At 44.6% G+C, this 72,089-nt stretch overlaps 3 protein-coding genes across 4 annotated transcripts in view; 2 read left to right on the forward strand and 1 right to left on the reverse strand.

The window, feature by feature from the left end:
* Positions 1-2,813, forward strand: part of LOC119168480 (uncharacterized) — a 4,788-nt gene extending 1,975 nt beyond the window's left edge. For both annotated transcript variants that reach the window (XM_075865466.1, XM_075865467.1), the window contains exons 3-4: positions 1,514-1,597; positions 2,714-2,813. In XM_075865466.1, the coding sequence (XP_075721581.1) occupies positions 1,514-1,597; positions 2,714-2,758 (129 nt within the window). In that variant the 3' untranslated portion in view covers positions 2,759-2,813. The remainder of the gene's footprint in view (positions 1-1,513; positions 1,598-2,713) is intronic.
* A 17,057-nt stretch (positions 2,814-19,870) lies between these two features.
* LOC119168010 (uncharacterized) lies at positions 19,871-29,961 on the forward strand. The gene is made up of 4 exons (XM_037419461.2): positions 19,871-20,235; positions 23,167-23,280; positions 28,204-28,291; positions 29,854-29,961. The coding sequence occupies exons 1-3, from the start codon at positions 19,978-19,980 to the stop codon at positions 28,285-28,287; spliced, it is 456 nt and encodes a 151-aa protein (XP_037275358.2). The 5' UTR covers positions 19,871-19,977; the 3' UTR covers positions 28,288-28,291; positions 29,854-29,961.
* Positions 29,962-46,605: 16,644 nt separating this feature from the next.
* On the reverse strand, positions 46,606-51,650 carry LOC119168009 (uncharacterized). The gene is made up of 4 exons (XM_075865468.1): positions 51,306-51,650; positions 49,123-49,239; positions 47,380-47,463; positions 46,606-46,713 (listed from the first exon to the last, which is right to left on the reverse strand). Exons 1-4 carry the CDS (start codon positions 51,561-51,563, stop codon positions 46,669-46,671), a joined length of 504 nt encoding a protein of 167 aa, XP_075721583.1. The 5' UTR covers positions 51,564-51,650; the 3' UTR covers positions 46,606-46,668.
* Between the last annotated feature and the right edge of the window lie 20,439 nt (positions 51,651-72,089).

Genomic DNA, 72,089 nt, shown 5'->3' on the forward strand with positions numbered 1-72,089 from the left:
CCATTGTGAGGAAGCTGACCAATCAGCATCGAAAGCATATTTGATTAGTCATGCATACCGAAGCGTTCATGAGTATAGAAGCATACTCTATGACAATGCCGCCTTCATTTGACGTAAGCATTAGAGTAATAGCTAAGCGGCTTGGGGGTCGGCAATGCCCCCCTCCCCCCCAAGCCCCTGAGCTGAGACACCAACTGCTCATGCACGGCAGCATCTCGCTCATTTTTGTCTTGTCCTCGAAGCCTTGACGTAGGATAGCGTACAGGCGCTTTCCAAGCTAAGCATCCGCTCGCTTGACACTAGCAGTAGCTAGGCGGGGCCTCTGCTGCCTTCTAAAGTTGTTCCCGGCTATAGGCCAGCTATCAATGTTTCTAAAGGTGGGTCGTAGGTTGGAACATATCTGCCATCTTTCCCGCGTTTGGGTGATTAGCTTGCATGACGTTTAAGTCGATTACTGGGGTTGGTTTCGTGTCACTCCTGGGTAGTTCACCGCACGATTACGATGGCGCGCAGCATATACACTTGAATATAGGCTTTCACGTACGTTTTTAAATTCCAGAAGACGGGCTATACGACATCATTACCGTAAATATGGCGATTCGGTTGAAATGATTACTTTTACAGCCACAAAGCGTGTGAGGCTAAATCATGATCTACATCCTGTCGGGTTCAAATTTATTGTTCGTGCAGCTGTTGTAACCCTTGATCATACTTGAGAGGCGCCGCGAATGCCCCTTTTAGCGCTTCCTTTCAGGATTGGGGTACTCTTGGCGATTTCCTGGGTTAACTGATGATTTTGTGCAGGTTCTTACGGCACTGTTACCACATTGTGCATCACGCACAAGTTATTAGGCAACATCCACACTTGTTTGCTCATCTGTACCTTTCGAGGCGGGACACGTTGAGTGGGTTTTCTGACCATATGCCATATTAAGTGGCACCCAGTTGTAGAGACAAAATCGCCTGCCTAAAGTGTCGGGCTGACCACTTGAGCTGTAGTTTTCTGCCAAAATTTGCAAAGACCGACGTCCTAATCAGTCTTCACACACTCATGCCGCATGCTAAGTCCTTATGCTATATTTCAAGTTTCAACGGAAGCCTATATCTAAACCGCATCTGGAGCCATGCGGCCCGATGCTCTGGAAAAGTGTTTCTGTTGGTACATATTTCTATTCATACGTTTTTTATGGTACACTGAGCGATACTGAATGCTCACGTGATTCACTATGTATAAGTGAACATTTTTCCAACACTTAGTTACCTGATATACGGATCTTGATTTCCTTTATGTGAATACTATTGCACCAATCCTAGCATAACCAGTTTAATGGCACACCAGCGTGTGTAGGCTACCGTTCGCGACACACAAGCGGATTCAGTTCAGCCACTTTTTCATTCTGCTCCTCTCTTTTCGGGTATATTGTATATGCCATTGAAGGGGGGTGGGGTTCTCACTCATTCTACGCACCACGATTGCCAGCGTGTACCAATTTGTGTCTTTTTTTCATTCCAGGCGGACGGGATATGCCAGGCAGTGTTCGAATTTCGTAGAGGCATCTTTGACATCGAAGACTCTTGGTGCAAAAACACGGGTTCAGTATGTACAGCTTTCATGAAAGCAGCTTGCCTATTGCTGAATGTGCGCTTCATTTAACATTGTTCTTGTTAAGATCTGTGTTGTTGGTCGCACTTGGAAAAAAAAGCCCCAACAAAGCTCAGTTTGGTCATGCTTTTTAAAACAGCACATCGAGTAAAACTGGTGTCCTTTTGTCCCACAACAGTCATCCGCGACTTGCGTGCGCATCCTTTCCTGAAACTCGGAACTGTCCACTTTCCTGGTGCCACACCACTGCCGTCTTTGACAGGTCGTTTCAGATCTCTGCGGAGGAAGAGAGATTGCATTTTTTCCCTTTCTTCAACCTCTCTCTCACTCCCTTTCAGAAGAGTTATCTCGAGTGCTCCGAAACGACCAGTCAATGATGGAACCAGAGTGCGCGTGTTGTTCGTGACTTGAAAGTGCCGGATGCGGGGCGATATAGCAGGAACACGAACGCAAAATAGATGACAATTATTGTTTTGTGCATTGTTCACGCTACTTTACGAAGGGTATGCTTAGATGTGAATGTTTGTTCAACATAACTAGGTGATAATAGTGCCATGTCAGCGCCGCAATGTAATGTGCTTTATTATCATATCAACGTTTTTCTTCACAAACGATAGTTTTCTTTCTTTTTAATCCGCTTCTTTCTGTTTTTCGCCGAGCGCAAATCTATTTTGTTTATGAAAGCATAGCTCCTGCTCCTGGTCTTGCACTTTCTCAAGTCCACATCCGATACACTGGATTGTTCCTCGTAATTATATTTTGTTCATTTGAGTTCCAGAATGAATAGCTCACCTTTGTCGCTATAAAAGATGGGGCTTTACATGTTGCGTATCTGTTCTTCTTTTTCATTTTCGGGGCTCGATACATGGCACTCAGCTGTTGATTCGAATCTCACTGCATCGGTTCCCGGTTGCGGCGGGTCACACTAGGATGTGTACGAAATCGACCAGTCCCGTAATGTGTACGTGCTATGTCGTAGAAGTTTCCGGAACTCGACAGTGCATCCGATAATATCGTGATATCTGGAAGTCACGCACCAATGTTAATTGTTGTCGATTCACAGCAGCTACAATTTGTTGCACGATGCGTTTATCAAATTTTTCGTTTCAGGCTGCCGGAGAAGCGCCGCCCGAATCCCGATCTGTGACCCCCTGAAGCGCGCCTGGCGAGAGACGCAGACATGGGCATGCAATAAAATGTTGAACATGTACACGTTGACTCCTTTTGTGCATATATGATAGATATATACCCCTGATTGTAATCTCTATCGGCGATAATGCAGACAATTCTCTAATGGAAAGTTGCATCTTCAAGACAACGAGGTCTGGCTGGCTACAGCCGTCGGCATCTGATTGTATCTGCAGCAGCCCTTCCTATGAATGAATTCGTGCCTTGCTTCGTAAAGACATTGAAATTGACTTGAGCTACATAATGAGAAACCCGTCGACTGATTCGACGAAGAATCTGGGCTGCTTTTCGAAACGAGGCGGATGCTAGTCTCTCCGTAACGGACTTCAGCAGCCGCAGACACCTGGAACTGCTTGTCAGAGCTACGCGCTACTGGCTAACGGCTCGGTCCACGTACCTACTAGAGTCAGACTGAGACAACTGCCGCCCGTGTCACAAGCAGTGTGACCTGCACACTGATAGTCTCAATGGCCAGTGTCTCACGTTCTCTTTTACTTCGTCTCGCACGGCAGGTGTAACGAGGGAGACTTCTTGTATGATATGTGCTTGAACCAACTAATAGTTGAGTGTGTTGTTACCACTGAGAATGTGACTATGTTTGATTTGCATGCGGAGTAACACATGGACTGTTCCGCTTTCGAAATAATGGCTGATATACTGCTTTTGTTACGTTTCCCATCAGCTCCTGTTTCGGGTGTCTTGTAGTTCATTTGTAGCTGGTCACGATGCCTTAGCTACTGTTTCGTGCTCAGCTCACTCGAGCTATCTCTACCGCTAAAACCTTCCAGTGCAGTTGTAAATTTTTCTGACCCCATATTTAGCATAGCGTTGACAAGGTTTCACTCGATGCTAAGCAGTGTTGTCGGGGCTGCTGATACAAAGCTCTACTGCCAGCCTTGGTCCCGCGTTCGGTGAAACACATTTGTAGTGCGAATTAAGTAGCGTTAATATTGCCCGTTCCATTTTGCGCTAACTACATCAACAGACTGCGTTTAATTCTACGATTTTAATCCTCCTGAACCTTGGTGCTAGCTGCGTACCATTATATCGAGTACAAAAGCCACTAAAATGCACTAAATATGGTCTATGCAATGTTATTTATCGTTAAAACATGCAGTTCACGTAAAAAAAATGAACTACACGCCTACGCGCCCTAGCTTCCCCGAACATAATGACATTGATACATGCATTGTGCGCAGATGCGACACGTGTGTATGCTCACATCTATAGTTTAAAAATACCCGTGGCATACTTGTTCATTTTCGCCGCTTTAGCTTCGTTGTTGACAACTTAACACAGCACCTTTGAGGCTGTCCTAAACAACACATTTGTGAAACAAGCTGGCGAACTCACTAGCGAGACGCCGCGCACTGCCCTTCGCAGAGTTTCGTCGTCTATAGCGAAATACCATGACGGTATAAAGTAGTTCGCTAGAAGGGGGAGGGGGCGCCTTAGTGAAGGGCTCGGAAAATGTCGACCATACGGTGGTGCGACCTACACTGATATTTCGGAGAACACGGGGCTCCGGAATTCGAATTCGTAGAATTGTAACCACCGTGACCGGGATCCAAATCACCAATTTCGGGTAAGCAGCCGAGTACCACAATCCCTCCGCCGGGTCCAAATGAGCTCTATTGGAGGAGTGTATAGGCGGTAGTCGTTCAAGATGGCAGGAGTCCCTGCAGGATGACGTGCGTCTGAGCTGACGAGTTCACCCTTTTGGCCACACAGCCCCGTGTACATGGACGCGACGGGGGCGAGCTGAGTTGAGTGGCGAGTTGAGCTTACCTCGACGCGCCCGAGTTTATATGAACTCGCACGGACAAGTTGAGGTGAGCGGTGATCGCAGCGACGCTTTGCGTCGAGGCGAGCCGAAAGCCCGTCTTCCGGTACCGGTTTCCGCTCCTCCAAGCCTGCGCTCTCGCCTTTCGCCGCTGTGGGCTGCGGTTGTTCACGCAGTTGTCGCTCCGCCACCGCATGGCTGTCTTGGTATTTTTTCTCAGTTTGCACCAGCTGTACTTTATGGTTGTGTTGCTGTCTTGGCTTACACTACACAACGCGATGGCAGCAGTGGTTCTGTGGCGGCCCAGCGCTCGCTGCAATCGCCCTCGTGGCCTTACGGATAAGCCATTGGACTCTTAGCGCTCGCTGCAGGCGTATCCGCAGCCTGACGCACCGTCCCCTGTTCACCCCTGGCTGGTCTCTCAAGGAATTCGCTGTACCGAATATAAATATTATTTTCTCGCGTAAAACAAAGATTCGTATTAAACTTACAGAAATAAATATTGTTTCTGCACTCTTTGAAATTATCCAAAGTGTATATTTTTTATATGGAGCGCCACACAGACCGATAAGTGCCTGAACATGAGCAATATTGCAAATTTTTCATGTGCCAGCGCTTCCAAACTACTGTCTTCGCGACTCGTGTTTTTTCCCCACTTACCGTCAACAATGCAAGCAAGATATGTAGCTGCGTTGTCTCTGGAAAAGTTGAAAAGCTGTAAAAATTTCTGACTTTGGTCAAGAACACTGCATTGCTTCCCCGCAAAGCACATTAACATACACTAGTGGTGAATGTGTTTTAACAAAGAAATGCGGTTCTTTTCCTACCGACTGGAATCGTTTTACCGTGCTGCGTATAATATTTCACTTTTTGAAGTTTCGTCGCAACCTAACTGCCACCATATTTAAGAAATTAAACTTTTTTTAGAAAATTGGTTACAAAAATGAATAGTATAGTAAAGTGACCAACCATTACTTTTTAGAGTGTAATCGTAGATGATCTAGCGTACTGTCTGGGATATTTGGCGTGGAACGACCCTCATCTCCTCCAAAACCCGAACACTAAACCCGAAAAAACGTTCGAAATGCCCAAGTCCATTCAGGGATTCATGAAACACAAATTAAAAAGAGCGAAACCAGCCCTGGACTACGCTTTTCCTTTGGGGAAAATTACATGTATTGGTAAAGGCACTTAATTTTTGTGATAAAGTCAATTTACACCACTTGCAAAAAAAAACCAAAACAAAACTTACAAAGAATAAAATACCCGAAAGTATTTGCCTTTTCATAGTCGAACTTGGCTGTGAAGAATGCAAAATAAATGCAAGCGGAGTTGGAATGCTCCGCATTAGTAGACAATTCTGTGAATTTACGCAAATGTATTCTGATGGTGAGGTGACCAGAAACTTTATTAAAGCGTTCATGTGCACGTATTTGAGATTTCTAGGCGCACAAGCCGATTTCCTGCTACGGGCAGAGCAAAATAGCCGGTGGTGAGAACGATAACCAACAAGCTCTCGTAGGACGTGCCAAGCAAGATTTAAACGTAAAAGTGATCTGAATTTACCGCATAACAGAACGATGTCCTCCGCGCGTACCGGCCGACAGAGAAAGAGCAACGTCGGAGTGATGGGGACAGGTGAAGCGGAGACCGCGACGGGCGGGAGAGGTCACGAGCCGTCAACTCAGCGCGACCGGTTATACATGCCTTTTCTGAGCGCGGCGAGTTCGGTGAACCTACCCCCTGTCTCCGGGTCGACGGGACTCGCCGCGACGACTCTCCGCCCCGACGCGTCCGCTTATACATGGGGAGGGCGAGTCCAGAAAACCTGTTTATTTCTAGACTCAACGCGCTCTCGTCGGGTCAATGTAAACGGGCCTACGTCGATGATCTTCGAGGCTTGAGTTGACAGCTGGACCTTCCATGGTTCGACCATTATTTCACTGATATGCGCTATAGATAGCTTTGACCATAAGTTGGATTGCATACCGTAGGGTGTTTGTGCGCAGTGCTGAGCGTCAGACGTCCACTAAAAAGCAAAGAGTCCGCCAGATTCCGCGAGATTCTAAAACATATCCGCGAAATTTCCCGCTGGGGCCTAATTTATTCAAAAAACACTCCGATTTCTTTTGGTAGATACCTTTATCATTCTTAAAAGCTTCCCAAAACTACGAGAGCTAAAATAATATATAAAATGGTCTTTCAAGCAGTCTAGCTAGAACACTTGAGTCTTCAGTGCTGCGGTGGTCATCATTGGTGAACCTTATCACAGATGAGGCTAAAAGTTATAAATGTTCACGCTGCTGAAAAAATTGGCCCCGTATCTGCATGTAATCTGCAAATGTCGTCGAAAGACGATAGCCTTGCGCGTGAAGAGAGTGAACAAAACATTTATTTGATGTTCTGCGCAAGAAAATCAGTGAATGGTATTCCGGAGGCGCTGCGTTATGTGCCTCGAGCGTGCAGCAAAGGCGAACGAGCGCATCAAGTCACGTCACACGTGGGACATGAGTGCTATCTGGCAGTTTATTTTGGAAAAAGCGCGTGGCCGTGCGTGCCCATCTCAGAGGTGATAAGGTGTAGAACGCGAGGCGACGGGTAGGTGCCACCACCTTCTCGTCTTAGCAAAGCGTTGGAAACACTCCCCGTTCCGTGCAAGCGTTGCTTGGTAAGCACAGCGGGATAAGCGCTACGGTCCTTAAAGTTACGTATGTATGCGTTTTCTAGTAAGAGCTGCACATGCAGAATATATGGGTGTTGTTATGGTACCCCAGACACGCGCAATAATTGCTTTTCAATTGACAATTGCGGAATGATGAACGCTCAACCTTGAGCAACGTTGGTGGTCGCTGTGAAACTCGATGCCGGTAATTGTGGGCAAACAGACAAGTATACAGACAGACAGACAGACAGACCAAAATATTTGCGTCGAAGGTCCCCCAGAAAGACTATCATCTTTAATAAAACTCACAGGTCAACGAAAAACACATCGAAGTCTTCGTCGCCGCTGTTGTCGTCTAACACCATCTCCACAGGACCGCTGGTACTTGTTGACGAACCAGGGTGACATGTTTGCACATACGTTGCAGATGTCCTGATTGCACTAACAACTGCCGCGGGAAGTTCGTAATCAAAACAACTTTTCTGATGTCGCTTCAGCCTCGCTCTTAGACGAGGACGGCATTTGTTGTTTCAGGCTTCAGCTTGTTCCTCAGCTTAAATTTTACTGTGTTAAGCTCACTAAATGCCCTCTCTACTTTGGCATTTGAATACGGCAGCACAAGCTCCAACATGGCAAATCCAGCCAGCTCAGCGAACGGGTTTTCGCCACAGGCGTCTTTATAGGAGTGAACTTCACACCAGAACGTTTGCGTGGACGATATTTGCTTCTAGTCCAGGTGGGTGATTTTGCCCCACTGGTTTGGAATTTTTTCGATCGTTTCAGGGGGCATTGCCATTGCTTCCAGCAGAGGAATCAATGGCTCCTTCACGACGCACAAAGCGTTTCCGACCGATAAAAGTGATGCTTTCTGGGGAGTGATGTTGTCGGGAAGTCGCTGTCTGATTTCATCTACCTTCGTGGTAATAAACCTTATGCAGCTTTCTCGCATCACAGCTTCATCTGCGACAGAGAACTCGTCGGTCTTCTTAGCTTTCATGTTGTCAACGTACGTCCAAAACAGGTAGCCCCGATATGGCTTAGGATTCAAGTGGTCCTCAAAACTGCACGTCGGAACGTCAATCTGCACTGTAGTAATTACGACTTTTGAACCAAGCTTGAAAGTAAGGTCATGAGGTCTTTCAGCAGCTTTGCTTGATCCGCATCTTTCGCCTCAAATGCTTTGTTAACCTTCTGAACATCTGTCAGAATTGGTCTCGAAAAAAGCAAGTACACCAGATTGATATGGTTTTCGTACATGCCATACAGCACATCTGCAGCATAGCACTTTTCAGTGCGCCTTGCAATCTCGAATTGCGCCATCAATTCGGTCCACTGGTCTATGATCCTCAATACGGCTATTTCGAGGGATAGCCATAGCGTCCTGCACGCTTGCACAATCTTCAGTGGTTCATCGCCGTCATTCACCGGACCGTAGAGCTTCTTGTACGCCATTTGCCGGGCAGGGGATCTTGCGAAGGAGTTGTACGTTTCGTTTATTAGGTATCCTAAGATTCTCGGCAATGCTTCCGCCGTAGCAGCTGACGTGGCTAGCTGCAAAGAGTGGGAGACGCAGCGTATCAGTCATGTAAAGTTGTCTGCGCCGTGTGGCGCAGGTGTCTCGCCCCAAGGCTGCATTTCGGGTGACGACCGCCGGGCGATAGATTGCGTTGTGGTAGCGTTGAGTACCACTGTTGGTAGAGTGGTAGCGCCGGTGGTGACCCCTGACTGAAGGCAGGCCTTGTTGGCGGGCAAGAGTTGAGCGAGCCTCTTCTGCGCGTGGTGGTTGCCGCGAACGGTTGTCTCTCGCGGTGGGTCTGCCGTGGACGGCACCGCGGGCCGCCTGCGGTAGGCCCACGTGGTAAGTCAAGCGTTGGCGACGCCGCCTTGGGTGTCTTAGCGTCTTTTTCGTGTTGTGTCTTTGTCGTGTTATTGTGTAACGATGTCCTAGCATAGCACATAACGAGTTATGTATCGATTTGCGGACGATATCGTGGTCTAAATTAGTCAAATAAACTTATGTGTATTGTTTTGGTTTGTACCGACCGTGTCTGCTGTGTCCGTTCACTCCAAGAAAGAGCGTGGCGTTGTGCGCGCTCGCTCGTCGAGATTCCACACAGACCCCATACGAGGTGTGAAGCCCCAGCTTTACACTTCCGATGAACGCCGTTTTTTATCTCCGTCATGAAGCTAGCTTTCTCAGTCCCTACGCCTCTCATCCTTTCCAGTTTAAGACAGTACTTCATCAGAGTGGATTTCACGTCCGCCACAATTCCATCTGCCGTGCACACTTCCAAGGTGCACAAGTTAAGGAATGAAGTCATGATCCTTGACTTGGTGACACTGTGATAGATAGAAATGGCAAGACATTTTGTGACACTGATGTTGGTAGACTAATCCATAATCAAGGGGCAATAGCTGTCCCCAATGTCCTTTGAAGGATCCGCCACAAAGTGTGGGCCAAGAACGTTCTTAATCACGGAAGCGCACTTGAAGCGGTGCATTTGATGCGCTCTTGCAGCTTCGCTGTCAGGAAACGACTTCTATAGAGATGGCACAAGGGATCGGCAGTCATAATTGAAGAATGTTCGGCGATAAATAGAGCAGTTCTGGCCTCTGCGGCATTCCCTGGTTGGACTTGCCTTTTTGTAGTGAAGCCCAGTGCTTCTGGATCGAAGAACTGCCAGCCAGTTCCCGATGCTTCTTGGGTTTGCATGAACTTTCAGGTCCAAATATCTGCTGCCTAGTTGACAGCAGCAGTACTTGCACGCCGCAACTTGCTTTCCAGCAAGAGATGCTTTGCACTCCAGGCATTTTCAGAGTAAGGGATCCTTTAACCACTCCGTCCTGAACTTCTGTGAATATACCACTTTCGGCATAACTCTAAAGGAAAGGGAGTCAGGTTACAAGGAGAATAAACAGAACCGTTTTTTTGACACAAAGCAGTCGGACGTCTTTCTGTGTTCTCTGCAACTTCGACCACAAAAAAAAAAAAAAAAAACTAGGTGGCTACTTCGCCAATCGCCTCGCTTTCCACCGAGACTACAAGCGCCGCCTGCCGCTGGCGGTGCAAACAGCGAGCCTGCTCCCTGCACTCACTGTTTGCACGGCAAGCAGCAGGAGGCGCGCAGAGTCCACAGATTGGTGCGTCGCAGCTCGTCCGTTATTTATCACTTAGAAAGCGATCGCCGCTTTACAACCTCACAGATTTGTTTGTCTGAGATAGGCGGAGCAAGTGAACAGCAGCCTCCGATGCTAAACAATTTCCGCATTTTTAGAGAACACGGAAATGGTTTCTTGCAGGGTGATTTTGAATCGGTCCACTGCGTGAGGTATCCGCCAGAAACCCGCTATGTGCAAAAATGGCCCGTACGTACGCGCATATGGGCGCACGCATTTATATACTAATAGCGCACGAATGAACGAGCTTTTAAAGTATATGTGGGGGTTGGGGTTTCACGTCCATATAATGAAATGAACAGATTTTATTTCTGGAGAGAATACAGAAAAACGAAGCGAAGCTAAAGGCCATTCGGCCTGACGTGGCTTCGCTACGCGAAAAAAGTTCAGCAAACAGTGCTATATTGAATAATAATTATCACAATACAAGGAGCAGCATAATAACAGAAACACAGGAATAGCATAACAGCAAAAATAGGTGACATATAAGTACAAAAACTAGGCTCCATAGACACACAGAATCAGACATCGAGGCAGTTTTCATTACATATAAAAAAAACACATACATACAGATATATTCATATAATACACTCACACATTAATACATACATCTGCCCATATGTACGTACATGCTACTGTATATACACGCGTTTTGTACCTAAAGGTGAGAGTATATGTGGAACCTAGCCAGAAGTTTATTGGAAACATGATGTTTACTATACTCAATTAATGAGGAGATGTTTTATGTGTTATTTGAATTGTGTTATTGAGAGGTTGAAATTTAATTGTTCACCTAAATGATTTAAAAGGTGTGGGGCGCGGTATGCAATTAGGGCTCTACCATATCCAGTCCTAGTAGCAGGAACGCGAAATTGTTGCCTACGGAGCGAGTATTTGAGTGCGCCTTCCGGTGCCGTAATAGTGTGGAGTTTATTTTTATAAATGTAAAGTAATAGTTTATATTCATACACCTGTCTTGCTTTGAGTATACCATGTTTTATAAATAATGGACCGCTAGGAATCTCTCTTGGGTTGCCATAATAATCATTGAATAGGCGGAGAACTTTTTTCTGTAAGATTTCAAGTTTATTTAAATTTTTCTCACTTGTAGTGCCCCATACTAGCATACTATAATTTAAACGCGAATAAAAAAGAGCGTAGTATATCTTTTTTTAGCCAAATTGGTATAAGTGGATTTATTTTAAATATACACCTAACAGTCTTATTTAGTTCGGATGCGAGACTATCAATATCAGTATTCCAAGACAAATTTTCTTGGAACCACATTCCGAGGAATTTTCGCGATTTAACCTGCTCCAGCCTTTGCTTTTTTGAAAAAGATCTTAATGTCGTCCTCGTAGGGCTTGTTAATAGGCTGGAATACTATGTACTTACTTTTAGATATATTAAGCATGAGCTTATTTTGATGAAGCCATTTTTCTAATTTGAGTAAGTAATCATTTACTTCAGTTTCAAGGTGCATGAGTATTCTACCTGTAAAAAATATGTTGGTGTCGTCAGCGCAAATAATTAATTTTGGGAATCTTGAAATGTCACACCGATCATTATTATATGTTATAAATAGTAACGGTCCAAGGATGGAACCCTGCGGTACACCATTTTCAACAGTTTTCTTTGGGGAAACAAGGTTACCCACCTTAACATATTGTTTTCTTTCAGTAAGATAACTTTGTATTAATTTAGCTGCCACGCCGCTTACACCATAATCATTCAACTTAGATATCATAATATCATGATTCACTGTGTCAAAGGCCTTCTTCAAGTCAATAGAAAGACCTGTGGTGTAGGTTCCGTTTTCCATGTTTTTTAATATCTCCTCTTTTGTATCTAATAGTGCCGACTCCGTAGACTTACCCTTTTGAAACCCATACTGTGCTTTATTGATTATCAGGCGCTTAGTGAAAAGGCATTCCAGTCTGGAGTGTATTATTCCTTTGGAATAATACACTCCACTTTGGAGAGAACTGGTAGAATCGATATCGGGCGATAATTCGATAATACATTTTCGGCACCCCCTTTATGAATAGGACAAACGCGGGCCATTTTTAGTTCTGAAGGAAAAATGCCGGTTTCTAACATAGTGTTCATGATGTATGAAAGAGGGTGTGAAATTAGTGACGCTACATATTTTATCGGGCTGGCTGCCATTTCATCAACACCTGCAGCAACATTGTCACGTATTTTACAGATTAATTTTTCAACTTGACAAGGGGTAACCGGAGTAAGGAAGAGTGAGTGTGATAGACGCTTTCTATCTGCTACAGGCTGATCTGTTACCCCACAAGATGAGTCTTTGTAGTCGCCAGCATTAACAGATTACTCATTCATGGCTGATAGTGCTTCGACATCTGCCTTATCGTCTGCAAAATCAGTGATATTAACATAACCTTTTTGTTACGTTCAGTTATTTACCTCATTCCACATTTTCCTGGGATTATCGTAGATTTTTTCAAATGTGTATTGATAATATGATATCCTGGCTCGTTTGATGTCAGCATTTAGCTTATTGCGGAACTTTTTGTAGCCTTCAAGAAATGATAAATCGCGAGATTTCACAAACGTGTGATACATTTTGTTTTTTTTTCTTGTATTCGGTCACACAGTGCGTTGTTAATCCACGGCTTGCGTATCTTCTTCCTCGAAGGCTTTTTCGTTAAAGGAAAGGCCCGGTCATATATGCTCTTAAGTTGCTCAAGAAAAAGATTGAAAGCCCGGTTTGTATCTCTTTCTGTGCACACTATATTCCAGTTCGTCGAAGCAACTTCAGCTCAGAATCGGTTTAGTGCGCTATTATTATATGGCTGAACGCACCCCTCCACTCCCTCAAACACACAACTGTGCAACTGATGTGGGGTCGGGAACGTGGCGCGATAGCCTCTAGAGCGTGCTAAACAAAAAGGGACATAAACAAAATTGCCTCCACCTCCTTCAAAGGAATTGTGAGGAAATGCGATTCCATTGCGTGGCGCTCCATAACGGCATTTCATCAGTGAAAACACAGTGTTAGAAGAATGTTTTCTTTTTTGTTTGTTTTTTACACCATGCAGCCAATAGTGCCGTTCGCCGCACGTGGCGTTTTTTATCGTGAGAAACACGCTATTAAATACGAAGCATTTCTCAGCTAGAGAGAGAGAGAGAGAGAGAGAAAGAACTTTATTGGGTTGAAAAAAAAGAAGGTAAATAACTTTATTGAGTTGAAAAAAAAAATGAAGGGAAGGGCCCCATGTTCAAGGCTCCACCGGCTTGCGCCGCCTGCCGGACGTGGTCCAGGAGTGCTATTTGCACCTCCGGGTCCGAGCTAGCGAGGAGTGCCTCCCATTGCTCCAAAGAGTTTTCCATTCTATACATACGCTGTAAGCAATCGAGTTCATTTGGCCGTTTAGCACAACTCCACGAGATATGGTAAAGGGTCGGTGGCGAGTCGCGAGTTTCGGCGACTTGGAGCGTATCTATCTATCTATCTATCTATCTATCTATCTATCTATCTATCTATCTATCTATCTATCTATCTATCTATCTATCTATCTATCTATCTATCTATCTATTGAGCCGCCTACTACTTTCAGCTTTCCTGGCCGTTTCGGTAATGCTAGGCATAACATGACTGTATGAAGAACATATATGACTAGTCATAACATGAAAATTTTGACACGTATGTGAAGAATGTCATGATATACATTTCGTGGTCCTGTCGCTCTTCCGTTGGTTTTGTTCACATGGTAAGTTGCAAAACTGGTGTGGTATAACATGATTTCATGTCGAACACAAGTGACAGACCCTAACATGAAATTCATGACATGCATGTCGTGTAACAACATTATTACGTGCCACGCTCATGATGCGCGGGCGGCCGTTTCGCTAGCGTCAGATATTTAAGGCAAGGTTTATGTACAGCATACAATAGAGGCGTTACATATTCGGCATTGGGACCGACAGCTTTTACGAATCGCCCGCCGACGAGGTTACGAAGGGCGCCACGAAGCTCGCCGCTTACAAGGACACCGGCCGCGCCGACAGCGAGATGGCTCGAAGCACGGATGAAGGATTGCGCAGATCCCACGCACAGTGGAGAATCGACGATATGCGAAGCACGAATGAGAAATGTTGATATGTCACTTTAAATTCAGCACAATGTTACGAGGTGGAGGTAAATGATGCCGTACATGTCTTCCGTGTCATGATTATCATGCTTGGATGTATCGTTTACCTTCGTCATCCATTCATATCACGCGATACCAAATTTAGTATATGTGTAGCTAGCAAAACAGCCGCAAAAACGCTATGAGCGTGGTATGTTGTCATGTTCTTACATGACGCGCGTGCCAGGATTATCATGTTTGCACCAGTCACATATTTCGTCATCCACTGACGTCACGTAACACCAAATTTGGTACGTTTGGAGCTAGCAAAATGGCCGCGAGCGCATCATGAAGGGCCCAATATATACTTCAATGTAGCGTTGACGCGCGCGTACGCTGGGCACGACGACGCTACGTTAGCAAAACGCGAGCACTGTATGTCTGACGCCAGGCGCTACCAGCGTCCGTCGATGCGGCCCCACGGCAACCGCCACGAAATGCGACATGCTGCATTTCGCGCCAATGCGTTATCCAGAGAACATCGCGTCTCCCTCTTGTCGTGAAAGAGGGACGCCGGACGCGCTGAAACGCGCATGCGTCAAAGCAGCGTGGCGCGCACTTACGAGGACATGGCAGGACTGGCGCCTGGCGTGGCAACGCCAGCGTGATGCGACGAAATGAACGCCGGCGAGCACGCGCACCGCTTCACGTCGAAATGTACTGGCGCCTTGACTGTGGCATGTAGTTAAGTTCTCACATGACGCGCATATCATGATTAGCATGTTTGCACCAGACCCATACCTTCGTCATCCATTGGCGTCACGTAATACCAAGTTTGTTACATGTGAAGCTAGCAAAAGGCCGTGAGCGCATCATGAGCATAGCATGTAGTCAAGTTGTTACATGACGCGCAATTTATGTTTATCATGTTTTTACCAGTAGCAAACCTTCGTCATCCATTCACGTCCCGTAATACCAAATATGGTATAAGTGTAGCTAGCGAAAAGGGCCACCAGCGGATCATGAGCGTGACATGTCATGTTATTACATGACAATCATATCCCGATTATCATGTTTGCACCAGTCACATACCTTCCTCATTCATTCACGTACTGTAATACAAAATTTGGCATATGTGACGCTAGCAAAACGGCCGTGAGGGCATCATGAGCGTGACATGTAGTCATGTAGTTACATGACACGCATGTCATAATTTTCAGGTTAGGGTCTGTCGCTTGTGTTCGCCATTCAATCATGCGATACCATACCAGTTTTGCAACATGCAATGTGAACGCAACCACCCCAAGAGCTGCTGGACAATGAAATATAAATCATGACTTTTATGACATCAGTGCCATGATTTTCATGTTATGGCTAGCGAAATATGCTCTTTATACAGTCATGTTATGTCATACCAAGTTTGGTATCAATACCATTATCGAAACGGCCAGGAGAGCTAAAAATCGTAAGTGGCTAGATAGATAGATAGATAGATAGATAGATAGATAGATAGATAGATAGATAGATAGATAGATAGATAGATAGATAGATAGATAGATAGATAGATAGATACGCTCAAAGTCGCCGAAGTTCGCTAAGAAATGCTTCGCATTTATTAAAACCAATGGCGCTGTCGGGTCGGCGTTTCGCGGCCCGCGTCTCGAGCCAATGCCTCCTAGAAAAATAATGCCTGGAACGTGAGTCGCGGACGTGCCCCCTACCCTCGGATATTACCTTCCCCCTCCGGTACGGAGACGAACGCCTTTTGCGGCCACCCCTCGCAAACACAGGAATGCTTTCCCAGTTACCTCCGAGCAGCTCTGATGTCACGTGGCAGAGCGGTGAGGTAATGTCACGTGACTGAGCGGTACGTAGGCCAGCGTTTCCACGCGGCTGACGGTCGCAACACGTGGTAGGAGGCATGGCCTCCGAGATTTTGTCCTGGCAGGAAGCTCCCAATTGGAAAGAGAGCGATGTTCCAGGCATAGTTTTTCTAGAAGGCATTGCTCGAGTACACATTTCCGGATGTGCTTGAGATGCTCTCAGCCTGCGATGGTTAAGAGTGAGGCGCGAGCGGACTGGAAAGTGCGGCAAAGAGAAGATATAGAGCGAACAGCGAGAGAAAGAGCGGTGAGACACTGCACCTACCTTCTCCTACGCTCTCTCGCACAACATGCTCCGGTTGCTAGGATCTAGGATAAGCGCGTGCCCACAGCCGTTGCTATGGTTTAGGGAAGTGAAAGCAGAAAGATAACTGCCGGGGCGTAGACACCACCGTGGAAAACGCCGGATGCTTGACATAGCCAGACTAAGAAATGTATTCGAATAAAAAAAAACGGCCCCACGCTTAATTTGAGTTGGGCCGTAAACAATCGCAAATAATTCCCACGAAACCCGACAAAATAAAACGATGCGCGTGTACCGAGCAATACAACACAAACATCATTTAAGGGCCCCACCGCGGGACTCTGTTGGCTAAAGTACTCGGCTGCTGACCCGCAGGTTGCGGAATGGAATCCCGGCTGTGGCGGCTGCATTTTCGATAGAGGCGAAATTGGTGTAGGCCCGTGGGACCAAATTTGGGCACACGTTAAAGAACCGCAGGGGGTCGAAATTTCCGAATTTTCGGAGCCTTTCACTACGGCATCTCTAATAATTACATGGTGGTTATGGGACGTCACATCCCACATATCAATGAAAACATCAATAAATATGTTCTGACACGAGCGAAATTTATTTAAGAAGGCCACTGAATGATGATGGACTTCTCTTTAAACTCAATTCATTTCAACTTGGTCGGCTAGCAGTTTTGTTTCACTTCATTTTGAAATACTCAGTAATTGCCTTCGTGGCATTTATCCGAGGTACACTTTAACTGATTCATAGTATGAATGTATTAGTCCATGGTAGTGAGCAGTCACACGACAGGTGGTAACTGTATAAGTGAGGTCTTGAAGAACACTTCGTTGTAATACGAGGTAAAAAGTGCTTGAACTGAAAACCAGTTCTTTTTAGGGAATGTACGGCGCACAGCGAACCGCGACTGCTTGCCGTCCCCTGTATTGCAGGTGATAACCGCCTATTGGTCGACCACTTTCTTCTGCTCATTTGTAAATTAATCATTTTCTCCCACTGCTGTATATGAATGATAAGTGATCCCTATGTGTATCACTGCTATGAACAACTGTTAGTTTGGCTGATTCCGAAGCGTCACCATTTAACGAGGGGAAAGAACTGGCAGATCCGACGTATCTTAGGAAGCGCTGTTATGCGAAATATGCGTTCGTAGGGGTGGTGATATGTCGTAATTTTTTATGACGCGAAACGTTCCTAATTGACGCTGAATATATGTGCAAATGTCTTACACACTGACATATGCTAAACAGACAATTGTTTACTGTTTAGCAACGATGCCAACAGCAACATTGGTATTAGGAACATCAGGAGAGGTGAAGTGATATGTCGTGCTTGTGCCAGAGAGAATGGTGGCTCTGGACATTGCTAGATAAGTGGGCTTGAGTTGATGGCGCTTCACTACAATTGTCTTTAACCTGGTGTGACGGCTGTATCATAGAAGTACGTATGTTCTGTTTATAAATTAGATATGCGGCATTTCATCACAACTGATATTTTAGGAAAATTATGGTCTGCTCGAAAAGCAGTTCCGAGACATGGTGTGGCTCGTGGCTCAATTCCTGCTTGGACCATGCTTATTCTATGCGTTCTTTGGTCAATGCTGCCAATGTCAGCTTTTCGGGGTTAAGCTTCTTAAGGCCACCCTAGTTGGCATCTATCATGCCCCACAAAACCCCCACCAAAACCGAACACCAGCCTGACAAGAAAAATTGCACCAACTACCGCTAAAAGAAACTATGTGGACATGCGAAGCAGTGAGTTCCAACGCTTACACTTGCTGGAATGTTGACGCTGGCACTCATCACGTCGTAGCGCTGGAAAAAAAACTGGGGAGGTGCAAAGCACGCAATGATTGACCGGTGTTCCGTACTAGAACAAGCTAATTACTGCTTATAGGCGATCAGAGCCAGGGAATGCCGATTAGGCAGAGAGACCAGCAGTTCGCTTGTAGTTAATTATTGCGAGCACAGCAAATGTTTCTTGTTCAACAACGCACACAAGAGACCAATGTCCAGTGCCTATAGACGCCTTCAAGATTTGAAGCTTGGCCCCGCCGTGGTGGTCTAGTGGCTAAGGTACTCGGCTGCTGGCCCGAAGGTCGCGGGCTCGATTCCCGGCTGCGGCGGCTGCATTTCCGATGGAGGCGGAAATGTTGTAGGCCCGTGTGCTCAGATTTGGGTGCACGTTAAAGAACCCCAGGTGGTATAAATTTCAGGAGCCCTCCACTACGGCATCTCTCATAATCAAATGGTGGTTTTGGGACGTTAAACCCCACAAATCAATCAAGATTTGAAGCTGGTGGTGCGATAGATTGTAAGAGATGATAGGTGTAGTGCTTTGCCGCTCCTTTTGTCGCCGTTCACTCTCTCTCTTCCCTGCGTCCCACTCTTGTGTTTACTGGCTGGGCGCTTCTCAAGAACATCCGGAATTGTGTGCTTGAGACGCCGCTGTGAAACGCCAACGCCGAGCCGAGAAAGCTTGCGCCCCACTCTCCCGTCCACTCCTCACTCTCAACCGTTCGCTGGCTGGACGCCTCTCAAGGCGATGGCAGATGTCTGTGAAGGCGAACATTTGACGGCAACGGTATCCTCTCTCGGCGCAAGAAATGCATTCGTATTTCCTCACGATTCCCTTCTGGGAAGTGGGGACGTTTTTTTACAATACTAGTAAAAAATCGTTCTTGAGCATTTCTTGCGGTTCGGACTCGTACAACTGCTGCCGCAGAGCCAGCAAAGGAAACGTGGCACGTCGTTCTTGGAAACGAGACGTAGCCATAAAAGCTGGCTTTGCAAAACGTGCCACTGTAGCGCATGCATCGTAGATGAAGTAATGGTACACCTCGGATGACGCATGTGCTGCCGACAGCAGGAAGGTCCATCTCGAGTGGACGAAACATTTATATCGTAATAAAGAAATCAATTTATATCCAGATAACAATCTTACTACTTAGGCATGCGTATTCTGCACAACACCTAACGACGACTTTATCGCTTCCAACCGAAGTGCATGCGCATATGTGCGTATCAATTCGAAGAACAGAGTGCGTCCTGTGCGTTTCGTCAGACGCCTGTATACCTTAAAAACGTAATTATTTGCAGCGTCACAGAAACGTGGCGCAAACACACACACAAAGTATCGGCTCTCCACGTCACTATTTTCATTATCACTATAACCTTCGCTATCTCAGCTTTGTTAAGCTAAGCTGCGCCTTCAGGAAGGCCTTATAAAACGGGCCCACCATTCCATAACTTCCGCGGTAGACGGCTTTCAGTTCATCGCTTTCAGCAAGATCGTTTCCCTCCGTGGAGAACCACAGCGTTCGTTCGCCATGTTCAAGTTCGCCATACATTTGCTGCTCTGCGCGGCAGTCCTGACTGCGCAAACACCAGACCTCTTCAAGAACTGCGTGCCGGCCTCGGGCAGCGTAAAAGCGCCGCAAATATGCGTGCTTATACCACATGGTGAATTACTCAGATATGTTACCTACTACTGGTTGCTAGCCGAGTCCGTGCTGCAGAAACCCTCCAACCAGCTGGAGCCAAAGTACGTCAACGCTGTCTACAACTTGACACGTGTCGCAGTCAAGGTGAGCGTACGGTTTCTGTTTTTACACTTTCCGGTCCCGAGAGCTAGGTTCTAAGCAGCTTCTTAGAATGGCTGCGTGGCGTACACAATGTCGTAACTACGCCGCTAAGCCGTTGTGCTGCTGTGTGTGGCGGTGTGAATTGGCCTTCCTGCCAAGGCATTACCGTTTTACTGTAGCCGACGAAGCCTGTTTTCAGTTGCTCGAACGTGGTGTGCCAAAAGATATTTTTAAGAACAAGTTCCTTGAACTAACGCGTACAGAGTGTGTTTATTGTCCTCTTGCAAACCCAATAATCAAAAAAAACTTTAGCTGAATATGTAAATGAAGAATGTCCTTACATTAACACTGTTAGAGATTTTATACCCCAAAGCCAACATATCGCCACGTTTCTTTCCTGACGTTTTATTATCGCCGCGTAACACTATGTTCAGCACAAACTACGTCTGCGGTGTTCGAAAAGCCTCGAGACTGTAGTAACTCGTTTTGTTAGGATTATTCCCCCTACGTGAACATGACATTATTCCGTAACTTCCCTGGCTGCTAGGGATAGCGCTTGCAGCTACGAAGGTTAAGAAACCCAAAGTGAGGTCTTCGGGCACTTTCATTATCTTCTTCAACGTGCAGCTTAGTTTAGGTGCGGATTTTTTAGGTGTGCGCCAGTAAGGCAACGTGGCCGCTAAGGCTTGAATTTGATCCCTCGAACTTAGGCTCAGTAATCGTACACTATAGTCATGCACCCCGCCACCATAGTTGGTTGATTCACTAGCTATTGGGACTTCTAATATTTCGGTTTCTGTCTGTACAAAAATTATGCATTCTAAGCTACTTACTGCCCATTGAACGGGTTCCTGAAAAAGCGTCCCCGGAATAAATGTCCTCATTCGCCTTGTCGGAAAAAATTGTCCCCACAAGACACACAGTCGAACAATGCACCTTCCGGTCGCCGATTGTTCATTTCTCAAAGAATAAAAATTGATCTGCACGAAGATTGCAGTTTACTGAAAGGATATTGACGAAGCACCATAATGACATACCAACTGTTCCAACTTATCTGCTAAGCGTAATCTAAGATGCAATATCACGCACAATTCTTATTTCGACAAATGCAATCTATGGACGGAATCCCGTCTGGTCGGCGACATAGTGAAAAATAACAAAACGCCGACCAAGGTGAAATACACAAAACTTAAAAACACGTTTCGGCTCCCCACACGGGAGCCTTTCTCACAGTTACCGCGAATTGCGTAGTGCGCTCTTCTCATGCACGTTTCATCACGTGTTGCAGACATCGCGCGTACACAGGGGGGAGTGTCCCAATATTTCTGTTCAACGTATGCGCAGTAGTTTTAATAGCCAGAGTTTCCATGTACACTCATGGTAACAACTTTCTTTCCGTGGCAATGATGAAGGCTTCATTCCAGTCGATAGCATGCCCAGTAAATGCCACATGTTCTGCGAGGGCATTAGAATGTAATCTATAGCGATGACCGCACCCGAAAAAGACATAACGAGGGTAGCAGCTCAGCAATCGCGAGTTTCATCCACAGGCAGTATTTCGTCGCATTATCACTCTGCAGTTAAGTGTACGCTTTCAGACACTCAATAGATGCTTGCTCTGTGGCTCCCCAAACGGTACTTCTTTGCAGAATGGGGATAATGATTTGTAATTGTCATTTGTAAATACACAAAGGTATTGTCTTCGGCATGCGCTGGTGTTGTGCTAAACGTAATAGATGCAGAGGTGTTTGAATTAGTGTCGAATAAAGATTTCATAGAAAGTATCAAAGATCTGTTTATTGGTTTCTCGGTTAATTTTCACCTGTGGACTTAATTTTTTGGACAGCCGTGTCTGAGAGGCCTTTTATTCAGGGGATGTATATTCCGGGGACGTTTTTCCTACACCCCCGTGGAACTGGTCTAAAGTATGCCTTGCTTAATTCAAGTGGCTAACCTCTAGAACTAATCAAGTTCCTCGAATTGCAACTTTTTTTCGTTTACCCTGCTATAGTCTCCCGAATATTAAGCGTGTTTTCAATACATGCTTCTTGCCTCCGCATGCTGGCGCATTGAAACGGAATGTTTTTCTTAAACTCCTCCCAGTTATTCTCTTTGCTTCCTGCTCTCATCGCCACGACCATTCTGATCACTCTCCCATTTTAGGTTATTACGTCTCGTCGCTGTGTTCCATCTCATCTCTTTGTAACCTCTGTCGCACGAAGCATAGGCTCGCGTAGTAAGTGGGCTTTCCAGAGTTCCGAATCAAAGGAAGGCCTTCACCTATTTGCATGATAATACTAAGCTGATACTTGACGTGTTGTTGGACGAGTAGGATAACATCAATGGGATACACACTAGTGCAAACGTAGAAAAAGACACTCGCAAACAGAAATGAGGAGCAGAAAAAATCCACCCTTTCTGCTCCCCCCCCCCCCCCCCCCCTATTTTTGTCGCATCTCCGCATTTCTCGGAATTTCTCCGCATCTCTCGGAACCAAATCGGCCTTGTAGTGTGCAGTACTCACTGAAGTATGCTGCCTTCGGGCACCCAGTATAACGTACAAAACTAATTTACGATAACTTTAGGTATTGCTAATTTTTCTTCTAATGTCAACGAGCAGCTTTTGTGTATGTCCTCAGGTGGGAAGAATTACACCGACTCACTATGCCTGAACGAACGCCTGGGCCAACGCTCCATTCTCGGTGTTCCTTATCTACAAGACCGATGATCACAGCACAAAATGTTCTGCTGCGTGGACATATATCAAACATTATTACGTATACACCCCTTCTTGACATTATTCCGCGCGTGAATGTCTGGTATCGTGGTAGCTACAATGCACTTTTACCCTGCCTTCGTCCTAGCATAATTTTTCAAACTTCACTATCTTCCTACTGATCTCACGCAGTTTTTCTTTGTTTTTCTTTCGCAAAGGATCGAGATGTGAAAGAAAAAGCCACTTTTCGCTTGGAGTTTACAACTAGCCGGAGTAACTGCCTTCATCCACGTCAATACAGCGCTGTCACTTGCCTGCCAATTGACGACAAGGTAAAGTACTTCTGGCAGCACCAAGTTCGTATTACAACAATCTTTGAAGACGCCCAGTAGAAACTTTCCCATGACATTTCATTTAACGACGATGAAATTTACAGCTACATGAAAATTATCACTCGGAAAACAGTGCATTTTAGAAACTGCATGTCACATGGCAGTATCTAGAGTTGAGTTGGCATAGTCGCCATTATGAAGACGCTGAACTACCAGCCAAAATGCCAGGCCATCAGACCTCTAAATTCAGTTTTCCGCGAAAGCATTTTGGCTTTTCGTGAATGATGCAGCATTTATCAGTGCAACAGAATACTGCCTTGACAACCGCACATGCTACTGATCCACGGAGTGACATGAACGAGCAGCAGTGGCAAGCCACTGAGTAATAGCTAAGTGCTCCGGAGCGCCCAGTGAACAAGTGGAGACATCTGCTCACGTGCGGCGCCCTCTCGCTCATTTCGTCTCCTCGTTAAAGCCTTGCAGTAGGCGAGTGGGTGAGCGTTTTTTAAGCTAAGCCAACGTTGAGCTAGGCATCGGCTCGATTGAGTGTATAGCTTCAACCGTGTTCTACTGGCGGCGCATCAATGCACTGCGGTGAGGCAAGCGAAACATCACTCTGCTACTATCATTCTGGCATGAGCTTCACTGGCCCGCCGAACCACTTAGTTATCACTCGCTCATATTGAAGGTGTGTGCGGCATCTTCGGCATGAAGTTTGCAGGCGGATATGAACGCCTTAAAAGCCTCGATCAATGCCTCCTGCATAGCATGTCTGTGCGATCTACGTTATCTTATCTGTGTACATTGACGAGAATTTCCATCGCCAAGAACGGCTTGACCAAGGAGGTAACGTTAAAACTTGTATCGATGCCGCAATTTGCCCCAGCACAAAATGCTCAGAATTGTTGTCTTGGACGTGGTCGTTTAGTTTCGTCGTGAAGGCCCCCGCCAGCTGGGGGGCCGGTTCTTGAGTATCTTCATCGGCTGCGCGAAAAGGATACGGGAATCTCGCTGAGTCACTTATGCACCCACCTAAGACCACACAAAGGCCAAAGCAAACTACTTTATTTTCAGCGTGGTGATCCAGCCAGGGTTTCTGCCTCCGAAGTGGTTTAATGCATCACGTCCATGATCTGATGCATCAGAGTTGGTTTTGCAGTGCCTTCTAGATACGGCCACGTTTGACCAAGCGGTCACAGTGTTATGTGGTCGGGTGAAGGTATTTTCGATGACGGTAAAATGACATGTGAAATTGTACAGGAACTTGAGACAATTAACGAAGTTGGCATCACGTGGGGCGCTGGACAATTTTCATGTTTGATGGCGCATCTCGGGCATTCCACCTAAAGAGACTCAAAGCAACGCTAGGATGTGTTCTTTATTTTGACGGTGATCACGTCTTGCGCTGTTTTGTAGATCCTAAAAGGCCAGCTATCAACTCCTCACTTGTTGGTTCGTAGGTTGGAACTAAACATGTACAATCAAGCAGTATTCACTCGAGTGGCATCTATCACACGTATCGTGCGATCCTCTTTGTCATGGCTCGGTGCGCTTTTGGGCGATCAGCTTGGACAACGTTTGTAAGCTCGGATAGTGGCGGTAATACAATATCACTCCTCCGCAGCGCCTCAGGCAATCACGGTGGCCCACCGCATACACACCTTAATATATGCGACCAAATATACTTTTAGAATCTAGAAGAGATACTAAACACTCAATACTAAATACTAATTACATATTTACTCAAAATATGGCGACTCGGATTCCATCGGACACAAAGCGCGTTAGCTTAAATCGTGACCTACAGCCTGTCCAGTTAAAATTGGTTATTCGCACAACGGTTTTAACCCTTGGCCATACTAGAGTCGGCGCGCATGCTTGTTATAGCGTATTGTGTCGGGACTGTGCTAATGTTGGCGACTTCCTGGGTGTTTTGATGAATTTGTGCAGGTTCTTACGGTTCTGTACCCACATTTTGTCGCTCGCACAGATTTTTATGCAACATCCACACTTGTCACCTGTACCTTCCCTGGCAGTACAAACATAATTGTATAAGGCCCTTTCATTTCTTTAACATTAGAAAAAGATGGCAATAGGCACCGAGGCCTGACAGATGCTCCTGCTCCGTTCACGAATTCTGCTGCAACAAATAGATTATTTGCACAATCAAGGCATCTGGTTGATTACATTCTTACAATATAACAGCAAATGACACGAAGCAATAACATATATGTAATGCCGGAAAATCTTAATTTGAGAAAGTTGGAGGAATTAGGACTTATCTATATTCAGCTTTGTTTTCAATAACACTTATTTGAACAAGCGCTTAGTAAGTCTAATGAAATAGGTAAATTTTGGACGATTAAGCAATGCCGGGCATTGATAACTGATGTGCTGTCTGCCACTTGCGCTTGTAGTTCATGTGTGATGGGCAGTTTATTGATTTCATGTGTTTCAATAACTTTGTGTGATAACACTTATAGGCCTACAGTAGATTATATCGCAGAAACAAAGGTTTTGACCTCCAATGTTGACGCTTTACGGGGTAATTCCTGAAACATTTGAGCACCTGTTTTTGTAAGATAAGTTTTCTATAAATATGGGTATAGGTAGTGTCCAATACTGGTATACAGCACGAAAGCTTAGAACTAAATAACGAATACTACGTCAACCTTTTCAACCACATGTCCTTTATCCTAAAAAAAACATAATTTTGTTTAGGTTAGCCGTATGGTTAGTAACATGAGTATTTTGACAGATCCTTTTTAAACCATGCACCAATACATTTGTGTTCGCACTTGTTCTAGTTCAGCCCCCAAAACTTCAATGTAGTTTTATGATTACGTGGTTTATTATTTGGTGCAATTATCAGATACTTATCATTGATCACATTAAACTGCAACTTAATTATATGTCACCAAGTTACTTGTTGATCTAAATTTGTGTTAACAATACTTACCAACACGCTGAATAAATTCTCGGCGAAGAACAAATTTGTACCGTCGGCATACATTAGTATTTATAGTTGTTGGCAAAATGAAGGAGAGCGAGATTTCAACAGCGAAACCAATATAGATTCATGAGGAACACTGTTTACAATTTTTCATTGTTGTTAATTTATTATTGATTGCAACATCTTCATACCCATTTTAGTGCAACAGCGTGAATACCAAAATCACGCAGCTTATCTGAAATTACACCATGATTCGCCAATCAAGAACTTTCCTGAAATCGATGAATAGGCCTATAGTATACAACCTTTGTTCGAAATTCATAGCTTTCAGTAGCACTTTCTCACGTGATCTTCCATTTCAAAACCCGTGCCGTGCCTCGCACAAAGTGTTGTACTTTGTCTTGAAGCATTCAATACGCATGTTCATCATTGTTTTATAACCCTTAAACAATCCAGGCAACACAGCGATTGGCCGATAATTGTTGGTACTTTGACATTTCTCCTTCAGAAATGGGGCTTACTCGAGCTATTAGGACATTAGGAAATATATTGCAATCAAACATTGCGTTCACGTGGGCAATGAAACAGATATTATGTCTGCAATGTGTTTGACCGAAAGTGAAATTATATTGTCCTTACCTGAAGCACGATTATTTTTGTTTCTCAATTATTTTCTTCAACTTCAAGCACTGTTGTAGGCAAAAAAAAAAGTTTAGAAGGTTCTTTCATTCCAGCTTCAGTGTTCTACAGGCCGACTATTAACACATATTCACCACTTCATAGAAACTGAGCATTGTGTGCTTCAGCAGCTTTTTCACTGCTCAGAGTGCCTTGAGCCGATGTTATCTGTCTAGTATTACTTCTTTTTTTGTTCAATCAGCTAATGTCATTTACAGCCTGGCAGACGTTTCTTGAGTTGCCTGGAAAACAAATCTTTGTAGTACTGTCATTCAGCACGTTTTGAATCGCTTATAAGCTTCTTACGACCACTTTCAAACTCGGATAGTTTAGCCAGATTTCGGCTTTTGACAAAAAAGTGGTATAATCTGTTTTTACTTTTATCCATTTGGTTCAATAGCGTAGCAGTAACCCATGGTTTTCTGTTTTTGTTGTGACGTTTCCTATTGTGCTTCAGAGAAAAATTCCGATGCTAACGGTGTTTGAGCTTGTTATAAAACAGAGCGCCTCCTTTATTAGGGTCTGTGCTATTCATCACAACTTCCCAGTTTACATTTTCGACAAAGAGCTAAATTATTGTTGCGAATGAACATAACGCACCGGTAAAAATAAGTGCATGTTTCATTGACTTCTGCTTTTATCGACGGCAAAAAACGGAAAACTGGCCAATGATCCCTCATATTCAGCCTTAACACGCCATATTTCATTTCAGCAGGACATATGCAATTCATGGTCATATGCTATTATAAATCGTACCCAGTAGTACAAAATCATATTTACCTGAAGCGCGCGGCCAGCCACTTCAGCCGAACTTTTCTGGTGAAATATGCCAAGACCGACGCCCTAATGATACCTCACATAGTGATGCCACATGGTTAGTCATTGTGGTGCGCTTCAAGCATGAAAGCCAGCTCATAGCTAATCCCCATCTGCAGCCACGAGGTCCGATTCTCTAGACAAGTGTTTGTACCCATGCGTGCACGATTTTATGGCATACCGAGTGGTACTAAATGGTCAAGCCTTTCAATATGCCTATTTCTATTTCGGTAACCTGGTATATCTTGAATTCCTAATGTGAGAAATATTGCACGAGACTAGTCCTAACCACATCATTGGAAAATTAAAGTGTGCACAGGCTACCGTTCGCCGAGCACAAGTGTAACCAATTTAGAAGCTTTTTCATTCTGCTCTTCTAATTTCGGGTACATTGGAAATGGCATAGAAGGTGGTTCTCACCCGTTTTTATTCACCATTGTTTCCAGTGTGTATAAACTTGTTATTTACCATTCCAGGTGAACGGTTTATGCCAGGCAGCACTTCACTACCGTAACGGCATGTTTGCCATCGAGCAATCCTGGTGCAAGCGCATGGGTTAAATACGTAAGAATTTCATAAAGCAGCCTGCACTTTGCCGAATGTACGCTTCATTTCATATTGCTCTTGATGGTATTTGTCTGGTTGGTCGCACTTTGAAAAAGCCCCCACAAAGCCCAAGTCTGTCTTACTCTCTGAAACAAAAGATCGAGTAAAAAGGTGTCCTTTTGTCCCGCAACAATTATCCGGCATGCTTGCGCTTGTTTTCTTGAAAACGCTGCACTGTCCGCTTTCCTGATGCCACACTGATGCCATCTTTGACTAGTCGTTTCGGAGTGCTCTCGGGAGAGTGCAATGGCCCTTTCAGCCCTAGAATTTTTATTTTGGTCAGACCCATCCTTAGTACGTATTTCACTAATATTTAGGGTCTCGGAAGGCCACACACGAAAAATTTAGTCCGTAGTGTAAGTATTTATGGCTTTGCAGTCATGCCATCACATTATATCATGAGAATCATCGAATGACAAAAATTAGATATGTATATCTGCTATGCCCTGAAGTGCACAAAATCTGAACAAACGTAGTACTTGAAAGTGTTGAAGCTTTTACAACAACTTCAGGACTTCAACCCGAAAGTGGCGCCTTCCCACATCTGCTTGCCGGCGTCATCGTCACCGACGACGTCGGTCCCAATTCTTCTTTGTGGCTCCACAACAATCAAACAACGAATGTGACAATAGCAGCGGCGATAGTTGGCGAACTTTCTCCAAGCATGAACGGGTTAGATCACGCTTTTAAGGCTCTCAAACTTTTGTACGGTGTCCTGAATTATGCACACCAGGGCCGAAAGGGCTAGAGCGCTTCGAAACGCCCGGTCAATCATGGCGTGATAACGCTCATGCCGTTCTTGACTTGATAGTGCCGGGTGCGCGGCGATATTGCATCGACACGAACGCAAAAGAGACGACGATTATTGTTGTGGGACAAGCACTCTCTTTTTACTTGATATTTTTTGTGTGAAGTTCAAGCAACTTGACGACATTTACGCTTAGATGTGGGTGTACGTTAAATATAACCAGGTGATAAACGCACCGGGTCAGCGTCCAACGTACTGCTGCTCATTGTAAATAACTGTTTCTTTTTGAGCCCGACAATCTTTTTTTCGTCCCCATATTTTTCTTTGGTGTTTCTCCCAGTGCCATTTTTACTCGTAAAAGCATCGCTCTGGTACCTCGTGTTGAGCGTTTTCAAGCCCCAATTTGGTTTGGTCATTTAACTTGTTGAATGAATTGCTCATCTTTACCGCAATGGAACATAACGTTTTATATGTCGCGTACCTGTTCCATTTCATTTTTGGGGCACCCCTGCCTCAATTTATGACACTCTGCCGCTGACCCAGATGTCGCTAGATCTGATCCCGGGTGCTGCGATCACACTAAGGTGTAGGTGAAATGATTCCGTCTCCTGTGAATTGCGCGCTAGGCGGTCGAGATTTCTGGAAATAAGCGCTGTCGTCCATCTTATAATAATATCGCAATATCTAAAAGTAAAGCACCAATGTTTACTGTGGTCGATTCACGTTCACTGCATTTTGTTGCACGATGTAATTGTGGAATCTGTCGTTTCAGGCTACCTGGCATGCGAAACCCGAATTCCTATCTGTGACCCCCTGAAGCGCGCTAGCGCCAGGCGAGAGAGACGCAGACATGGGAATGCAATAAAGTGTCCAACACGTACCCCTGGTTTTGACTTCCTTCATATATACATACCTCAGTGTGGGCTGTACGGCAGTATCAATATTGTGGACATTTCTGGAATATATAGCAAGATGTCAAGGCACAGAGGTGCGACTGCATGCCTGGTTGCAGACGTCTGCGCCTTATCGTATCTGAAAGCCCTCCGAATGAATTAATTCCTGGCTTGTATTGAGAAGGCGGCGAAATTAATTTCACCGTCGTACTTAACCCCCCGTCGTCTGGTTTCCCAAAAATCCTGGGCTTGTTGTTTCGCCGAGGTGGTTGCCAGTCTATCCCAGACCGGACTTCACCAGATACAGACACCTGAAGTTACTCGTCAGATCTACGCGCTTCTGGCGACCCACTCGTTTCACGTAACTACTTGAGTCCGACCAAGCAAACTGCCGCGCGTGTCGGAAGCAATGCGGCCAGCCCTCTGCGAGGATCGACGGCCAGTGTCTTATGTTCTCGCTGACTCGGTTTCACACGGCAGGTGCAGCGCTGGCTAGTCTCTGATGAAACGCGAGTGAATGAACTAATAGTTGAGTTAGTCATTGGCATACAGATTGCGGTTAAGTTTGCTTTGCATTCTCAGTAACACACGGTCTCCTGTGCCTCAGAAACAAAAGCCGTTTTACTACTTTTGTGATGTCTCGGATCACTTTCCGCTTCGGATGTGATGCGAGACAGCGTTGTTATAAACTTCCCTGACCAAATTTCTATCGTAGCATTCATTGTGTTGCCCTCGATGCGCAGCAGCGTAGTCGGGACTGCCGAAACAATAAAGCTGGACTACCAGCAATGACATTGTGTTCGGCCAAACATATTTGTACGACTGGCTAAGTAGCGTTAATAACGCAAGTCCCGTTTTGCGCGAACTACATTCCTTCCGCCATTTTCCTGCCCCTGAAGATTAGTGCTCTTTTCGTACCATAATATTGAGGACGGAAGACACTTCAATGCACTGACGATGGTCCATACCGCGTTATTCATGGTTAAGACAAGCAGTTCACATCAAAAAAAATCTCGGCATGCCTGCTCGGCTTATAGAGCTCACCTGACCCTCGTGACATTCACACATGTGCTGTGCACAGATGCGTGACGTGTGTATGCTTACATCTATAATGTGGCATCTATATTTCTGTGGCGTACTTTTTCTTCTCCCGCTGTAGTCTCGTTGGTGTCAATGGAACACAGCACCTTTATTCCCGCCCTCAACAACACATATTCAGCTGAAGCTGGCAGCCTCGCAAGTGAGACTTCGCTCACCAGCCGTCGCAGTCAATTTCGTAGTCTGCAGCGACATACCATGATGACATAAAGTAGTTCGTGCGAAGGGCGCTTGAAACGTGCTGTTTCGAAATGAGCGTAATGGTGTCTCGTTGCAAATAAAACGTTAAGCTTAGCATGGCAGCATTTATTATTGAATAAAGTGCAATTCACCTTTAGTACTTACTCGGAGAACCGGCTGGTCTCCCTATCAAGCTAGCTAGGCGAGTTTAGGTTTCACTGACGCGTACATATCATGTAGCTTTATTTATTACACTCAATGAAGGCTACTAGTCTGCATAAAATGGCATTAGTAGGAAAAAAAAAACTTTGTGCCATCACTGAGCCTTGTATCGATACGCTGTCATCATACAGGCCTTGACTTCGGCAGAACTGTGATAGACAAACTGAAATGAGGCAGCCAAGATTTTTTTTCTCTTGGTCGTAGCTAGCATCTCATTCCTTTTAACCGCCCCTAAACGTCTGATAATACGACGAGCGCGTGATTACCACCCGGAATTTCCCGTTTTCAGAGCAGCGTTCGGGACGCCAGTAGTTTGTTCACGTGACGTCAGGATGTGATGAGCTCTCCGTAGGTTCATATACGAAAGACGGCTCTTGCGGATGGTCCGCTTCTCAACTGTCATGCATTGGCGCATGCACACTCTTTCTTTTCTCGTATGAGTTTACTTCCTTTTATGTGTTTGCGATTGCGCAAGTGGAGTTAGGCTGGTTCAACGCTGGGTGAGGACGTTACAGTGTTTTATGCAAACATAAGTGGTGAGGAGGATATCGCGCTTGCAAAAAGCGTAGCAAAGGCAATAAGGAACCTTGCTTTTCAACCTATTGTAGTTTAAGGGTCCTTTCAAGTCGACTACAAGTTTAACTTAGGTAGTTACCAGTGCACGCATCATGATAATGGTTTTGACTAGTTTGTGATCCGGCATGTCTGATGGTTGCAGCATAAATTTTAACGTATACGCACGAAGGAAAGCATACACGAGAATGGTCTTGACCACTATTCATTGTTAAGGTGTGCGAAGTCACACGACACCTCTCAGCCCATTGTCCGACATGTGGGTGCCAAGTACACTTTCAAAGCGCGCAAGTGATTGCTAAAAGGAAGGACACGGACGCCCGCGTTATCATAGAAGCTACATGGTCAATTTATATAGGTCGCGAAACGTGGTGAACATAAGGTGTCGAAAACCCATTGCCACAGCCATCAACGACCACCGACAATTGAAACGCGACAAGGTAAGGACGAGACAAACAACCCACCCTATAAACTCAATATGATTTTTTTCAAACAGTCCTACATATATGAATCTCAAAGTTAACTATAAACTTACTTTACCGGATATCTCACACTTGGACAAATGGTTGGTTGCCTCAAATTTTCGTCGAGGTCCATAAACGGCAAGGGGGGAGGGGGGCGGGGCTTGTTCAGGCAATTTGTTATCGAAGCTTGTCTTTAGTTCGGCGTGTTCTTTCGTTCGGCGTGTTCGGCGTGGCTTCGTGCATACCTTCAGTACTTTACCTACGTTTTATGCTCTGTTTACTGGTGTGACAATTCAGAGCTCAATATAGCCCACAAAATGTGTAGATAGCGGCTCATGTCACTGCTTTCCGTGGCACACGGCCGGCATTCTCTCGTCTTTGGTGACGGTGAACGCGACACGTTAAGCAAGTACTCTACGACTGCAAAAGCTATATTTTCGAAGCTGTTGTCTCGCTGCAGTGGTTTTCGACGATTGGGCAATGTCGGTTTTCGAACCATTGTTATTGTGCTCGTGAATAGTTGTCTGACAATTGCCTCTGCGAAGTTTCTTGGGCATAATGTAAGTACGGCACTTGCCTATTAGGCAACTTCTCTTCCCTAATCTTAGGCTTTTTTCTCTCTGTCCTCTCCCGCATGATGCAATCATCGAGGCACGAGGTACAATATAATCGCGTATTATTAGCGTCACGCAGAAGCTCAGCAATAAAGAAAATTTCCGATTTCGCACCATGTTGGGCAAATGTGTGACTTCGTTACCGTTTCTGGTTGTGACATCCTATTTTATTTTTTTGCTGTTAGTTGTACCCTTCTGAAGTAGATGGCGATGGTGGCGACGAGCCACCAAATACTGGATACATGGGCTTCTACGGAAGTTACGCTGTCCGTTTACAGGTGTCTTGGAAGCTATCCCCATAAATATTGAAGGCAGAGATTGCACCAGCACCCCATCAGTCATGCTGTCTCGGAGAGAAATTGATGTATACCTTCGTGAAAGTGCCTAATTCTTTTTAATCTTGCTTAGGATATGCAATCCTTGATAACATGTTCTTAACTTTGGATCTCAGCACCCATTTTTTCAGCTCCGGGTATCAATTAAACATCAGTTGTAAATGTCTGCACAAACATCGAGTTTCTTTCATTCATGCGTACGTTTAAATTTAGATGCAACCATTCAACATGCACACATCATGCCATGCTATTTACGGTTTGAATAAACTTTACTGCTTTCAGAGGACACCACTAATTGAAACATAACTGTTATATAAAAATAGATGCGTGGCCGATTCACTAAGGAAGTGCTAACCACTTAGAGAGAGAGAAAGATAAATGAAATTCGGGGACATTAACAAGAAGACGCTGGTTTGCTACTCTGCTTTTGAAGAAAAGAAGTGGGCGTAATTGAATGTTATCACAAGGAGCACTAACCTGTTTTCAAATGAAGGTAGTAAAATGCAGGTTATTCAATTCGACTGCCTCGTTGGTCGAATGGTTAGACCGTTACTGAATTGTTAGTAACTGCGTTATAGTCGGGTACAGATAAAGAAAGAAACGCGGCTTTTTGGCGTCAATGTCCCCTTTTCAGCCAATGGCGTCGCCATGTCACCGGGACGTCACGGCTACCTACCTTTTCGCCGCGCTTAAGAGAGGAATCGAAAAGCTTCTTCTTTCGTGCTTGTGGGCCTAAACCTAATGGGCTGCCTACGCAACTCCGGACCATTCATTGGCGTCGTCAGTAACATCGCACTTTCGCAAGCTGCTTTGCTGCCATTCATTCGTAACCAAATTAGAATTCCGCAAAAAGCCTTGCTTGTGTCTTGTGCGCAATGTTCGGGAACAGTCATTGCCGTCGTGTTTCGTCTGCAGGACGCCCTGTGCAAAACCCGCCGAAGCACGTCCTTGAATGTTCACGCCGTTTATCGAGGCTGTAATGTCGTGTGTGATATAACAAGCGGTCGCCATCATCCTCTGCTAGTGGTGTTTCTTTTTATTGGTAGCATGATGCGACGCGTGGTTAGCCGTTTTCTCCATCCGGCGCCGTTGGTGTAAACTGCTTTGCACGCCTTCTCTCGTGCTAGTTACTGTGACAGGTGGCGATAACGTCATGTTGATTGCTGATTGACTACGCTGCAATCGTCGTTTGCAACAAACTACTATACTTTATTCAAGTGTACCGACAAACACCTTCAGCTTTTGTATTCTTTATAACGGCGTAGCAAAAAAATTGAATTGAAATATCCTTTCAAAATGAACGTTCACGGGGAAGCTACTTTACTGCGCGGACGCCATCATAGAAGCTTGGGTCGAAGTGCTGCCGTTTCTATTGTAGTGCATGCTCTGGGGTAAGACTTTTGCATCATGAAAAATGCTTGCTTTACAATATTCACCGACGCGGCATAAGTGATGAGCGCCTCCTCGGGAGAACTCTTCAACAATTCACCTTCGCGACGTGTTGTCCGGGCTTCAGATGGCGCCACGCACCCATGTTTATACCAAGGAGGTTATTATAACCTTCTTGGTTTATACTCTTAAGCAGGGTACTGTAATGAAAGATGTGATGACAGGCACGCACTTCTGACCACTAACTGATCGGATACATAATAAGTTACTCGGAAAAGATCAAGTTATTTCGAACATCACTCGTAAGCTGGTTGCCTCAGTAACCCACAAAACACAAGAAAAGCTAAAAAAAAACTTCGAATAAATGTCCAAAAATGGTAGTCCAAAAGTGTATAAGAAGTCTTGTTGAGATGTTATTTAAACCTTAGCAGCTTGAAAACCTCTTGTAGCTGGGCTAACGCCACGTTATTATACGGCTAGAAAACTTCTAGCAAGAAGTATAAAAAACGTCTTTCAAGATTTTTAAAGAACCTTTGTAAACGTTTACTGTACTTTTATTGCCAGAAGCCTAGTAAACTTTTTGCTAAGATTGTAAAAAGACTTTTGCTAGGTCTTTTAACACCTTTTTTAAACATTTATTTTTCAGGCAAACCAGCTTGTTGAGCGTTTCCCGTGGTTTATTTGCTGCACCATGTCAGTTTTTTACAAATGGTGCATTTAGCTGTTCACCGAAGAGAGTGACAAGTAGGAACAGCAACATAATTTGGCATCAAACTATTGCTGGCACTATTCTAATCAGCAAAATTATTTCCATAATTGTTGAAAGAATTAATTAGTAACTGCCATCTATCATTACGATTATCTGTTTCGCTTGGAGACAAGACGGGCTTTTAAAGGTCAACTCGTTATTGTTTCTGGTGTTGCCTGGAATGCTACTGCACATTCAAAAGTAAATGCAAAATTTCCACAAATATTGTTGCATACTTGTAACCTTTAATAAACATATCAATGACTGCACACTTTGTCCCAAAATTTGCATGCTCTATAGTAACTATAATTATACAACGCGATTGAGGGGCTGGCCAGATGCTTGGTCCAGGAACCTGCACACATACAAAAGGCACAAACTGTTCTCTTCGAGCAGACTGCTATCAGTGCAATGAAATTTAGAAGGTTAGCTTAGCTTCGAGCAGACTGCTATCAAAGCAACGAAATTTAGAAGGCTAGCTTAGCAAACACATTGGCCCAGTAGCAAATATATGAAGGTAAAAAATTTGCTACAGCCGAAAAGCGGCAGTCGAACAAGTGATTTTTTTCTCACCCCCAAATTTAGGTATGTTAGAGCCAAGAGTGGTTGAAGTTAATGGGTTTCACCCCGAATGTGTTTAACAATCAAATTATGATTTTAGCAACACCCCGAATTCTAATTCCAACCCAAAATACTCGCACAAAAGACACAGTGAAGTTAAAAACGCTACAGTATTCCAGAATGCCTTCCGTCAGTCATCTTGAACAATGTTAAACATGGTTAGGTATCACTAATATATCTGAAATGGTTACGTATTGGCAAAGTTAGGTATGATTAAGTATGACAATAGAAAATCACGAGATTGCACTTACGGCATTAAATTCGAGAAGGCAATGAAATAAGGTTACAATAACAATAAAAGAAAATGTTCAGTCAATATTACAGTGAAAATAAAACATTGACCTGCTACAGCCTTATTGCAATGCAAGCAGTTCAAGTTTAAGTGAACTGCAGATTACACATAAATTAAACATGACATAAAACTTTAGAAAGCAGCGCTGACACATTCAGAGACGTGCTTTGTGCTTGTATTAAAATTCAGCCTTAGGAACAGAAAACTGCCTTTGCAGATAAGTTATGTGTCCAGGGGAACACAAAGTAAGACAATATTGCTGTCAGCTGCCCAATCAACTAAGTCTACCGAAATTTTGGTGCCTACAATAAGTGGGTATGTTTGCATAGAACAGTTTGTGGTAGTCGTTTTTCTAGACACTCCCACTTGGAAAAATTCTTCGAGCATGTCTATGCTCTGAGATATTCCACTCGGAAGTTTATTGTGCTTTTCATGATTACGCATGCAAGACAGCGAGCATCACCAAAACATTTGTCCCTGGTGAGACAAGCAGTCAGTGCTTGCTATTCCAGCCGGTAGTAAAAAGGTCACCTTTAAAATGTTTCTCTATGGATTCGATCCATAATCAGATTATATGCGGCACCTCAGGGATTAGTAGCTGTGTGCTGGTGCTCACTGTCCTGCATACATAATGATACAAGCCACAACTATACTTCCCAGCGGGATATCTGAGCACAGGCATGCAAGAATTCTTTAGACGTATGTGGAAATGTGACCGGCTCAAAATTTTAATACGTGCATGGCCGCCTGCTGCAGTCGCTAATAAGTTCATTATTGAATCTTATTCAAGAGCATGACTGACAGTGATAACTATTGTTGCACACTGTGTTCCCCTGAACACTTAGCTATCTGCAGAGGTGGCTTTTACACACACAACTTACAGCACTGACTTTTTGAAGAAAAAGAAAAAGCATAATATTCAACATCCTGAACATGCAAGCTACTTGAATATAGCAACCAGCCCCACCACGGTGGTCTAGTGGCTAAGGTACTCGGCTGCTGACCCGCAGGTCACGGGTTCGAATCCCGGCATCGGCGGCTTCATTTCCGATGGAGGCGGAAATGGTGTAGGCCCATGTGCTCAGATTCGGGTGCACGTTAAAGAACACCAGGTGGTCGAAATTTCCGGAGCCCTCCACTACGGCGTCTCTCATAATCATATGGTGGTTTTGGGACGTTAAACCCCACATATCAATCAATCAATATAGCAACCAGGTGGCTCAGGGAAGTTCCCTTTCCATTGGAAATAGAACTCATGCACAGCTGCTGTACATTCAGTAGCCAACTTTTCCACGAACCACTATTGATGACAGGCTTGTCCGGAATTCTTTCACACTCAGCTCGTACGGGGTGCATGCATAGACTGGGATGGAAACACCTAAAAACAATTTAGTGGCATGTGTTTCTTAAAGAACTGAATTTGTCAGTATATTTAAAACTATTTGGTAAAATGCGTCTTAAAACAAGCAGGATGTACACAAACTAGAGATGTTACAAGCAAAACTTTCTTGATGTTTTTGGCAAACACAGTTGCAACCTTATGAAAGAAAATGAAATTTCCACATTGCAGATGTGTCAAAACTATGCTTGAGTTGCGCTCGTGCATAGTGCGTTAAAAGCAAATTCAATGATACCTCAACACATACATGATGGTATGCACTTTCATCAAGTATCCACTGCAGGTAACTTAATTTATTGAACAAGAGTTTGATTTCAAATACAAATAATGTAGCTTTTTTCAGGCTGTTCAAACTGGGACAAGTATACCCATAATGTCATAAAATGGTGTCAATATATTACTATTGTGTGCGGTCGAATTATGGTCATCAGTTTCAATGATTCTGGTTGGCTAAAAAGGCAGTACCCCTCACTCAAGCACCACAGGTTGTCAATGTAAAAAAAAATACATATGAGGCACCCATCTTGAACCCCCACACCATCTCAATAAAGCATGCAAGCTTCTGCAACGATCTCCGGGAACCAGAATCTTGAAAGCTATTCACCGCGATTTATCAATAAGATCTGATGAAACTGATTTCCAAATTTGTGTAATTCCTTCAGTTCCAATAGCTTGAAAACTTGCATTCTATGTTTATTATTCTTAAATAAATACGATGGCCAATTTTACATTTTAATACCAATTTGTGCATGGCTCAAGCATGCTTACCACGATTTAAAACATTATAGCGAGTTTTGAGTGATAAATAAAATATTGATTCTGCACATACCACAGATTCGTTCGACATCTTTAGCTCATGCCTAGAAAGTTTACTTTATCCAATATACTGTTAAGCTTGTCATTATTCAGAACATTTCATTGGGGGTGGTGCTATAAATTATTCTTAATTTTCATACATGTAAAAGTGTTTAGCAAAGTTTCAACACAGCTTGGGCGAGGTGCTTAAAAGATTTAGTAAACCAAATCAAAATACAAGCATAGTGGGAACAAGAAGAGTAAAATTGATGGTGCTTGAACGCGTAGACTTATGGCTGAATTAGTGCTCGCAGAATAAGGAAAAGCAAATTGGCCACATTTAGCCATAAATTATTCGTTCTAAGATACAGTTCAGGATAAAAGAATGGCTTAAAATGCACGGCTTCAGGCCGCATGAGGCAACATATGTTGGTGGAGTATACCGAAAGTTATAATTTTACTAAACGAGCTGTATGAACACTTAAGTGTAGGTGCAACCTTTGCGAGCCCCACCTAAGCCGATGCAACTCGCTGCACACGAACACGCATCAACTCGAGTATCACGGTAGTTAGAAAGACGCGTGCCGGCGTGGATGCACACACCGGCATACATACGGCCACTCGCAAGGAAAAAATTTAGAGATGCCAAACAGTACCTTGTCAAAACTTCTCTGATAGTAGTCATAACGTATAAATCCTGTAGCTGTATAAAATGGAACGTACCGCAGATAAAATGGAACGTGCATTAGACACGTTCACTTCAATAGCACACAATATGAACAAGCATCAACGCCTACAGCTAACAAACGCCCCAGAACTAATAAACAGAAATAGTGGTCTCTCGCAAACAGGGCCCTCTTCCAACACCGCTGCCAACAGAGGTGGACAGCCGCCACAACTCTGCTCGACTCTGCCGCCGAATTCTCGCTACGCGTGCATGCTTCACACTCCACACAAAAGAAAAAAAACTTGTCCGCGCCTAACTTCGCACTACTTTGTCTTTACACTGCTGAAGTACTACATAAAAGCTGGGTCCCCATGTAACAAAAGCTCATTTATCGTGCACATAGTAGGAAAAACGTGGTGAGTGATAACAAAGCGCCGACAGCAGCAGTGTGGTACATACCTGGCGAGTGCTTCAGAATACGAACCCACACGTCTTCGCTTGAGTAAAGCGCATCTTCGTAATCAGCTGCACTGGCAGAGCACAAAACACGAACACAAAGCGCAAGCACACTTTTAAAACACGAGAAGAATCGACTCGAACCCGCTTCTTCAAGAGGCGACTGAGCAGCCGGGAAACAGGGCCAGACAAGTAAAATTGTTCTAGTCGTGCAGGTGCACACCGCATTTGCTCGTCTTAATTTCTTATTGCTGACTCGAGCTATCAATTATTATATTTAAATGTGTAAAAAGATGTAAAATATATACTACATAAATATGTAAAGAGAATGTTAGTTTGGTTCAAGAAAAGAAGAAAACGCAAAAAACACCCCCGAAACATCATTCGCGAATTGTACCAAAGTTCTAGAAAATAACCTTTAGTAAACGTTTTGACAAATACTTCTTGTAAAGAACGTTTTCTCAACGTCTCCTGAAAACTTCTTTTGAAAAACGTTTATTGGACGTCAAATATTATACCTAGATGTCTGCATACCTTTTTAGACGTTCCGAGAAGTTTATACGATGTTTTGTGTTTCTTGGGTGTACCACAAGAGTAGGGAAGCGTAGTATGGAGTGCATCCAGAGGATGCACGGCATATGCCGAAACGGCATATGCCGTCACAGTTACGGCATATGCCGAAAACTGTGATAGTTCGGTTCCTTCAGGATGGCTGAGTATATAGGTCAACTGTAAGAGTTTTTCTTGCACTTAACTTAGCCCAACTCTAGGAAAGTATTAAACGGCTAACTCAATAGATGGAGTAATCAAGTTATTGATGTTATTTGTTCACAAAAGGCCCCGCCGTGGTAGTGTAGTCGCTAAGCTACTCGATGTGGACCCGCAGGTCGCGGAACCGCTCTATTTTTGATGGAGGTGAAAATGCTGTGGGCCCATGTGCTCTGATTTAGGTGCACGTTAACGAACACTAGGTGGTGAAAATTTCCGGAGCCCTCCACTACGGCGTCTCTCCGGATCGTATAGTGGTTTCAGGACTTTAAACACTATATATCAATCAATGAATTGTTGAGAACAGGTAATAGCAATTCTGATAAAACGTGGTCAACCGTGCTGCTCCGTATTTGCGTAGCTCAATATTGGTTCATCTATTATATTCACTCCACGCAACTCTCTTATTTAACTATAGAAGATATTAATAAGTGTGTCAAGACGGAAAGCGAAAATTCACCCCTGAGATGCAGAAACACACAGGCTAATGTTGTGTATTCGTTAGTGTCTGCAAACCTCGGGTAACTTTAATTCTCATTCCGGATAAGCAGATACAATAGCCATTATACACACCCCATTACATGCCAACGTATGAAAGTTGTCATAATGACATTAGCTAAACTTTTGTTCCAGATTCACCAGCAACGAGTCCACTTTTCAGTTTCCGCAAAAACAAAAGTCACAGATACTAATTTATACTTAAGACAAGTTCTTGTCGTGTGCAAGGCACAAAATTTGATCACATTGCAACCAACAAGTAAGGTCACCCGAGTTCAAAAACATACACCCGCGTTCAACTTTTGGCCAGAGTGCTTTTCAGGCGCTGGCTGCAATTCATACCTCTGAATTCTCTGCAGGTAAAAAGAATTACGAATTTGTTTTCTCCAAAATCCAGTTTTTCGAAATTACTAAACAACGTTTTTATAAAGGAGATGATGGTATATCATTTTTTAGCAGTTGTATACATTTCTGCTTGTTTATAAAAAAAACCTCTGGTTACCATACGCGCTCACCTCAAAAGACTGGAAGACGAAAGCTATCTTTTCTTTCTTCTGACTCGATCTATCATTGGGGTTCCCCACCGTCGTAAAGCTTCCTGCACCTAGGTTGGCCGTTGGATAGACTTCAAAAGGCGCCTTAGCTAGAAGTGTCCGAAGTAGGAGAAATGATGTGACACAGCCTTCGAGTTGAGAGCTGTAGCGGCACCTAGGATGACCGTTGAATAGACTTGAAAAGGCGCTTGATCTCTAGCTAAAAGTTTCAAAAGTAGGCATGTGATATGATACTATCGCCAAACTTGTAGCCAAATAGAGCCGTAGTGGCTATATGGGCACTGTAGTGCCAATGATCAATAAACTCATTTTGAATTAGTAAAACCAGTAGTTTCAAAGTCGCAAGAAAATAGCCGTGGCACTGACTGGAGATTTAGTTTGGCGCAAAGTAACCACAAAAGAAGAAGAAATGGACATGGGCCGGGCATGTAGCGCGTAGACAGGATAACCACTGGTCGTTAAGGGTAACTGACTGGATTCCCAGAGAAGGCAAGTGGGTTAGGGGGAGACAGAAGGTTAGGTGGGCAGATGAGATTAAGAAGTTTGCGGGTATAAATTGGCAGCAGCAGGCACAGGACAGGGTTAACTGGCGGAACATGGGAGAGGCCTTTGTCCTGCAGTGGACGTAGTCAGGCTGATGATGAACCCCAAACGGCAAACCTGCCTGCACCCATAGAGTTTCCTAAAATTGACTAGAGGGGACTCTGGGGTTTTGATCGTTAAGCGACCATGCGAATGATGGGTAGTACATGAATTTGAATCACACTTGTGGCTTCGCTTATTCTCGTGCTTTCGTTTTGTTTCAAAGAAAAGAACGAATCATTTGGAACGTTGTGTGCCCATTTGAAACAGTAAGTCTAAAGGACTAAGCCGGTGAAGCGCAACTGCTAAACAATCACTGTATTTTGTTTCATGAAAAAACAGCTTCAAGGCACGCAAACCCAGATTCGAAGATTAGGCAAATCCATGCCCTGCCTATCATTCCCATTGTTCTTGAAGCGCCGTGCGCTGCAGCTCTCTTAGGTATTAGCGCCACAGTTTAATCCAGTGTATGCATAGGAAACTGTATACGCCTGCAGCTAAACTTGGTTTCGATTTGCCTCCTTGGAGGACAGAATGCCTCTAATTTGCTTTCGCCCTCTGTTAGCCAAGTTTGAAGCGATGTGACTACGTCACCACGTAACGTCACCTCACCTGGCGTCACTGTGTCATCACGATCACGTTCAATGGTGACGTTATGGCGTACTGAATTTTCGCGTCACGCCTATTGCCGCCGACACCTACGGTTCTTTACGAATTTGATGAGACATCATAGATGGTCTTAAACATAGGCGTACAGGTATTGCATGGGGTCATGTCAACTTAATGTCAGGACGCCAACAGTATAGTTATTTTGACAAAGCATTTTACGAGAAGTGTGGTGCACATGCTTCCTTACCACCTGCTGCCACTCACGATTGGCATGCCACAACTGAACCGGGACAAAATCAAACACTAGAGGACGCTGTATGTCAGGTGCTTCATGCAAATTGTATCCAAGTTCTTCTAACCATATGTGTATGATGCCTTCGTTTAAAAAGTTGTTTTCAATCACGGGTTGTAACAGGAGTTTGGTAGAACAATAATACGTTATGTACTTCTTAGTTATCGACTGGGTCATAAATCAAACGCCGAAGGCTCGAATTGCTTCTCAAAAACAATGTGCTCAAAGTAACACTTATACGTTTAAGAACGTATTCCGAAAACAACAGAAGTTTGATAAAAGGTTGCGCATACATTGTAGTATTTATTGTCATGACACTTCAGTAGAAATTTTCAAAAATTCAGGCTTCATTCTATTTTTGGATGCATATGACCAGAGAAGATGTAAAGTATGTGTTGTGAAAACGATACTGTATGTGCCACGACTCGAGTCGTGGCACATACAGAGAACAGCTTATAACATCAACCGCTCTCTCGGAACCATTCCCCCAGTGTATACACATAGACTGTGCTCCACGGCAAAACGAGAGAAAGAGAGAGGTCATTATCCATCCCGCGAGTGCTTTGAACACGCCGCTGCTACGTAGTCTCCACAGTCACCCCTGAGGAAGGAACCAAGTAGGTTTCAAAACATCGGGTTTCTTTAAAACTTTTGGATGGAGTCTAAATAATCTTTCAGTTTCATACCCAACCAGACAGACTTCTGTCGAATGTTTACATTCAAGTCAAATTCGGTGTTACGTCACGTCAACGAATGACGAAATATATGGCTGGTGCAAACATGACAATCCTGACACGTGTGCCATGTAAGAACTTGACAACATACCACGCTCATAACGTGCTAGCGGCCGTTTCGTTAGCCTCACATATACTGAATTTGGTATCACGAGACGCGAATAGATGACGAAGTTAAATGACACATCCAAACATGATAATCATGACACGGAAGTCATGTACGGCATCATTTCGCTCCACCTCGCAAAGTTATGCTGATTTTAAAGTGACATATCAACTATGCCATTCATGTTTCGCATATCATCAATTCCCACTTTACGTGGGATCTGTCATTTTTTTCTTCGATGCATCAATAAACTTTTGCCCATCCAGACAAACACATAGAAACATGCAATTGGTGGTTGACATCCCTTCTCTCCAACCTCCGAAACAAAATTATGACTGCGCCGCTGCACACAAACTGTTATCGAAAAAGCAATACGCACCATTGCCAAATAAAATCGAAGAAAATAATATTATCTGTTTGGATTTAACGTCCCAAAACCACCGTGTGATTTTGAGAGACGCCGTAATGAAGGACTCCAAAAATTTAGACCATCTGCGGGTAATTAACGTGCACCTAATTATAAATAGACGGACCTCAAGTATTTTCGCCTCCATCGAAAGTGCAGCCGCCGCGGCCAGAATTCGATCCCGCGACATGCGGGTCAGCAACTGAGTGCTTTAGCCACTAGACCAGTCAGTGGTAGGCACTGATGAAAAAGTACAAAATCAATGTTAAATGAATGCTTACCCGAGAGCTGCAATGCTACGCTTTGCCATTATATTGGTAACAAAACCACAACAATTGACCATTTTGCAGCAGAACGCCAGAAGTGCCCTTCACGCGAACTACTGAATGCTCTTTATGCAATGTCGCAGCAGCAGGCGACACTGAGATGACTGGTGCATGGCATCTCCTTATCGAGGCAACCAGTTTTTTTCCAGAAATGTGTTATCAAGGGTGTCGTGTCCCGTTGTGACTAACAAGGCTACCGCAACGAAAAAGTAAAAGTATGCCAGACGCATTTAAAATTTATAGATTTAAACATTCACTTCTTGTGTCTGCACACTATGCATGGGTCAATCTTATTAGGGTCGGTGAAGTTCTAGGCTGTGTAGGCATGCTCTGTATTTTTATGTCATTTGCTTGTCCTAACGATAAGGTGGTATGGACCATTGTTAGCACGTTGCAGTGGCTTCCGTGCTCGATGCTGGCTTCACTGCTAGTTGTGCTGGAGTATGGAGCAAAGTACCCCGCTGGTGGCGACGTTGGCGGGCATTCAATTTTTTGATGTAGTCCGCACGGAATAGGACGAGCATTATTACACTGCTTAGACTGCATAAGTGATACGTATGGGCGAACACTATGCCACGACCTGCAGTCCGATTGTATTTTGCTTCGGCATATTCGAGTGCAGTTCATTTCACACAGATTGCAATGCTGTCATAACTATGCAAGAAATGTGGCGAAGAAAATATTACTCCACTTGCCGGCTTCAGCGGTTGAAAATGCTTGCCCAAGCCGAGCACGAGACTGCGGCTAAGGCGTCGTGAGCAGCTACGAAGGAAATACCAGACATCCTATAGACATGAAGTGATGCGAAACATACCGAAATATGTAGAACGATTTTATTTCTACGGCAGGAAAGACCACTGTTAGTCAGCGTGCAAAGCAGGCCTAATATAATGCTCAGTCGTAACATTCGACAATTTGTTGGTCAAAGCATATTTTATCCAATAAGTTTCACTAGCCAGTGCTCCGCCTGCTGGGCGCAACGGAAAAGGCGAAAGTGCAGGACTTGTACCACTGTATACTCACTGTAGTGGCTGCATTGTTTCTTTCAAACACGGCAGTTTATTTAGTCTGTGACGCTTGTGTAGTTACGCTCAATCAGATCTTATCTAGGAGCCTGGAGTTCTGACAAGAAGTTTCAGGTGTCCTTTGCTGTTGAAGGCTGGTCTGAATAGACGCATCTGCTTCGGCGTGGCAACCGCCCCAGATTTCTTTTAACGCTCCAGTATGACGTAACGCGGCCCAGGTTTTTTCTCTACCGAGTTAGCGGGTTTATCGTTGCGGCGATAAAGTCAATTTCACTGCGTCGACAAAGCAACGAGTGAAACGATTCGCATAGAATGCCCATACAGTTTGGCGCAGAAGACTGCAATCACTCACGCAGTCACACCTCTTTGCCTTGAACGCTTTTTGTATCCGAGAGCTGTTTGCGAAATCGGAATTGTCGTACAGCCCACTCAGTAGAGTGGCTTGTTGGTTCATTCTTACGGTAGCTTTAGTGCGGTATGAACACAAGAGACCGACAAGCGCAAACTATCAACCAAATATATAGATATGTGTGAAAAAAGATATGTATGTGTGATATGTGTCATGAGTCACAGGAGGAACAAAAAAAATATTAGAGGCAGGCGGGCAAATACTCCAAGTCAGTGGCAGGCTATGCATGTCTCGCCCAATGTGTCAACAAAATGTGCTTCTTCTATGTCTAGTGCTACCTTCCCTTCTATTCTTGAGAGCAACTCAGAATCTGATAGCAAGGGTGCGCAGCCCCCAGCCCCCCGCCCCCTGCCTGCAAAGTAAAGAAACAGTGGAACAAGGTGTACCCCTCAATAAAGCCGTGTGATGTAATAATCTATTGATGTGATAAGCAGATTCTGATGCGCCTATTGAAGGAGTCAATGCCAGATACGTGTTTCACACTTTATTGCATTTCAATGTCTGTGGCTCTCTCGCCTGGCGCAGGTGCGCTTCAGGGGGTCACAGACGAAGATTCCGGCTTCGAAGGTGGCGTAGCCTGAAACGAAAGATATTTTTTTAAAGCAGCGTTCAACATAAGGTGGTCTTAATTGATTGATGACAAGAAACTTCACCGCTTTACTTCCTCAAACCGCGAGAAGACTGTTAGATGCGCTGCAAAGGTGCAAATAGTGATCACCTTGGGTTCTCAAACACGCACCTGAACCTAAATGCGACTCGAGCATTTCGTCTTCGTTTTAATGTACTTGCCGCAGTGGAGATTAATCCCGTGATACTTCGTTTAGTAACGGAGTAGCACAAAACAAGGCAGAAGTACCCCTCCCCCCCTTCAAAAAAAAAAAAGGAATATATGGAGGAAGATGTAAGACATGCCCTGCCCTCAGACATTGCAGTTTCGCTGTGATAAAGAAAAGTGATGCATTTAAGAAGTCAAATTGACGAAACACATTGTACAACGAACCTTCGGTTGTACTTTATTGCGCACTTTGAAAGAGTATATGACTAGGTACACAATACTCTGCGCAGAACGGGCGCTATCATGGCCTGGTTATGATTAACGTACACCCTAATCTGAGCATACGTTTCGTGAAGTGGCATGAACTATAATAGTGAAGTCTAAGATTAAAATATCAACGAGAGCAAAACCAAATCAGGCCCGAATGTACCAATGTGCGAGCTGCTATGATGAAATTGGTATACGTACACTTTCCAAGGGATGGCACCAAGACTGTTCAACAATGAAGACGCCACTACGAAGGTAGAATGATGCCCTGCACACCCCGTTCACCTGGAACGAGAAATGACACAAGCTGGTACGCTCTGGGACCCACGGCGCATAAAAACCGCAATGCAAGGCATTTTCATTTTACCCTAAACGATGGCAGTGAAATTGAAAAGCCTCGGAAAGTGCAACTATAATAGACCTTCGCGGATGGTAGACTATGCACTTTTGTGTTTGCCAACAAAGTAGTTACGGCAGCTTTAGTGCAATAGTTTGAATGCGGGTATACCAGTCAGCCTAAGAACAAAAAAAATATTCTGTTGGTGAGCATAGTAAATGGCATGACCATTTACTAACGCTCAGGGTACCGTAAAAACATTCATGTACGGAAACATATCACACGTGTATACAGCTTCCAAACGCGTAGCAGTGAATGCTGTTCAGCGATAAGCTTCTGCTCATGTTTGCATTGTAGCACAAGCAATGAGCATGCGACATGACTATGTGAAGCAAAGTATTACTACGGCGTTGGTCACCAGTGCAATCGGAAGTCACCCAGATAAGCATGGTCTTGATAGGCAAGGCTGCAACGAGCAGCCTGCCACGTATGACGAATGGTTACAACAGCGTACGAAGAACGAAAGCAAAAGTACATCGTACAGGCCGTCTTTATTGGTCCTCCTGCGCTTGTTGGACGTGCACATTCCAACCACGTGTTATTTTTCGCCACTAACATAAGATCTGATCTCGCTGATCAAAATGTTCGTGAACGTCTACATACAAGCGTGTGCGGCATGGCAATTTATCAGAGAGTGCCGCTATTTCACCAGCGTAACATACCTTGCAAATGCTAGGCAAGCTTATCAACCAAATACACAGAGCTACGAATATCAGCGCGTAGCAATACGTGTGATAGATGCAGCTTGATGTCAGCAGGGCTTGCGTCTAAAGTTTGTGAGCAATTGCCGAGCTTGATTGTTACAAGCTGTTGAGAGCCAGCTTCGAGTCTACGACCCATTTCTGCAAGTATCAGGAGCTGGCCTAGTTCGTCATGGTCTTGAAAACAAAGCAACTAAGACATGGACACCATAATAAACAACACAACTATGCCTGCAGTGTGTCCTTTTAGGCAAAATTCTTAGGTGCCCCATATCACGGAGAAAATGAACCAGCCTCACACGCCTACATTGCCGACCCCCTTGCAAAACAGGATTGTAGCCGAGGATTTGGTTAGACAACAGTGGGACGCTGCACACGCTTGCCTTAGGATGCGAAATGAGAGACGCTCGCAAGATCGCTGGCTGGGCTAGCGTTTTGCGAACGTGTGCGTCTCGGCTTGTTGACTGCGTCCGCTTAGCTGTTAATCTGGCTTCCCTCATGTCATCGGTTGCATACGGCTTTGGCAGTGCAAGATGCTGTCTCAAAACTATCCGGAAATGCTTCGGCTTGCACCGTATTTTAAATATGCAAGGTCCTGCTGGCTGGTATTTTAGGTAGGCGGAGGCTACATGATGGCTACTGGGCGAACCTTACCATCAGCAGTTACTACTATGTGACATGCAGTTTGTAAAGGGTGCTTCCGCGTCTTCCGAGTGCAAATTGTAGCTCACGTGTAAATTTCCAAGAAGCTGCAAATTTTGTGGCCGTAATAGGAAATGGCATGAATAAAAGCTCTACGGGGGATGAATTAGAACACAAACTTAATACTGCCCAAGGTGTGCTTACCTTGTTGTCGTTTGGCGGGCAAATGAAAACTGAGAAGTGGCATTGACGAAAGCAGGTACTCTGGGTTGTCATAAACTCCATGAGAAGGGTGGCTCCTACCTGCAGCTGACCTCGATTCTATACCAAAAGAGAATAGCATTAATAGGAATATAGCAAAGATTGACAGAACGGCACAAACTAAAGAGTAGGAGGCGTAACATTGCTTGAAATACGTTCATGCAGCAAAACAGATTCGCATGTCGTGAACAAGTCTGAGGCGTATAATGAACGACAAGAACGCAAGAGAAGTGAAAAAGTTCACCGAGGCATAGGCAGTCGGTTTCGTGAAGCAGAAAGCGTGATATGAGGCCTCCGTGATCAGCTCCGGCAGGGATAGCTGCCAGATACACTCTCTGAGACTATGCGTTAGGAAACAGCTTGTTAATATCTTACTAGTAATCTGCAGCATTGAAATTAAGAGCTAGGTTTTGCACAACTTCATATTGGAATAGGACATGCGAGTTTGGGAGAAACTTTGCTTTTCTAAATGTCAGCACGATTGCTGCTTTTGCTTCTACGTATCCGGTATTCTAATGTAATGCTACGCTAGAGCGAAATTCTTGCAAACTAACCGTATGTGCAAAAGTGGCTCTCAACGCTATGCGTACTTAAATTTTTTGTAAATTAGTGTTGGACGCGTCATGGGTAGACCGAAGGTCCGGAACAGTCATCAAAAAGTACTAGATACCGCAAGGTCGCTTCCCTTCGGCGAGCTGTAAAGGAATGAAAATGGAAAATATTCTTCGCAAAGAAAACGCCAGTCTAATGCTAAAAGGAAGTTGTTAAGTGCCCGCACCAGATCCTACTGCGAAATGTCTTCGGCTGTCACACGTCATGTATGAATGGGGAATATTTCAGGCTTAGAAAAAAACAAATTCAAGAATAGAAGCACGGTAGGAGACTGAAAGACCTATCTTTCTGCTCCCCTCTGCTTGGTTTCAAGAATTTGTCTTTCTGCAAGTTTTCGCGATAATGCACTCTATTGTTAACCTACGTGCCCAACAAGTATTAACATGTAATTGTGTCATGAGCTGATTATGAATAATTCTTAAAACAACGTTTAAGCGACCCTGTGCTTGGTGCTACTGAGGTTCGATTTCGATCACAGAAACAGGGTGACGATAAAGCATGCCCAATAAAGAGGGATCAGCGTGGTCTTCGGACCGACAGGAGCAAGTAAAAGATTCCGGAAATTTAAAGAACTGCAAAGATAGCACGTATTTCAATAGTCGTCGGGCTTGGGACAATGAACCCAGCAAGGCATACTTTAGAGTAGCTGGAAGTGCATGACTTAGCTTATCTTAGCATGACTTAGCATGACTTAGCAGACAGGAACGTGGAAACTGATGCAGTAGATGTCCCACTTACGGATGTATATATCTTAAATAATGAATATTAAAGGAAGGTCACAAATCCAAAAAGCGAATAATATAGTTGACAGCATACACAAAATGAAGATATTGAAGAGGGCTAAGTTTGGTCGGTTTGGTGTTGGTTTAACGCTTACAACGAAGCCAGCAAATCAACCAGCTGTGGTGGTGTTGTGCATGGTTATAATGATCGACCACTTACCCTAAGCTCAGGTGATTTAATTTCAGCCTTAGCGGCCGCAATGCCCTTGTTGCGCAATGCTTGAGACCCGCGTGACCAGATTAGGGTGCACGGGAAAAAACACATGCTAGTGAAAGTGCCCGAAGCCCGCTCCTAGGGTGGCTTTTGCCATATTTTATCTGTGCGGCGTTAAAGAACCAACCGCGATAACGTAAGCACAATCTTCAAATCTATATATATTCTGCTAGAACTGCCTTGTTGTTGATATTTTGGCGTGAAGCCGAGAAGCTCGCCTTGTTTACGCGTACGGTTAAAGAATTTGATTCATTGAATCATGCCAAGTGAACTACAACTTGATACGGTATTAGAATTCTGACACAGGACATTTCAAGAACAGTTTAAACGGGTTTTAATGACTGCAGTGAAATTCTGCTGCCGCGGCCCGGATTCTAATGAGCACCATCGCAAACAGCACACCTTGGCCACATGGCTACCACATCGTGTACGCTGTGCAGCCAGAAACTATACTAAAGCGGAACTAATACCCTAGCTATCGAAACCGAAAAGTAGGACATCAAAAATAATAAGCTCACCTTGACTGCGACTCGTGTCACGTTGTAGAAAGTGTTGAGGTACTTCGGGCTCAGCTGGTTTGCGTGTTGCTGCAGTACGGCCTCGGCTAGCCTTATGTAGTACGGAATGTATGCGTATACCTCCTCCAGTGGTATAAACATACATCTGTACGGCTCCTTTATCTTGTCCGCATCCCACACGCAGTCATTGAAAAGGTCCAGCGTACGCACGCTGATGATTGCCGTGCAGAGAAGCAGAAATAGGGTTAACTTGAACATGGTAATCGAGCACTGTGGTTTTCCGCGGGGGAATATGGTCTTGCTTAAAGCGATCGACTAAAAGCTGTCTACCGCGGAATGTGAGGGCAAGTTGGTCCATTTTATAAGGCCTTTTAGGAGGCGGGGCTTAGCTTAACAGCTGCGATAGTGAAGGTTATAGTGATAATAAAAATAGTCACGCGAAAAGCAGATACCTCGTGCTGTTTTAGTGTCCACCATCCAGTTATGCTCTGAAGAATTACGTTTACAAGTTATAAAAGTGTTCGATGAAACGCCCATGATGCGTTCCGTTCTTCGAACTGATACTCACAAATGCGCACGCACTCGGTGTTGAAAATGATGAAATCCTTCGATAATTGCTGTGCGCAGTGCGCCTGCCTGGCTTGTAAGATTGTTTTAGTAATCAAAATGCGTAGTAATCGTCGTCTGGATGAATACGGAATGTTATATGAATACTTCATCCATGTTCCCTGAACTGGAGATGCCTTTATACTGTCAGCTGGGACAACGCCTCCAAAGTTTCACTCAAAGGCATTGTAAATACGCGCTCTTCAACGGGACCCATCGGTCTGCTTAGTAAAGAGAGTTGTGATCCTACGCCACACAAGGTGTAGGGCTGCTTGCTTCACACGTGCGTCCGGACGCTTTCCCACGTATACACGATATATATCTTTGGGCCCCTCAAATATTCTACGTCTGTCAGATTCGTTCCTTCCTTCTCCTTTGTGGCTGGAAGCAAAGCCGCCACCGCATCACAGCGCTAGTTATGCAATAGCGTCGCCTTGGTGCGTCCCCATTGGTTGCCCACATAGCACCTTGCACGGCAGCACGCTAACTCAAAACACCATATCTCTACTGAGCGGAACAAACATTATATTATTCCTGTCGTGAGACACTGATTTAGGGGTTCTTATCCCCACGACCACAAAGCAAATGCGAAGGCTAATGTCCCGCAGAGGCATTTGCGCAAGCACGTATTTGGTGAGTGGCGTCACCACGGATCCAAGCCAACGAGCGCGTTCGACTACCTCGCACGCCTCGCCATGGCTGCCTTAGCCCTGTCCGGGGAAAAAGGGATCCTGGGGGTTGAGCCGACGCTGGTTGCTTGAACATTGAAGGCCCCCTGGCAGAGGCAACACAACCCTTTTTCCCCAGCTTCACGTAGGCGGCATCCCTGGGCTGACCCGTCGACAGGAAATTGGCAGTCGCCTTTTCTCGCGTCTCCCTACATCTTTTTCTTTCATTCTCACATTTTATCTTCCTGTCATCTCCTCTCTTCCGCTTACTTACAAGTTTCCTGGCAGCTAGGATTAAACCTGTGTAGTTGGTCACCCTTGGGTAGTTATATTTGGTTATAGCAGAGATGCACGGCTGGTGACCTCACGTATTCTACCTTGCAGCGTCCCCATGTTGGGCTCAGTGGCGGGTGGCCAACATCGCCACCGAACAATACATTTCCCGAATGGCTAACCTTTTACAGAACTCCCTGGTCACCGCGCGAAAGGTGTCGCACCGAAGGACAGTTCAACCTTCAACCTCTTCCAACCAAAACAGCATTTTGATTAATGACGCGATGGCGAAACATCGCAGAAGTCGGAAGGAGCTGCGGTGGAAAATTGGCAGCCTTCTTGTGAATTTAGCCTATACACACACGCATACATACAAAAACACGAGGGGATGTATATAAAGTATGATTTAAACTCCTTCTCCTCCGAAAGTTGTTTCTGGCTACATCCCAGTTCCGGAATATGCTAGCAGAGCAGAGGTTGGTCACCATTGTCACCCTTACCTGATCAACTTTATTATAATAAACTTTTGAGCAAAATTAAAGGAACAGTATACAATGATTAGAGTTTGTCTTCTCAGTGTACATCGTGCATGTACTGCGCCACGTTTAAGAGATTCATATTTAGGCAAGCCATTTTCACACGGACATTTCTTCTTCTTCGTCAGTTTTTTGTACTCAGCAGCACAGGTAACACTTGGTCATTTGTTTTTCATTCACACCAGAAGTGAGGACCATAACAAAATCAGAAACTAGACATTGTACAAAGCTGCGTAAACTTTTAATGCTCTCATTGTCACATGCAGCCTCATCTTGATTGTAAGGCTCTCAGATGCTAAATTTATGCATATCTTGCATGCATGAAAGCCAACACATACCTTGCAAAATAAAAAGCAAATCTATGCACCTATGCAGCAAGACTGAATTCCTATAACACAGTCAGTTTTACTACTATAAGCATTGCCACAGCATAGGCATTTTAGGACGTCCTTCCACCCTTTAAATTGTGTATATAAGGTTTTTTTCCAGAAAATGCATTGGGAATTCTATATGAAGGACTATGGGTAATGTCTCTTTTAAGATCTTTCTCTGAAAGACCTAAATACACGAGTTATTGGAGGTAACATTTTGTGCCATAGATACAGGCGTTGAAGAATAAATTAGCCAACTACCGGTTGAAATTAGGAGACAACGCGGACAAACTGAAATCGCAGTTTTTTTCTGCTTGCGCTTTTCCAAATTATCACCTTGTCTTTGTCTAAAGAAGCTACGCACTGTTTTATTTCACTATGTCTATAAAGTTATATAGACGAGGGTATACCTTTCATTGACATTCAGATGATTCATTTGATCAATGTGGTGCATCTGCCTTAAGAGAACAGCATAGTTCTAGCAAGCAATACCTTGAAGCAGGCAAGTTTACTTGCTAATCAGCGCAGCAGTAAATATAGCAGACGCTCCGGACCTGCCTTTACTGAGCACACTTTTTATATGATAGGATACAGTTAATACGTACACACACACACACACACACACATATATATATATATATATATATAAATAAATATATATAAATATATATATATATATATATATATATATATATATATATATATATGATTCAAAAAAAGTTCTGTGGGTTCGGTGCAAATATTGTTAAGAAATAAAGGAGCACACTTACAGAAATTGGATTGTTTTTTACTCTACGTTTCGGCCATGGCACGGCCTTCGTTAAGATTCAATGTGAAGGCCGTGCCATGGCCGGAACGTAGAGAAAAAACTATCCAATATTCGTACGTGTGCTCCTTTATCTCTTATATATATATATATAAATATATATATATATATATATATATATATATATATATATATATATATATATATATATATATATATATATAAGGAGCACACTTAGGAAAATTGGATAGTTTTTTTACTCTACGTTTCGGCCATGGCACGGCCTTCGTCAACGCGGCCTTCGCATTGAATCCTGACGAAGGCCGTGCCACGGCCGAAACGTAGAGTAAAAAACTACCCAATTTTCCTAAGTGTGCTCCTTTATTTCCTAATTATATATATATATATATATATATATATAAACAATGAAGTGTTAACATAGGACCCGGAAGTAAAAGTTCAAAAAAATCAAGCACGTAGGAAAAATTGTTTTGTAAAGAACTGACGTTTCGGCTGCGGGACCGGCCGGACATCACTCCGACGAAGGCCGGTCCCGCGGCCGAAACGTCAGTCCTTTACAAAACAATTTTTCCTACGTGCTTGATTTTTTTGTATATATATATATATATATATATATATATATATATATATATATATATATATATATACATGTGTGTGTGTGTGTGTCTTATGCTAAATGCTAATAGCAATATTCTATTTTATAAGAAGGAATGTTAGCTCATTCATGACGAAGGAATGTTAGCTCATTCATATGCCCAGGAGTTCTAGCGTGTACGCAAAACTTTGGAGCATCGAATTGAAAGATTGTGTCACCTCGCTTATACGACCAATCCACTATAGAAATCGTATTCAAAATGTCACTGTAGGTGTCTACGAGGAGGCTGTCAGTCCACTCGAAGAAAATTCTTTTTCGACCATTGTTCCAACAACACTCGGTGTATTTCGTTGGCTGTTGATTTGACCTGACATTCGTTTTCTTATACGAGAAGCTTGGATTGCCCACGCTTGGCAGCTCATTTGTATATAAATCAAGCCTCCAGACCACAGCTACAGAATTCGCATACGCTTTCGCCCAACTCAAATGCGTTCCGATTAGACAGCTTTTACTAAGGGAGGGGGGGGAGTCATTAATAAATGCGAGAAAAGAACATACACGTGAGCCCCTATAACTGTCTGCGTCAGAGTGCGACATCTCAACAGTGGCTCACGAGGGAAGGGGGTAAGGAATGATTAAAACGGATAGAGTGAGATGTAAAAATAAGACAGATAAAGATGGCGACACGGTCTAAGGAGTCTGAGGACGGGGTACCACTCAGCAAGAGCTTCACGGCGTCAGAAGATATTGGAGGGCGAGCCGGTTAGCCAGAGCTGCGCTGTCGCCGGAGATCGCTTTGTCACAACCGTTCGACACGGAATCCAGCGAGCGAGTCTTTTACTGATGCATGCCAGTGGGCCCGGAGTTTGGTGTTGTGGCAGGAAGCATAACTGCGCGTGCGTGGACAAATAAAGTGCAGGTGCACAATACACAAATACTTCCTGCTCTGTTTTTTTTTCTATTATTTTGCCTCTTTTGTTTATTTCTGTTGCATACCTATTCTTAATCGAATTGGCCAATCAGAACTAAAGTGTGTCATGTTTTAAAAAATGAGCTGAGCAACTGTTCCTGTTTCCTTGAAATATACAACTGTATTGCGATGAACGTGAAAATATATAGCTTTGTATATTTGTATACCTTCGTATAATTGTTAAGGCCAAACAATCTAAACCTTGAAAAGTTTTTGTTCTAATGCGTTTTACTGTTCAATTGTATCTATATAAGCTGTGAAATGAGCATTGTGCAAATTTTTTTTAGATTTTTCTATATTTGTTTTTCGGGAGCATTGTACTTATTTTCTCTGGTTTTGCTCCTGGCTGTCCACCATGTGAGTACGGGGTGAATGTCTCGTCAGGAGACGTACGAGTCTATTTTTGCCTTCCCTTGTGGACATATCTTATGTTGTATGTAAATATGTGCAAAATAAACTATTTTCTTTTACTATCTCTCTCTCTTGTATTCATTATTTGGTCTAATATTCATCTTTTACTTGGTTTCACCGGCGTTACGCAGAGGAGAGAGAGCATTATGATGAAAAAAAAACAGGGAGATTAACCAGGGCAGAGCCTGGTAGGAGAGAGCATTATGATGAAAAAAAAAACAGAGAGATTAACCAGGGCAGAGCCTGGTAGGCTACCATACTACGGAGAAAGGGGAAAAGCAGAGGAAAGTTGCAGAGAGGAACAAGGCACTGTACCCGTCAATGCTTGATTGACATCCTCGTCACCGACGAGGATGTCAATCGTGTGGCTGTAAGAAGAGCAGTGCATTCGTTGATTTACGAATATTCTATGCGAAGCCCCATACATCCAAAATCATTTCGATGGAGAAGTCGTCATGTTGGTGCTTGTGTTTTCAAGCAATAGATTCCTTTGAGCTTGCGAGAAGTGAAGGGAGATTGTCGAGCCCTTGCAACACTGTCTGAGATATCGGCGCCTGCATGTAGCCGAGCAGCAAATGAATAGCACTGGCTAAGGTGCTGACTAAGCCGGGAACTTGTTCGTCTTCGTCGGTCACTTTATCGTGTGTAGATGAGCTTGCCCTCACTCTCAAAATTTGACGTGTCTCGTCAAGTGCAAGCAACTTTAGGAGTTCAGGCCAATCTTCAAGTGTGTTGGTGGCAGAAGTATCCTTGTCGTTAGGCACGGCTACGTTTGGCTTGGGTGGTATGTCTGAAGCGTCAACTGCATTGCTGGATCAAGTGTCTTTCTCCGTAGACCTGACTGCATTTGGCCTGAGAGGCAGAGGTGAGGGTATTGCATGCGTTTCGCTTGGCAGCGAGGGCCTGTAGGCCATGGTGCACCACCAGTGACGGGACCATCGTCGCGTAACGACTGCAGCTGCTTTGTATGACCAGCGGTCTTCATTACATTTTTCCCTCATTACTGCTCTCTCCCTTTGGGTAACAGGGCAATCCTTCGAAGAAGCATAATGTGGCCCATTGCCATTTTAACATTATGTCGAGGCCCGTGTGCTCAGATTTGGGTGCACGTTAAAGAACCCCAGGTGGTCAAAATTTCCGGAGCCCTCCACTACGGCGTCTCTCATAATCATATGGTGGTTTTGGGACGTTAAACCCCACAAATCAATCAATCAATCAATTTTAACATTTCAGTATTGTAGTCTGGTACACGTTCGCTTGGTAAGACCCAGTGCATTTGTAATAAATGCTGGCGTTCGATCACACACTACTCACGTGATGTATCTTCAAGCAATACCAACACTGGGGCGGTTTTGGCACAAAAGCTCGAACTGCGTGCCAAAAATTGCCCAGTTTCACATGGGATGGGAGTGTCTCAATCTTAAATACACTCTTGACGCATAGGGATGTCCCGATACGACACACGCTTGCAATAATGGTGTCTACTGAGGCAGGCTAAATCAAGACTGGTAGGTTCATTTCGGTAATTGCTTCGTCAGTATCGTAAATCTCTTAGTCCAACAGTATATGAGAGTGGACGTTCATTTAATAAAGTACCGTGACATTGCGCGACGTGTAAGGTGCAGTCACGTGATAGAATCTAATTTCTAGAATGTTTTGACGGGTATTCAGTCTGACCTCCTCAATTTCGTTTGGCACGAGGGCCAATAGCTGCGCAGACACGGCCTGCCGGTTTAAAAATCTCATGTTTTCATTGTCCGGAAATGGCGTGAAGCAGCTCCGAAGCTTCTGTAATTTTGACTGTTGCAAACATAAACAAATAAACTTTCCCGCTGTGAAGTGTACTGCAATTTATGATCTGCATAATTTAGTGGCTTCAAGGAGGGAGGAGGAGGAGAAAGGGAAGAAACGAAAGGCAGAGAGGTCGACCAGACACACGTCTGGTTTGCTACCCTGCACTGGGGAAAGGGGTGAGGGGATTAAAGGAGAAGAGAGAGAGGTGAATGGCAACGTGTGTGTAGATGTGAACTTGTCCATTGCACGCTTATAAGTGGTCGCGTAGTCTGGTCATATTTAGAAAACTTAGCAATGCCCGCGTCGCTTTGCTGGCCTGCGACGCGTAGAGCCACGAACCAAGGATCTGACCTCCTCGACTTCGTTTGGCACGAGTGAACATCTTAAAGCACAGTGGCTTCGAGATTTTGCAAAACTTAGCTGCTTCAGGGTGTTACATGTAATTCTCTTAAGGCAAATTTCGAACCTTGCTCGAACGAATCATCTGAATGTCAAATAAAGCTTGTTGCTTGGCGGAACATCTCCGGAAATAGTGAAAAAAAAAAACGTGTGCAGCTACTGTCGCGTATTCAAGGCCCGAGCCCTACACCAAGAACGTCCCTTTATTTACTGCTCGTGCCTATCTTCTTCTTTTTTCGGTTCTACAGCTTGTGGTCTCAGGCAGAAATCATCCGTAAAATACTCTCAAGGGGCCAAGGCGATCACGAGGCAGTTGATTCGCGCTGGATTGCCTCCAGAATGCATAACTTTTGAACGGGTCGTTTTATGGTGTGTCCTGAAGCGAGTCGAAGGGTACATGTGCGTGCGATGCCATCCGGGTGCACTGCCACAATCTTTCCCAGCTTCCATAGTAGCGGACGTGTGCCTTCGTCGTGCACAAGCACCACGTCACCTTCGCAAAGTTGAGGTAGTTTACGATAAGGCGCGTCGTGGGCGAATCGAAGTAGAAGAAGATAAGACCGCCTCCATAGGATTCATAGCTCCGCTGTAGGGCGCTCACGATAGCGTGCGCGACATAGCAGGTGCTCTCACGTTGATGATATGCCGTGAGTATTGCTGCCTTCTTGCGGAAGGCATATGAGGCGTCTCCCGATCAAGAAGTGAGACGGAGCCAGTGGTTGCAGTTCATCAGAACTGCTATCAAAATACGTAAGAGGTCGGCTGTTTACGGCCCCTTCCACTTCTCATAACACCGTATCGAGAGCCTCGGCTTCTAGACTGTTGCGCCCAATTGACCATTTCAATGCGTTCTTTGTCGATCTGATGAGGCGCTCTCACCTGCCTTCCCACCAAGGAGCTCTCTCAGTGATGAACTTCCATTTCATCTTGATGTTGGCTGCATCTTCTCGAAGAGCTGGCAAAATGGTCTTGAGCACTCGCGCTGAGCCGCGAAAAGACAACGCGTTATCCGAGTAAACGGTGTCGAGGATTCCACGCTGGGAGATAAAACGGCGGAGGGCGAAAAGAGTTGTCGTCATGTTGGCCGTCAATTCCAAATGTATAGCTCGAGTGACAGCACAGGAAAACATGAATATGTATGCCTTCTGCTCGTAGCAGCCGTTTCATGCGTGTAAAGGTGTCCGCAGGAAGTATAACTTCCTACCAACGCAACGACTAAGAAAAGACTTGATTCCGTGATGCGGTCTCGTGGCAAGGGGGCAAATGAAGATGTATCAGCGACAGACTTGTAGCGTTTGCAAGGCAAACAGTTCCTCAGTACACTTTTGACGGTCTGTCGTTCTTTCAAAACGCAAAACTTCTCTCGAAGCTCGCAAAGCGTGGCCTCTACTCCGCTGTGAAGGACATGTTCTGAGCGGCTGAAAACACAAGATGGGTCAAAGTGTGCCTTGCTGGTAACAGTATTGTGTGTTCAACATCAAAAGAGTCGACTAGCTTCTTCGGACAGCCTTCAACGCGAAGCAGACCACCTTCGTCCAGGAAAGGATGTAAATGAAGAACTGGGTTCATGGACGGTAGTTTCCTCGCTGCGTGGAGCGCCTGCACTTCATCGGAGAACATTTTTTTCTAGAACTCTTTGCAACCAATAGTGTTCTGCCTTGCGAAGCTCTGCTGCTATTAACTCTTCGGCGGTAGAACAATGTTTCATTGACGCGTTTGTGGCATTGCGGTACACCCACCCGGTGACTCTGAGCAGTCTGTTCAGGTTGCTGTACTTGCATACAGATAATATAGTGTTCGCAACAAAGCCCACGAGACACACAGGCGTTTCTTCTCAATTTTGTTCAAAGACTGAAAATTCTTCTGTCGATTCAGCGCGCTCAGTAGGCACTGGCTCTCCGGGATCATGAATCCTAGTTGGACTATACCACCACATTGTTGACGCAAGAAGATGAGGTGAGGAAACCCCTCGTGTAACCAAGTCAGCGGGATTGTATTTTCTGGAATAATAATGCCACTGGGTCGGCGATGTCCGGCTATAAATTTTGGAGACTCGATGACGCACAAACATTTCTCTTTAGGCAGGCGTGTTCCGAATGTCTTTGTACTACGGCTTGTTGCGGTATATAATACACATTTTATATGAATAGCCGCTCCTCTTCGCCTAGCTCTGCGTGCTCCTCTTTAAAGTACGCATTCATGACCCAGTCATACTGCTTTTTGAATTCGGGCTGTGGTTTGAACTTATGAATTGGGCTTGAAACCAGCGCGCCACCAACCATCGATTGTCGCTGCCGGCAGATATTCCTGGATCCTTTAACATCAGTGACATCTGGTTGTCCCCGTTTACATTGGTAATGCCCTCTTAAAATGCCTCAAGTTCTGGTGGAGCCTTGCTCTTTTCCTCAGCCGGCGTGTTGATCCCCATAACGCCGAGACGCCACATCGCTGAAAGATCACAGTCTGGAATGAACTTCATACTACAGTGCAGGAATAGAGCACTCGTGGATGCTAAACTTCTCTCGCGTTCCATGGTACCCTGAACGGTCCAGCCGAACTTGGTTTCCACTGCCGTCAGGTTGCTGAATAAATGATCAACCCTTCCAGTCGCAGCCTTCCAGTAAAAACCGGAACCAAGTAAGGCGCTTACTTCCTGTGTGTGCCACGTGTCGGGATGAAAGTTATCTGCAGCATCGTAGTTCTTGTCACACAAAGTTGCAAAACATCAGTACTTAGCGGTGGGCTTGTAACTACATACACTTCGGGTACCTCCAAGGCATCCGCCAATATCGTTATGTCCCTACGTTGGCCTCGTAGCGCCAAGGCTACCCATCAATAGCCTGTTACTTCGCGTGGCTTCGAGTGTCCGAACGTAATCAAAAAAGTTCTTCGGTTCCGATAACCAGGTATCTGAGGTTCTTTGAGACATTCACTCAGATGAATGTGCGCTGGCTGACACTGTCAACAAGAATGTGCACGAGACGCTTTCGGGAACCGCACTCGATCCAGACTCGTCTTGTTTGAAGAAGAACGGCGTTGATTCCGCTAAGCACGCTTGGGGCCGATGTTAATGAAGGCGTGTTAGCGACTCGCCCGGCGATGCGCGGGTCGTCCTGGTTCACTGTCGTCGCGTTTGTGCGGGTTGGGGCTGTCGGTGTGAACAGTTCACAGAGGATAGTGCAGTGTCGTCGGTTGCATTTACTACAGATGATGCTGCATGCAAGTCGGCAAAAACGTGCCGTGTGCTTTTGCAAGCAGCAACGGTAGCAGCAGCAAGCAGCGCGCAACCAAGCCCGTTTCACTTCAGCCGAGATTTGAACGTTGCTGTCCGCGATGGTAGGCTGACAACTGCTGCATAAAGGGCCACCTTTTCCGTAACTGTAACAGATTCAGCAGCAAGTGCGGTCGCCGTAGGCAAATGTCCAATCGGTGCCGACGGAGGCTCGACCTCATTAGCCCGCGACCGCGAGAAACCAGACGCGGTTTGCTGGCCTGCTTTCCTCTGGAACCTCAGTGTGAATGCGCAGGTATTTGAACGATTCGGCAGCCTGGCGAGCTTTTTGTTCAGGTGTCGCAATGCCGGACGTTTCCTGTGGCGCTTCCTGCACCTTCTGGCGGTAGAGAATTGCAAAATCGACCGGCAGACACTTCATCAAGACGTGGTAGAGGACCACGTTGAACTGGTCAGGTGGGGCGCCCAAACTGGTCAACATGGAGACTCGAAAGTAGACCTTGTCGTAGAGCAGGCGAAGCTTCTCAATGTCTGCCAACGACTTGACTGGCGCCAGGGCGAGGACAAGCCAGTCGCGTCGACTAAATCACTCCGTCAAGGTCTTGATCGCGATGTTGCAATTGTCTTCGGTTAGTCGGATGCTCTCGGTTGCTCTCTTTGCTACACCGATCAAATAAGACTGAAGGTAACTGAACTTCTCGATCTGTAAAAGGTCTTCATTCAGGTGAATCGTGGCACTGAAATGGTCCCAGAAGGACTGCCAATCGTGAAGTGTGCCGGAAAACGTGGGAATCTGCCGTTTCAGCAGGACCAGCGTGCGATGACGTGCATCGTTCCTTTACTGGGAATCGCATTGGTTATTCGAGATGACTCAATGACCTGGCTTTCAGCGGCGGTGCTGGGGCCCCCGGCGTCAGCGTTCCGTAATGTAGCCACTGACCTCGCAGCACTCGTTACTGTCGCTTTACTGGTGGCCTCTCGGAGGAAGAAACGCACTCGGGACACGGCGTAAAACACCCTTCCGTCGTACTCTTCTGTGACCTCGAGCTCTTCCTCCAAGTCGTCGTCGTCAGTCGCATCGAAGATTTATTTCTTTAGAGTGACAAGTTCGGCGTTCTTCTGAGTGAGGTAGGCAACGCGGGAGTCGACCTGACTGGCATCGGGAACGGAGGCCTGCAGCCCCTCGGTCAGGAGTGTGATAGTTCGTGTGACGCTGACCCTGACGACGCCATGGTTCTTGCGCAGCCGCTCCAACGACGCCATCAGAAGTAGAAGTCTTGGAAGGGCGTGACCGGGAGGTTTTCAGCACTTGAAAAATGTCGCGCATTGAAGACCCGAGCCCTACACCAAGAACGTCCCTTTATTCTACTGCTCGTGCATAACTTCTTCTTTATTCGATTCTCCTGCTTGTTGTCTCCACCATCCGCAACAACTTCTTTAAAAAAAAAAGAAGAGGAGAAAACACGGAAAAGCAAAAACAGCAAAAACCTGGTTTCAGGTTGTCTGCATTGTCCTCTCATTTCTGTCGGTACTATTTCCCGAATTTGTCCTTCAACATTTGTTTCAACAGCACAAAGTGTTATTATCTCCAATAACTGAAGTGTTTACCACTATCCGAGAAAGCTAACTTTGCTTTACCTCACAAATTGGCTGTTGCCACGGCGGTGAGTCTGGAACACTCTTTATTGCCTGAAGTGGCACCAAGAACTACGTGGTTTTAGTACGAAATGGCAGCTGGTGGCATCAGCTGGCACTAACTGGAGCTCCTACGTATATTCTATGCATATGTATACTATACGAAAGTGGACACAGGCATTACCTTTACCGTAGCTGAGTGGTGGAGCATCGGACACGGTACTTGAAGGTCACAGCTTCGGATCCTGCTGGTGGAAAGTTGTATATTTGTTCTATTTTCTTTCTTCATACTTACGATATAATTACTGGTGATTACAACCCATAGACTTTCCCTGGCCGTATGGCCTCCTATATCCAATTAATATTATGCCTAACAAGAAAAGGAGCTCTTAAATATGCACTTTCCTTCATACTTACTATACCATTATTCATACGCACCTGGCAACGTAAAACAGGACCTTAATTAAAAACAAAGAATTCCCTCAAGAAACCTGCATGACTAGCTTCACTCGTTTAACTTTATTGCCACCATATCTAACCGGTAGAGTAACTTGGCTTAAAATGCTCCGTAACAATTACTGACTCCATATTAACTTATTGTAATATGGAAATAGGCCGATCCCTTTGTTGAGGTAGCAGGCTATGAGGGAATGAAAAAAAAAACGGTGCTTCAGGGCAATATGTCAGCGACGTTTCGGAAAGCAGCCTTAGGGAATAGCGCCAAATCGCTATTCCCAAGCCTGATGACTCACTGCGGTGTTTTCTGCGATTTGGCAGCACGAGTTTTTGAAGTATGATATTGTTCTCGTGAACAGTTGTGTCATGATTTCATCTATAAAGTTTTCCGTGCATATTGCAAGTACATTATTTGGCTAATAAAACAACCTTGCTTCCTCAATATTTTTTCTTGGACTTTGTTTTTCTCGCACACGTAGTTAGTGAGTCTTAAGGCGCAATAACATTGTGTATTTATAACGGCACGTAAAAAGTAAGAAATTATGTAAAAAATTTAATTCCGTGCCAAACAGGGCAAATGCACAACGTTGCTACAACTTGTGGTCGTCTCGTCCTATTTTGTTTTTGTTTGTTTGTTGTAAGTTGTTCCCTCTATGCACAGATGGTGACGGTGGCGACGAGCCACAATACTTTTGCTGCGCTGCTACGTGTGATTGGGCAAACCACCTGAAGGCACTCGCTGCGGCAGACGTGTAGGTAAACTGTGGTAACAAGCTGGAAGTCAATAAAATGTAGCAGAAAATAGCGCACATGTCACACACTGGCTTCACGAACCACCCTAACAAGATTGTGCTTGAGCTAAAGATACCCTACATGTTTACCGGGAACACTTGCTTCATCATCGCTATTGTAAACAGAATATATGGCGATAACTCTACGAATGGGTATCGCTTGGTGCCCATTCTACGCATTTTGTCAGGTTTCACAGTAGTTCAGCAGCTATGCCTTTCTTTGCAACTTAAATTACAGCGTCCCCTTAGTATTAGTAATAGGTTCAAAGCAGAATGTTGCTCAGCGAGTTGGTTCATAGGTTTGATCGGAATAATGCAAATAAATTACGTGACAAAGAAAAACATGAAGCTTAAAGCAAGCACCAAAGAAGCTTGTCCTGTGCTGTGAGTGTAATCGCAACTATGCACGTCATTCGCGGTCTGCTGTTCACTGCACAAATGGCTGTTCAGTAAACCTATAGAGTTTAGTAGTGTTTTCGAACATATGAAAGGATTTAGATTGAGATCTATTGCATTTTATTAGAAATATATATAACGATATCACTTTCACAGGAGGCAACTTTAATTTAGATGGGACGCATTTTTTTCACGTTTATGTGATTTGTATAGGGCCAATCATAAGGCATACGCAGCTTGTAATTTGAAAGCAAAGATATACACAAAAGTAAAAAAAGTAGTTTATGCTCCAAGTGAAGAATAATGACTCAGATAAACAAGGGAAGACAGCCATGACGGTCAGATTACAAATGAATAAACACAACAGAGTAATCAGACGTGGTTAACAAGACAGCTAACAGGGAGTGAATAATGTGGCTCGGACAAAGAAGAACTAGAATAAGGCTTGTTCTCGATAAAAATGAACCATGTCTGATAGGTATAGCCTTCACGAGAAACAGATAGGAAAAGAACAAAGCGCTCACCTGAGAAGAACAAATAAATTGTTGGAAAACGCTGGACGGTTTGCGGATTAAAATGGCACGGCCGACCGTACGAGCACTCCATGTGCGGTGTTCGTGAGCGGAGCAGTCGTTTTTCAACGTCTGAGCAGACATGAAAAACGACCACCGGGGACATGTTCCTGTCTGATAACGATGCTTTATTCTTCAAGACATTATTATATCTCTTTTTATCTGCACTTCGCTTCAATGGTCATTAATCAAATGCATTCGGAGCAGATAGTCCGGCTTAAAGCACCACTATCATGACGATGTGTGCTCGGATGCTTTTCAAAAATCCGAATATAAAGTGGTACACGTTCTAGAATATCAAAGCCGATGCCGCGCAATCAAATAGAACACCTTTTTCATATTCAGTCATTGCAACTGAATTTAGCTCGTTAACTCATTTAGGACTTTGTAAATATTGGTAAGAGAGAATTTTCACAGATACAGAATCTTCGTTATGTGAAGATATTGTGGTGAATTCGTGAGATGGAGAGGTGCACAAACGCAATTATATGATAGAGGGAACCTAACCTTTAGAGATGTAGGAAAGGCCTAAAATATTTGTCACGTGCGCCTTGGACGATATCATTAAAGGAAGATCACACCAGACAGGCTGTAGATGTACTTATGTCTGGCACAAAGCGTGTCAAGACTACTTCCGACACCAGTCTTTATTACATTAACATACTGCCAAAGCCTCTCGTTCCACTGTTTCTTTAGCACAACTTTTAACTTCGAATATGAGGACGTAACCTAAACAGTTGCTCAGGCACTACCAGCTTTTATCATTTATTCAACAAGAATACCACATATATATATATATATATATATATATATATATATATATATATATATATATATATATATATATAAGCAATGAGGGAAAAGATCGGGGAAGAAAGATAAAGAAAAAGCTAAAATCCCAAGAAGGCGACAAAATAAATTAGAAAATCCTTTAAGATTCACTGTGCCATGCGAGTGGCGTCGTGAGTGTGAACTTTTTTAGAAGAACTGCGTTCAGTGTAGTTGGTTGGCGGTCCCTTTAGTGTAGATGGCGGCCGGCTAAGGTAAGAACCCGCGTGTCGCAGAAGTTCTTTTTGCAACACGACAGCACGTGAAAAATATTTTACAAAACAATCAATAAATACGTACCTCTCACACCATGACAAAGCACGCAGTAGTTTCCACAAACTGCTTCACGCCTACGACTTGAGCCACTTTCCTAGAATGGCATCTCCCTGTATATCGGATACCATGTATGCATCACGAAGTCTGAAGTCAGCAAGAAAAAATTATTTTTTACCTTCAGTCACTGTGCTTCTGAAAAGTGATACTAGGGCCCGTGTGCTTTCATAAGCAAAGCCACTAACTTTCTTTTCATCAATGGGTGAGAAAACATGCCGTCTGCATTGCGTATGCTACGGATGTCTTTTAGGAATCGGAATTCAAGATATGCGTCGGCTCCACAAACCCACGCAGGAGCGCGAACTCGCTGGCGTCAGTTGCAGCGACCATGCGAGGCATAATCCAAATATTTGCTTGCGCACTCATCGAAGTATGTTTTCGTTGACGCTCACGCTCGCAGAGAAGCTTGCTGTTGCCGTTTATAACCAGCAACTTCTCAAGGAAGTTCGTTCCTTCACTCGCCATGGCCATCCTGGTTACTTTGACTTGCGGGCGTTGTTTCTGGCAGTGCCGTTGCAAGGACTTGCGCGACGCCCCAAGTTTGCCATGCGCGTAGGCGAAGACTACGCACACGTTGATTTCGCCCACGTACTCGGACGACCCTTGTTTATAGAATTTAGCTCGCCAGTGCAACTCGGGCTATGATAATCGCCGAGGTGAAGGGCTCCGGATAATTTTGACCACCTGAGGTTGTAATTGTACACTTAAATCACGTTGTTTCATTTCCTACGAGTAACTAGAAAAGACAGACTTTAACCAGTGTCCTCGGGCGTATTATTCTTCTGTTGTTATCCCTCCTCAATTCTTTTTTACTTCCCTCTTCCATAACATTTTACCTCCCTTATCCCTTTCGCAAGCACAGGGTGGCCAGCCGATATGGGAACTGGCTGACCTTCCTGTCCTTCCTTTTCTCTTCCCTCTTCTGCTACTACACATTACTTATGGAGTATTTTCGGGCGACGTCGTGTATTGCGATCAACAAGTTCAGCCTTGACCATCCAAGCTGGACACCACTGAATAACTTCTGTGTTTTCGCGCTGCTTCCAGATTAACACCGCTGTCTTTCTTCTATTCTCAATCTCCCTCTGTTCTGCGTTACCCCCGCCGCGGTGGTCTAGTGGATAAGGTACTCGGCTGCTGACCCGCAGTTTGCAGGTTCGATTCCCGGCTGCGGTGGCTGCATTTCCGATGGCGGCGGAAATGTTGTAGGCCCGTGTGCTCAGATTTGGGTGCACGTTAAACAACCCCAGGTAGTCTAAATTTCCGGAGCCCTCTAATACGGCGTCTCTCATAATCATATGGTGGTTTTGGGACATTAAACCCCACAAATCAATCAATCTGTTCTGCGTTACGGTGTCACATTAACGCTTTTTTTTGTTCTCTTGTAGCTTCGCGTATTTTCCTACTTGCGTATTGCGCAAGTGTAAGTGTGGCCTCCTAATTTCTCTGGGCGTGCTTGTGCTCAATTTCTCTTGTTCTCTGCGTCTAAATAATGCGTCATGCGGTTTTTTCTCTACCACGCATTGGTTAAATGATTTTAGATCGTATAAATGATAGGTTCTAACATACCAGTAGCTATTTTTTTATACTTTCGTTCAGTATAATATCGGAACTATGCTGCACTGGCGTGATAATAAAATAACAATAAAAGGCGGGGGTTAACGTTCCGATATCAGGAAATGATTGTGAGAGACGCCATAGTGGAGGGCTCCGCAATATTTTGACCACCTCGGCCTTTTGTACGTGCACCTAAATCTAAGTACAGGGACCTCGAGCAATCTTGCCTCCCTTGAAAAAGCGACCAGCGTGGCCAAGATTTGATCCCCCGGCCTGCGGGTGAGCACTCGGAAAGAGTGACCTTTGAACCACCGTGGCGGATAACGACATGCTGGGCGTCTCACACATAGTGAGTAATGAAAACACTGATTTGTTTCCACGGTGTTGTTTCTCCATTTCGCAGCTTTGGCAGGCCTCCTGCTCTGTTCGTGTATTGTTCCTTCTCCGCCACACCCCGAAAGCATTCTCCACCTAAAGTGTTTTTCGACTGCCGCCAAGATCGTAGACACCTTACCTAGTATCAAATCGCCTTTGCCTGCGAGGAGACGCTTGATCACATTCTATGCCACTGCCCAGCGTACCAGTCTGAATGACATATAACAGAAGCCAAGCTCCCCCAGCTGTATTCACGGCCGCTTACAGAAAAAAAAAATCCTGGGACCTTGGCCGACGGCTTCGCATACGCGCAGAGCCACGAGAATCCTCTTGTGCTTCCTAAAGACCACCAAACTTCAAGAGCGGTTGTGAAAGAACAGTGTGAGACCGCGCTTTGTAGTTTCGAGCTGACTATTCATCCAGGCTCTTTCTTACTCCTCTTCTTTTCTATCTCTTTCCTTTCTAATATTCCCCATTTCCCCCACCCCAAGTGTAGGGTAGCCAACAGAGCCAAGCTTGGGTAACCTCCCTGCCTTTCCTTTATATTTATCTCTCTCTCGATCTCTCTCTCGCCTTCGTGATCAGCCCAGCATTGATCTTATCTCATATGACGACGTAATCATGTAACGTCACGTCACGTAGTGATGACGTCATAATACCCTCGTATTTGGGTGATCTGTGAAGGCGTGAGACGTCGCATGGTGAAGTAATTACGTGGTGAAGTGATCGTACCCCCGATGAGGGACGCTGCACAGCTTTCGCACTTGTTGAAGCACCTAAGGCATTTACATTAAAAGAAGAAGATAGCTTTCGTGTTCAATTCAGCTTAGGCGAACGCATAAGCGATGATGCTAGTTTGTAGGATCTGATCGTTTATATGATACACCTGCACGGAGCATAGTGAATGAAATACCTGAAATCAGGTGTTCAAAATGCTAACACTAAAAGAAGCAGCCGGAAAACAACGTTCTACAGTGCGCCGCAACTATACAGCTTCTTGCGATCCTATAGACACCCGCAGAAGTAACTTCTCCATGAATTTTGGCACCTTATTTCTATGCGCTACATAGGTGCATTGAAATTGGTCAAATCTGACTGTACCTATTTACAGAAGGCGTTAGCGAAGTCTTTTTGTACGCTTATCACAAGCCTAAATTTATTGATTTCGTCAGTGGGAATTTTTCCTGTTATGTCCACAACTTTAGCCTGTAGGTTCACTGCTGACGACAGACTGTCTTGAAATTTATATTTTTCAAGAACAGAGTTAACCCAGCATAAATTTCAGGGCTATGCGTAGACAAAATTTTATGTTACAGACAGTTGGTATTATCCAAAAAACTGGCACTCAGCCGCGAAGTAGCAAAAACTTGTTTTGCGTGCTTGCTAGTCCTGAGACGTAAGTGTGGCCTGCCTGGTGGCAACGCATGGGCTCTGAGTCTAAACATCGAAGCAACAACAGGGCAAAAAAGGGCCAACAAAAAAGTGTGCTCGGGTAAATAACTGCAACACGACCGGTTAGCTTCACATACGCACACCAATGTGGGGGCAAAAAAATAAATAAATATCAGCTCAACTTGCAGGATGTTGGGCAATGCTGAGTCACAGATGAACAAGTGGGCCTTTAGGTCGTTCTTACTTGGCGATCATTTAACCCTCTCACCTGTTTTTTTTTCTCACTCGTTTCTATCATCACCGTGATCATCTGTCTGACGATGCCACTTGCAGGGCGAGGACCTCTTCTACGTTTCACCAATCAACTCGTTCCTGTGATTTCTGCTGTGACCTTATATATGCAAGCTTCGTCATATCACCTGCCTTCTTAATTTTCTGTCTCCCCCACATGCGTTTGCCTTGTCTTGGAATCATGTCAGTTATACTTAATGACCAGCGGTTATTCGGCGTACGCGCCACGTGCCCGGACCATGCACACATTTCTTCTTGTTATACCATGCTGTACAGCCCCTTGGTATCTCTATGCCACAGATGGCTTTGCTTGGTTTTTATAATTTTTTCAGAATTTGTGAGTTTAGCACTTTTCTCTCTGTGCCTGGAGGCATACCTCATCCGTAAGCACTTCCGCTGCCAAAATCCTATCCCACATAAGTTTCTAAGAAACTGGGCAAGCGACACACGCTGGTTGATTGAAAATAGTGAAGAAAACACGTCGATGTAAACATCTTCCTGGGCCACACACCACAGTTTTTTTTTGTAAACTCCCTGTTCTCACTTCCTAGGTTATGATTGAGCGTGTTGTGGTTTACAATGACGATAATTTTCTATATACGACACATGCCAAAACTCAGCCTCTTCTGAAAGCTCTGCTGTAAAACACACACACACACACACACACACGCGCGCGCACACACACATACATACACACACACACACACACACACACACACACACACACACACACACACACACACACACACACACACACACAAAGAAATTGACACGAATACCCTGACCTTTGCCAAAGAACCTAACCTGAATACCTTTGCCAAGAACCTAATAACTCAATACCACCAATACAGAAAAACTTCTGATAAATCAAAGTAATGGCATAGAATTGCACAGATATAGCTACAAAGCTTTCGGCATTGGCGAACATTCCCGGAAAACCGGTTTTAAACCCACGTGAACTTATTGCCGCAGTTCCAACGGGTGCCCAAATTCGTTGGTCTCTCTGAAGAGTAACATTACGTACACGCTAGTGAAAATAAAAGAAAAAAACTTGCGATGTGAACGTCTCTCTTTGTAAATCAACTTCAAAAGCACTGCTGCGCGAAACCGTCGTTCAAAAGAAAGCTTTGTAACACCATTGTTAACGGTATTGTGTGCGCACGTGTCTTGGAAGGCATGACATGCGGATACTGTCTAGAGCCTGTTGCTACACTTCTCCAGCACACAGACCGAAAAATTACATTTCTTTCTTGCAAAACCGGTACATTTACCTTCCGTAAACTTACGAAAATTCAGAGAGCTTTTTGAATGCGTAGTATACTTGACTCAAGTACAAATAAAGCGTGCTTTTCAATTATTCTGGAGTTTTCGGTGAGCAGCGCCCGTTTTTAGTGTCTGGATTGATAGCGGAATGAAGGCAGAATCCAATTATCTGTCGTAATGTTAAGCTTTTGTCGAGCCGCATGCGGGAAAGAGTAATTTGTTTTGTCTCGTCGTTGTGGTCCAAGACAGAACA

Source organism: Rhipicephalus microplus, chromosome 6, assembly GCF_043290135.1.
Source record: "Rhipicephalus microplus isolate Deutch F79 chromosome 6, USDA_Rmic, whole genome shotgun sequence".
In the NCBI taxonomy this organism is placed as follows: domain Eukaryota; kingdom Metazoa; phylum Arthropoda; class Arachnida; order Ixodida; family Ixodidae; genus Rhipicephalus; species Rhipicephalus microplus.

Coding starts and splice junctions, on each gene's coding strand:
- LOC119168009 (XM_075865468.1), bottom strand. CDS start 51,563: ATGTTCAAGTTAACCCTATTTCTGCTTCTCTGCACGGCAATCATCAGC. Junction 49,240..51,305: donor TGACACGAGTCGCAGTCAAG/GTGAGCTTATTA, acceptor CTTTTGGTATAG/AATCGAGGTCAGCTGCAGGT. Junction 46,714..47,379: donor GGTGCCATCCCTTGGAAAGT/GTACGTATACCA, acceptor CTTTCGTTTCAG/GCTACGCCACCTTCGAAGCC.
- LOC119168010 (XM_037419461.2), top strand. CDS start 19,978: ATGTTCAAGTTCGCCATACATTTGCTGCTCTGCGCGGCAGTCCTGACT. Junction 20,236..23,166: donor TGACACGTGTCGCAGTCAAG/GTGAGCGTACGG, acceptor TCTTTCGCAAAG/GATCGAGATGTGAAAGAAAA. Junction 23,281..28,203: donor GCCTGCCAATTGACGACAAG/GTAAAGTACTTC, acceptor TTACCATTCCAG/GTGAACGGTTTATGCCAGGC.